At 42.3% G+C, this 72,089-nt stretch overlaps 1 protein-coding gene across 2 annotated transcripts; it reads right to left on the bottom strand.

The window, feature by feature from the left end:
- Positions 1 to 13,508: 13,508 nt before the first annotated feature.
- On the bottom strand, positions 13,509 to 68,372 carry LOC143356194 (uncharacterized). Of its 2 annotated transcripts, XM_076791683.1 has the most exons (9): positions 68,198 to 68,372; positions 62,582 to 62,701; positions 62,343 to 62,460; positions 58,393 to 58,639; positions 30,937 to 31,035; positions 30,700 to 30,790; positions 30,486 to 30,631; positions 14,500 to 14,632; positions 13,509 to 13,833 (listed from the first exon to the last, which is right to left on the bottom strand). In XM_076791683.1, the coding sequence occupies exons 1-9, from the start codon at positions 68,336 to 68,338 to the stop codon at positions 13,783 to 13,785; spliced, it is 1,146 nt and encodes a 381-aa protein (XP_076647798.1). In that variant the 5' UTR covers positions 68,339 to 68,372; the 3' UTR covers positions 13,509 to 13,782. The 2 variants fall into 2 exon arrangements, with proteins under 2 accessions (XP_076647798.1, XP_076647797.1); XM_076791682.1 differs by lacking the exon at positions 13,509 to 13,833 and having other exon boundaries at positions 14,187 to 14,632.
- Between the last annotated feature and the right edge of the window lie 3,717 nt (positions 68,373 to 72,089).

The following is a 72,089-nucleotide window of genomic DNA, read 5'->3' as shown; positions in this document are numbered from 1 at the left end:
TCAGATTTCTCGTGATCATTGAAAATTTTGGTGCCATTGACCTCTAGGACTGAGAAGGAGAAGTTGCGTTTTTTAGCTAGTGATTGGTACGTGGCCCAGAAGGTGGGGTCAGGTTTTATGAAGCACTGGAGCATTTTGGCCCAGACCTTTTGTCTGATATCTGATATGTGAATTTGAATCAGTCTGGTATATTATTTTGATTGTTGGTTGAAGTACGGATCATTAGAGATCTGGTATAGCTTACGCAACTTTCTCCTGACCTGTATGAGAGAGGTCAGATGATCGTCATTTGCCACTGCTTTTCTCCGGGTGGCACTCGGGGAATTGGTAGCGTCCCGAAGGTATGTGGTAGCGTCCCGAAGGGATCCAAGCAGGAATGAATTTAGGGTATCAATATATTGGTCGATGTCGGATGTAGAATTGAATTTGGAGACAGTGCTCCAAGCAAGGGTACTTTCCCTATACTTGTCCCAGTCGGTGGACATGTGAAATCATGACCCAGAGGAAGGATCAGTGGGGGCGATCTTTTTAAGAGAAACCGGCCGATGAGCTGTGCCAAAATGGTCCAATGCATCACACTTGAAGGAGTAGGGTGAATCTGTGATAAAAAAAATCGATTATAGACGGGACATATCGCGGTGTGATGTGAGTAGACGAGTCAGGAGCAATTATAGTAAAGTTAGACTCGATCATGCATTTATAGAGGTTTTTACCAGCCTGATCAGCACGAACGTTGTTCCAAAAACGATGTTTGGAGTTCCAGTCTCCGCCGATTATAACTGGGGAGCCGAAGTGGGTGATCAATCTCAAGTCTGTCTCAGTGGGAGGTTGATGAGGTCTGAAGTAAGCGACTCCAATCAGGATGGAAGGATGGTCTAATCGGATGGCCAGGAATTCCAAGTCGGTGAAAGCTCGTACAACTGTGAATTTAATTTTATTATTAATAATGATGGCGACGCCTCCCCACCCGTCGGCCCGGTCCTTTCGGATGACCGAATAGCCGGGGATGGAGAAGTTTAACTGGGGGTTTAGCCAGGTCTCGGTGACCAGGAGAATGTCACATTCTAGATGATCAAGGTTGGCTATGATTTCATTGCGCTTCGGTACGACAGATTGCGCATTCCATGTTATAATGTGCGGGAAAGAGGCCATTTTTATAATAAAAGTTGGAGAAAGTGATTTAATCCAAGGTCGATATGACCTGAAGGAAATTTTGAAATTTCTGGGAGTTGGATTTACATTGTAACGAGTCCGTTTCCCGGCGGATCTCGTACAACGGTTTCTCGCGGCCGGATTTGGCTCGCCGTACCAAGGTTCGCGGCGGAATAACGCGAGGGTAACGGCGGGATAGATTTGGCCCGAGCTCGGGGTCGGTATCGGATTTAAGAATATAAATCAAAATCTACATTTAAGTTTGTCCAGGTCCGATATTGGGACATGGGTTTAGTTAATCGGAGCTGAGAGAATATCAGGTTGTACTGACGTATGTGTGGGAAATGGATGGTATTGAGATATACGTTTACGGTGTCTGGATATTTAATTATTTAAATATATGAATGAAGTATGTACATATATGTATATAAATGTTATGTGTATATAATGGGAACATAAATATATGTATGACAGAGGCTGGTATTTCGAATTGTCTAGAATTTCGGTTGAGATGTTAAATCGTGACTTCATAGAAATGATGGTTGGTAAGAAAAAGCGATAAACAAGGGGGACTGGTTTTTGGGACACTGTCCTGCCCTTGGGGCGAGGTGACTCGCCTCGTGTTGCCTAAGCAATTCTCGAAATTTCGAACGTGGTTTAGCCGTTAGCGAACAACGTATATATGAACAAAAATAGAAAAAGATTATTTAATACGTATCGTTTGGACCGCGAGCTTGATATATCGAGAATTATGGGAGGAAATTAATATTCCAGGAGAGACAGTGCTAATAAATGAGGCGAAAGCAGAATATTACAAGTAATAATGGAAAATGGAAAATAAACGTAATAATGGAAAAGTAAGCGTACTTACAGGTGTCGATGATTGTGTGCAAATAGAAACATATAGGTATTAAGCAAAGCTCAAGCTCGTATAGAAGCAGACCAAAGCAGCAATGGAAGGCCCTCCGAGGACCAGGTCCCGGAGGGAAGACTTACTCACGTGGTATTTGCAGTTGAATTTATTCTGGATGCAAATGTTGTAACTGTGGAGTATGAATTAACACACGGAAATTACGAACAATCTCAAGCACAGGTTATGGGTGACTATAATAGACGGTATAGTCTGAATATGTAAAAGGAAATAAAAGAAAATAAAGAGAATAATTGTGAAATATTATAAAGAAAAAATAAAATGTAAAATTTTTTAAACAAACACTAATACTCTTATCAAGGTAAGAGAAATATTTAATTATTGTAAGAGAATGTAAGAGAACACTGGCCGATACGCGAGAGGCACGAACTAACAGGCTCGAGAGACGCGACTGTGTATACGTCCGCACTCGAGCGCGGCTCGCGACGGAATGAATCTATTTCTAGCAGCGAGAAACTTTTTTTTTTTGTTGTTGTTTTTCACTTATGTGTGGGGTTGTACAGTACCTGGGAAGAAGATTCCCTTTAATCTGTATTAGACGTGGAGGGGTGAGGTGTTATGGGCGGCGTGTTGGATGGGGAGGGGTCTGTATGACCTTCATGAGTGGATACTAGGATAAACTTTCAAAAACCTGTATACATGGTGGGGGGATGGAGGGGTTTGTTTGGGTTAGTGATTATTTGGGGGTTTTGGGAGAGTGTGCTGTATCATTCTGGGGGTGGTGCTGTATCTGCGTGTTTTGAGGTAGAGGCTGTGTGGGTTGTAGTTTCCTATGTTGACTATGAGTGGGTTTGGGTGGTCGGGAGTGAAAGCTGTATGTAGGGAAGCGGTGATGTATTGTGAGATGGGAGGGATTTGAAGTGTTTCGTGTAGGATGTGTGTCGGGGTTTCTTGGTCTGCGTTTAGTATTATTTTTAGGAATTTATTCTGTCTTGTTTGGATTTTTTGGAGGTGTGTTTTGGCTGCTGTGATCCAGATTTGGTGTCCGTATATGAGGGCTGACCTGGCACAGGTTTGGTATAGGAGTTTTTTGGTGTTTAAAGTGAGAGGGCTTTTATGTGAGATGAGTGGGTATAGGAGTCTGAGTAGCGGGTTTGTTTTGTGGATTCGGTCCTGTATGGTTTTGGCCCAGTTGAGCTTTTGGTCTAGTGTGAGTCCGAGGTAGATTACTTGTTTGACCCACGGGATTGGGATTTGGTTGAGTGTGATTGGGGCCGGGGTAGGTTTTTTGCGGGCGGGGTGGAAGATGATAGCTTGAGTTTTTGTTTCGTTTAGTTGGAGTTTCCAGTCCTGGAAGTATTGTGAGATGGTGTTTAGGTGATCCTGTAGGTTTTTTGCGGCTTGTGTAGGTTGCCAGGAGGAGGAGTATATGGCTGTGTCATCAGCGTAGATGGCTAGGTGGGTTTTGGGATGTTTGGGTATGTCGTTAATGAAGATGTTAAAGAGGGTGGGTCCTAGGATCGAGCCTTGGGGGACTCCGGCTGTAATCGTTTTGGGTTGGGATAGGGTGCCATTTATTGACACCTTTAGAGTTCTGTCTGTGAGATAGCTTTGGATGATTGCGATTAGGTTGGAGGGTAGGTTTATTAGGTGTAATTTGTGTATTATGCCTTGATGCCAGACGGAGTCGAAGGCTTTTTGGAGGTCGAGGAGAATCATACCTGTTGATCTGTTTTTATTGTATTCTAGGGTAATGTGTTCGGTGACTCTATGGATTTGTTGGATAGTGGAGTGTTTCTGTCTGAAGCCGAATTGTTCGTTTATTAGGATGTTGTTGGATTGTAGGTGGTTGGTTATTTGTTTGAGGATTATTTTTTCGAGGATTTTGCCTAGAATGCTTAGGAGGCTTAACGGTCTGTAGCTGGTTGGGTCTGATTTGTTTTTGTTTGGTTTTTTGATGGGGATAATTTTGGCTGTTTTCCAGGTAGTTGGGAAGTAGTTGATGGTAAGGGAGTGCTTGTAAATGTAATAGAGTTGGACTATTGTTTTTTTGGGGAGGTTCTTGAGTTTAATGGAGGTGATTTGGTCGATTCCGGGTGTTTTATTGGGTAATTTGCGGATGAGGTCTCTGATCATGATGGGGGAGAGAGGGTAGGATGGGGGGAAGGTGGGTGTTGGGGGGTAGGGGATTGTCTGGTATTGGGAGGTCAGGTTTTGTAGGTTTGTGTGGAGGGAGTTGGCGTTGTCGTGGATTAGTTTAAAGTAATTTGCTAGGAGTTCGGCTTTTTGAGAGTCGGAAGTATGTTCTTGTTTTTGTTGGTCTATTAGAGGTGGAATTCTGGGATTTTTTGGTTTAAGGGTTTTGTAGGTGTTCCAGAGAGAGTTGTCTTGTGTTTTTAATGTTTTTAGTTTTTTGGACCAGAGAGAGTTTTGAAGGTTGGTTATCTCTTCCTTGATTTTTCCAGTGATTAGATTTCTTTGGAGTTTGTAGAAGGGGTTTCCAGTTTTTTGATATTTTCTGCGGGCTTGGTTTCTTTTACGGATTTGTGAGGTGAGGGTAGTGGAGTGAATTTTGGAGTCTGGGTTTTCTGTTTCCCAGGTGGTGGCTTTTCGGTATGATTGGTTGATTGTTTTCGTGAGGAGATGTATCTGGGTGTTTATGTGTGTTGGAGAAGGGAGGGAGGTTTGGATTTGGAGGTTGTTACATAGGGTTCTGTATTTTTCCCAGTCTGTGGTTGGAGTTTTCTTAAGGTAGGTGGATGGTGATTTTAGGTTGAGTTCAAGCGTGACTGGGAGGTGGTTGGAGGGGAGATCGGGGGTGGTGTAGCATTTGGAGTGGAAAGGGAGGTTGGTGAGAAAGATGTCGATGGTTGATGGTTTGCATCGGGGTTGGAGATGGGTTGGGGTTTGAGGGTGGATTAAGTAGGTGCGAGAATTTTCTATGAAGTTTTTGAGGGTGAGGCCTTTTTGGTTTCGGTGTGAGTTGTTCCAGAGTTGGTGTTTGGCGTTGAGGTCTTCGCCTAGTAGGAAGTGGGAGTTTATAGGTAGGAGATCGGTGAGATCATGTGAGTGGAGTTTCTTGTTTGGGGGTGAGTATAGTGAGCCTATTATGAAGGGAGGATTTGATTTTATCTTGACCAGGACTGTTTCGATGTCTTGAGGAGTGGGTTGGGTGGTGTTTTCAAAGGAGGTGTTTTTATGGAGGAATATTGCTACTCCTCCTCCTTTGGAGTTTCTGTCGTTGCGGATAACGGTGTAGTCTGGGATGTGTGGGTGGTCTGTTTGTTGGAGCCAGGTTTCGGTGATTAGGGCAACGTCTATTTCGTGTGTATGTAGGTAGGTGTCTAGTTCGTGTATTTTGTTTTTGAGGCTGCATGCGTTCCAGAGGAGTATTTTAAGGGGGTTCATTTTTGATCTAAGGTTTGTACTATGTATATTATTGCCTTGACTTTATCTATAGTATTGGTGCAGGGGAGGTAGTGTTTTTGAATTAGGTCGAGGATGTTCATGATGGTGTTTAGTTCTCCCGAGGCGTTGAGGACATTGAGAGTGTCTGTTAAATGATTGTTGTTGGTGTGATTCGGGGAAGTTGATTTTTGGCTAGTTATCTGTGCGTAAGTGGGGGTGGGTGTGGAGGAGGGGGAGGGGGTTTGTTGAGTTTGGTAGATGGGAGGGGGGAGGGGAGTTGGTTGGTGGAGGAGGGGGGGAGGTGTGATGAGTTGTTTGTGTGGGGGATGGATGTTGTGTTGGTTTTTAGAATCTTTTTTGCGAATGAAGGCTAGGAGTGCAGGGCATTGGCTGTAGTTTGCTGGGTGATTTCCTTTGCAGTTTGCACAGGTTGCAGGAGTGTCCTTGGTTTTGGAGCAGGTGCGGGTGTCATGATCTTTACTACATTTAAGGCATCTGTACGGTCGGGAGCAGTTTGAGGAGGTGTGTCCGTGTGCTTGGCATCGGAAGCATTGTATGATGGGTTTTTTTGAGTCATACTTTTCCCAGTATGCTCTGACTGAGTTAATGTATCTTACGGATTTTACTTGTATGAGGGTAGTGCCAGGAGAGAATGTTAATTTGTATATCGGGTATTTGGAGGGGGTCGGGATTTCTTTGCATTGTGTTGGCGTAAGGCCTTGGTTTCTCAGAGATTGGGTTATGTCTTGGGGTGAGAATTTGGGGAGTCCTTTAAGGACAACTGTGAGTGTTTTTTCTGTGGGCAGAGAGTACGTGTGAATTTCTAAGTTATTGTTGAAGCAGTCTTGTTTTAGTTTTTGGAAGTCTTGTGTGTTGTCTAATTGAATTTTGAGTTTATCGTTGGTGAATTTGGTGAGGAAGTGGGTGCCGTAGGTTTGTGTGAGTTTTTGGATGAATAGCGGGTGGTTTATGTTTCTGTTGTGTAGGTAAATGGGGGGGGGGGTTTGGTTTGTTTGGAGGTGTTGGGTGGAGTGGTTGTTTTGGTGGGTTGTGGGGGGGGGGGGCGGAGGTTGTTGGTTGGGTGAAAGTATTGGCTGTGTCGTTTGTATCGTCAGTGTGTATGCAGTCTTGGAAGATTCCAAATCTGTTTTGAGTGGGTATTAGGAACTGGGATGCAGGGATTGGGGTGGGGTTTTTTACCTTTCCTTTCATGTCGTTGGTACAGATGAGAGTTGCTGGATTGGAGTTGGATAGTGAGAGCGAGCGTCCTGTGGTTTTAATGGGGTATGGTTTCCCGTCTTTCCTGGAGTGCCTTTTGGCCCATGGGCCCAGTTTCTTGGAGTCTTCCTCCCCAAGCTCCAGCTTGGGGAGCAGCTGATTATTGTGCTCTGAGGGAATTGCCGGAGAGAGGTCCGCGGTAGGTGATGGTCGTTGTTGTCCGGGGGTGAAATTGAGTTCACCGTTACGGTGCGCGTGTGATTTTTCGCGGTGCGCGCGCGAAGTGGTTTACGGCGAAAGCCTGCGGATTTTTGTTCGAGGTGTCAGGTATAGACCTGTGTGCTCACGACGTGGGGTAGCGCGAGACTGGGCGGGAAACAGCGAGAAAGTTCGGGCCTGAAGGGTATATCCGTAGGGATTGATTTTTAACGGCGAGAAAGCGACTGGGGTCCGTAGCCATCTGGTGGCGAGTGGCGGAACTAACAGTGCTGTAGAGCGGGGTAGACGGCACTATGGTCGGAGAAGTGTGGGTGGAGGGGGTTGACCGCGTTCCGCGTGAGGCAGGAGCGTTGAAAGTATGATTTCCAGGCGTTTCCTGCACGGGAACGTGACAACCCTATGTCTCGACCGGGAGGGTAGTTATGGGTGAAATGGTAAAGATTAGTTTTCGGCCTATTTTCCCCATTTAGTCATATGTGAAATTCTAAAAGAATTCAAACAGATTCAAATACCCAGATACATATACTGAAAATTAATCAGGATTTTTAAGTACAACATCCAGTTGTGAAAAATCAAAAATCTCAAAAAAGAAAAATCGGAAAATGCAGATTTTACATTGAAATTTAAGAGCAACATCATGAATATTTGTACGGTACCAGTGTATAGGTATGAGTATTTTTCATAATTTCTTCAGATTTTTTGGTTTTTTGATTGTTATGTAGTTTAAAGTTGAAAATTATCAATTTCTTTGACACTGCATTTTAATCTGTGACAATTAATTATTGTCAATCAGAAATTACCGGAAAACTGCTTAACATATTGCAATGTTTGTAACATGTTCGGTAACATGTATTATACAAATTAGTCACTCGAAATGTAACGAAAAGTATTAACGAAAAGACGTGCAAGGTGATCATAACATAGGTACGTCCTGCATTAATGTTAATGTGAATTATGAACGTCATGCGATGTAATTGCATAAATTGCAATACGATAACAAACTTATAAATATTCGCTACTTTGTCTTAAGAATTTTTCTTACAGCTAAATAATTTTTTACGAAAGTTGGATTCCTTATTATGGACCGAAAATTCTACTTATGATTCTGTAGAGAGTTATACGTAAAAAATTTTATTTTGCTAAAATTGCAAGTGTCCATAGGTAATAAGTAGACTGTGGAGTTTATGCGTTTATAACAAAATCGACTAGATAAATTGCAAAACTGTCAAGGTATTAGACGAATTTAAGGATATTATTTCATTGTATTTGAATTTATTAAAGGAAGAAATACATTTTCACTTATCTTGTGTTTATTACAGTTACTTTGGAACATTTTTATTTTGCATAAAAACCCGCAGTCTATTAATATATAAGTAACTGTATACAACAAGCAAGTTTTTTCTGCTCTTTATTAATACTACAAAATTACTTCTTTATTACTACTACAAAGTCAACAATTAGTTGAACGCCGCACATAGTCTCCTAATTCTTTGAATGTGTACCGCAAGAGTCTGCTATATAAATGTGTGAATATAAACAGGACTACGTTATGACTACGTACGGCGTAATATGTTGGTCAGGAACAAATATTCACTCCGGTATACTGTAAAAATGTTTAAACGTTCTTCAAACGTCCGTTCCATCGATAGATATGAGTCCACCATCAGCTACTACTTCTGTAAAAAGTTGTATCCGGAAACATCAATATAAACATTTACATATATTAAAAAGTTTATGCACCCTTCATTTGATCGCCGTTGATTGCAGACAATTGTTTCATAAAAAAAGCTCGTTTCAATTAACTCTAATAGCTCGAATTATTCCTCTAGATTTCAAATTGATTTAACAAAACTATAAGACATATAAGAAAATGAATGAAAACTATATTCTAGTAAGAATTTTTTCTTCCTTTATTTCTGATGTTATTGTTTACGTTGTATAATAACACTTTGTACAGTTCTACGACATTCTTAAAGCTACTGTAACCGTACTGTTCGCTCCTTTCTATCTATCCGATTACGTTTGCTGATTCTACCTCTACTTCGTTTCTCGAGATTACCTTTTACCGTCTCGCAGGGCCGGTTACTACCCTAATCTTCAAAAACCCGCGAGTTCGCGAGATAGAATGGATTCGTGCCTCCAGGCACTGGAAAGCGGCGAGGTTTGGACAAGTTAAATAAGATATTAGAGACCCAGATATGGTAACAAAGGATATATATTCTGGCAAGAACTGTACACATTCAGTTGTAAACAAGTTCCACCGCGGTGACGCGTGAAACAATATGTGTCGGGCTCCCGCGTCGAAAGTTCGCGACGCGTAAATATATCGTTTACAATGCGTGAAGACCGCTCGCAGTACGCTCGCTCGACTCTACGTCCGGTTTTCGGAATCAATTTAGAATAATGACCCAGCATGGATCGCGCCCCGCGATAAGCAGTTTGTGACCCGTCTGACCATCCCTACACTCGGCCGGATAATCGTACGAGTGATCCGGATGGAGACAAACACAAAATCGCCGTCACTCCACGCTTCCAATGAGTCTGCCCTTCAGCACGTAACGTGGCCTCTGAACAATCTCAGAGAAGGCGGCGGCAGAGTGTCCGTGATCGTGCAAAGTCCGATCGCTCTAATCTGACCCGAAATCCGCGATCGAACGACGTCGCACCCGTCAGACCATCCAGGCACCTGACCGATGTTCGTACAAGTGGCCGGGTGGAGACGCACACTAAACCTTGGTTACTCCACAGGACGCACGAGTCTCGGTCACGGCAGAGTGCCCACGATCGTGCAAGGCTCGATCGTCTCAATTCAGTAGAGACGCACACTAAACCTCGGTTATTCCACGGGACCTATAAGTTCACCCTTTGGCACGATACGTGGCCTCGGAGTGATCTCTGACAAAGGTCACGACGGAATACTCGGGATCGTGCGATGCTCTATCGTACCGATTCGGGGGAGACTCGCACTAAAACTCGGTCGCTCCACGAGACCCAGGAGTCTACCCTTCGGCACGATACGTGGCCTCGGAGTAATCTCTGATTAGGTCACGACAGAGTAGCCGCGATCGTACGAAGTACAATCGCCTCGAATCCGGACGAGACTCACAAAAAACCTCGGCCGTTCCTCGGTACCCAGGAGTCTACCCTTTGGCACGATTCGTGGCCTCTGTCGAGGTTACGAAAGAACAACCGCGATCGTGCGATGATCGACTGTCTCGCTTCGACCCGTCTGGTACGCACAGTATCTCTCAAACGATACTTTTACGTACCCAGAAATTATACTTTAAACTTGAATTCGAATCTGTATCGCGAGACGAATACGTTGTGTCGGTTCGACGCGACGATCGCACGCAACACTCTGAACACAGCTGTGAGACGCAGCTCTCTAAACTTTATGAAATCGTGTCGAATGGACACACGGCGTTTTCCGTTCGCCGTCGCTTCTCCCTACGCGACTTGCTCGCTGCAAGTTACATTCACTAGTAATCCGAACACTCTTCCTTTATAATTAATAATTTTGAACACTTCTCAAAGCAATATTTGAACGCGTGGGAATTCGATAATTCCTACTGACTACTACGTAGTCGCGACCGAGAGTCACGGAACTTTACAAAAATGTTACGACAGTGCCACGGCGTGGTTTGTGCTCGTGACTCCTCGGTTTGAGGCGCGTACACGTTGAGAGCAGGAAGGACGGTTTGTCTTGCTCTGCTAAGTCGGTTTGACTCCTCTAACGCGTACCGGTTTTCGTCGAACAGACACAATTTCTTACTGCGTGTTTCCCGGACCGCTTCCAGACGTAGAGTGCTGGATCTGAGGCTCGCATCGACCTCCTTCGATCGTTATCGAGTGGGGATCGATGCGTGCGCAACTCGAACGGTATCGCGATATCTCGCGGTCCTTCTCTACGTTCAGACTCGCGAGCAACGTAATAGAATATTGTGGTGGGGTCGATATCGCTGTTGGATACACACGATTTATCGATGTGTAACCGACACGATTACACTACGGATCAAAGAACTTTAATAATCAGTAGAAATACGTTCTTATAGCTGTGACAAGACGACAAAACTATAAGACATGTGACACTTTTTAGAAGGAATCGAATATTATTTTACTTTATATTAATAATGTAGCCACCTTTATTTTGTACAACCTCCAGCATTCATTTCGGGAATGATTCATATAAACTTTTTACTGTTTTTTGCTTTATAGATTTCCCTTTCCCCCTTAAATTATTTCCCTTTCGAATATACCCTTATAGGTAAGATTCCCCAATAATTCTCAACGATATTTAGGACCCAAGACCTTACAGACTACGGCAAAACATTCTTGAGATATGCAGGTTTTGAGGTATGTACATTAGAATTGTACTTTTGAAAGATGTACATATTTCTGTTTCGCTATACGACATGCATGTTTTATTAATTGTTCGTTTATGATGTTAACATACATTTTGCTATTCATTTTACATGAAATAAACCTAATATCAGTCTTCCCCTGATATCCTATTTCAGCCCAAATCATTGTGCTACTAATATCCATCTGTCGCTCCTGCAGAATCATTGCTTTCTTTCGCAACTATGGCAAACTATCACTGTTTTTCAAGTAACTGTAAAACGCGCGACGACTACTTTCTATCATCTTGTAACCGTATCGATTACATATCGAACAGGCGGGGCGCCGCATGATCAACGCGGTTCCCCACCACAACGCTCCTGGCGGATTTGCAATCCTTGTCATAATGAAGGACCGCAGGATCTCCCACTCATTACGATGCGCGCGCATCGATCCCCACTCGATAGGGGTCGAAGGAGGTCGATGCGCGAATAATACAGATTACTCTATGTCTGGGAGCGGTTAAAATATCACGCGGGTATCGAAGGTATCCGACCAAAACCAGTGCGTCGTCGGGAAGTCAAACCGACTTGGTAGCTGTTTAGTCAAACCGACTACGTTGCCCTTGCCTCGTACGCGCCTTAAATCGAGGAGTTACAAGTGCAAACCGCACTGTAGCACAGCCGAGAAATTCCTGGATTGCGAATATTCGGCCGCGACCACGTAGCAGTCGAAGGAAAGGAGCATACGAGAAGACGGCAACCAGTCGACGCCTAAGTCGACGCCTGTTCGAGTATTGCCGTGAAACCGGTTCGTCTTGGGCAACATTAGCTCGCTAGCTCGATCGAAGTGTTGCCTGACCCACGCATTCGTGTCCTCCCAACATCTCCTGATCAGGTCCTCGCGAGTTGATGCGTGGTGAATAACGACCGGGTTCAGCGCGGTCTAAGTTACTCCACCAACACCGAAACGGATCCGGATCCGCTGCATAAGCGACAACGAATAGACTCCGCAGGATTGGCTGTGTAACTAGGGCTTCGTACACGTCGCCACACGTGCGCGTCTGCCGAAAAATCGACCGAGTGCACGTGTGTTACGACGGTCCTTATACGTACGGAAAAATCGCTCGAGCACGTAGTTACGATCGCGATACGAGAAACACATCACACGCGTGACATTATTAGAATTCAGACGTGGAGTCCAGGGTAGCGTTAGAACGCGTACCAATGCGTTCACACGGCCGTCGGAGCCCGAGAAATTTGATTGTATTTACAAATATTGTGTGAACCGGTAGGCATTGTCACGACATCGTGAATCGCGAGTCTTTTAAGGCTGGTTCCGAAGAACCTGCCGATGCGAACATCTAATTGACGTCGCGGCCTCGGGATAAGACTCGTTCATTTCGAAGGTTCTGGGGTAAGTGCTGCTTTGTCCAACACAGCCCTCTCGCCTTCTCCACTCCGTGGCCAGATCCTCTTGGAACAAAGTCCCAATTCTTTAGGGCAATGCAACCTCGAGTTGCATGCCCCGGCAAGTATTCAGTCATCACACCCTCATAAACATAACCTTGCCGTGCGATGGTTGGATGGCCCAAAGTGGCCACACGCCATCGCCCGACGACAGTTCTATTTACACTCTGAACCATGAGAGAACAGTACCGCTAGAGAACCGATTTTCGTCCGTCGCTGCGCATCTTCGCCCTGATTGGTCCCTTCCCAATGCACAGCGCATGCGCCCAGTGACGCCACGCGCTGCAGAACGTCATATATAGCCATACCGGGTGTTTACACAGTATGGTCACGATTTCCTATACCCTATATTTCCATGCTAATCCGTTTAATTACGGTACGCCGCGTATATGAAGTGGACTGGGAGTTGAGAGGTTCGCAGCGCCTTCCGCGGCGAGTCAAGCTGCGCGAAACGGTACTGTTCTCTCGTGGTGCAGAGTGTAGCCTCATGCATCCCTATTCAAGACGTCAAGTAGGACAAGACGCTACCATAAGTCCATCCAATCTTAAGGGTCGCCTCGGAATCAGCTTTTGACTTGGCTTAAAACACATTGACGCTAACAAGTAAATGCATAGATTTGCAGTCATGCGAGGCAAAGCACGGTAAGGGCAATATGAAATAGTTGACAGTGGGGGAACCGGTACACTGATGGTGGAAGTCGTGAAGCGACAGCGGGGAAGAAGTTGCCCGGGCCTGCCCTATTTACATTTCATATTAAAATTCTTGGAACCGTAGCTTTATGTAAGACGAAGAACTGTATAAAGTGTTACTATACAATGTAAAAATAATACATTTTTCATGCATTTTTTGGTATGTGTTTTATGGTTCTGTCGCGGGGTGTGGCCGAAGAAGACATTTGAGAAAATTCCATTGAAAGAAGTACCTTGACTAGTTCGCACTCGATTCTGCCGAAATATGCGTGGCTTGAGTTGCTAATGGCTGAAATCGCGTTACGCTCCATAGAAAGTACTATTTGGAGCTAGTAGTTTATAATTTATGATACATATTGCTTCCGCAAGCTGAGCTGTGAATACTATCGCCGCATCATGTGGTTCCACTGCAATGTTCTACTGCACCGAACAAAGCAGAGTAAAATAGGAAAAAGATGAGCTTATCATCTGAAATGAGAGCTTGTTGAATCTGGGTGTTGAGTATTATTTTTAATAGAATGCACAAGGTATGCCAGTATTCGTAGTACAAACAGAAAATTTTGGCCTCTCTAAGGAATTTCGTAAGCGTTTCTATGAAAGTCATTTACACTGACTAATTCTACATCTTTGAAAGTAATGTACAGTGAATGGCAATAATTAATATCCGGACCCTTTAAAAGGACAACATTTTTTTAACATTGGACAATACGACTTGGATTTTGTTTAGGTGTGAGAATAATTAGTTTACTACATGACATGAAAAAATGTTGAATAACTTGCAATTGGTCAGAGTTACAGAGAAAATACTAAAAGTTGTTGTTCACAATTTATTTATGTGGCCCTATATTGAAAATTTTAAACGTACGTTTTGTGAATCCGTGTCAATTAGACATATTCTGAAAATTTCATCAAAATCGGTTAACGTTGCAATGAACTACAAACATACATGTATATGACATGTTTAGCTACAAACTAACGTGTGTGTCACGAGTCACAGTTTCTACTTGTTGCAGGCAGCAACGCACACGTTCAACGAATTTTAAAACTCGATATTCGTCCAAGTAAAATCATTTCTTTCGTGGTTGTACCATATACGTATACTGGGACACACTGCACACATATAAGATCAATTACCATCGTGAAGCCTTCATAGCATGGTACGAATAAACCGGCAAGGTTAAATTCTACTGCCGTCTGAGATTTCACCATTGTGAGTAACACCATCTTTTGCAGTTTTGGTGGTATACGATACCATAACGAATTGTATCTAATTCATTGAACATTGTCGGTTATTTCCTTATTACACATACATATGTAGACAGGGTGTAGCCGGACGGGTGGTACAACCGAGCAGGGGATGATTGTACATGCAAAAATAAGTCGATAAAAAGGAATAACGTTTTTTCTCGTTGGACACCTCGTTTTCGAGAAAATCGAGTTCAGAGATCCCCCGACTTCACGTACAGCACACGTACGGTTTCTTTCAATATAAGACGATGGCTCGGAATCGCTTTCGCCGTATTACGGATAAGGGTATGTATGCGGCCTGACTTTAATCTCGAGTGGGCCCAAAAGAAAACACGGAGAATGAGCGAGAGATAGCAGCAGACCATAAAGTGGTGTAGGTTTAAGAGTCCCGCGGATAAATGCGGAGCCAAGATGCAGCCTACTCTGCACAGAACCATTAGGAGACTTTCTAATAACTTGGAACACGTATATGAAACGTAACAACTTTATTCGACTCTGGTTCGAGAATGCCGGATTGAGACGTGTGTCTCGATCGATGGTCAGGCAGCGAGAGAGGGTGGATTGCGGTTCTCTCGCCTGCATTGCCCGAGGTTGGCACTGCCAACAGAAGAAGGAACGAATCGTCTGCGAGGCGCTCCTCGCCGGGAACGCGCGATTAACGCAGGCGCACTAGCGCATGCTATACATCCCCACGAGTGCGGGGATGGCTATCCCCACATGGTGTAGGGTTGATCGAGATATACACCCGCGGCGAATATCTGCAGCCTCGGGAGGGATGGTGTGACGACTTACATTATAGCGTTACCTTTATAATTAGCATATGATTAACCCTTTGTTCTCGGTACTGGTCCCTTCCTAGTATCGATAAGCTTAAGATAACGAATTTAGTATATAAGGACCACCCGAAGGCGAACTCCTTTAGTCTTGATTTGGAGGCGAGGACGCGCGTAACGATAAGTATTATTGTAGTGTGAATAAAAGTTAGTGTTGGGCTGCGGCTCAACATCTCCTTTTTTTTTTGTGAAGTTTCGCGATTAATTACGTGACAATAGCGAGGCACGTAGCCTACGCAACGTTACGATTAGGTTAGGGAACCACGTGGTTGGATAAGGAAAAGATGAACACTTAGTTTCGGTTCTACGAGAATCCGTTTATTTAACAGTCCGAGAAGGACTCGAGTTATAAAAGAGCACGACTGTAATTATTGAGCTAGCGCGTCCGATCACTTCGAGAGATAAGCGGGAAAAGAGAGCGAGTTTTGTCTCGCACGCGCGTTTTTCGCGTGTTCGACGCGAGAGAGGAAACTCGCATGATCGGAGCGGCCTAGGGGAAAAGGCGACGGTGGCGCCATACACCCTACAATGGTGTAGGGATATTGGCGCTGCCGCGCCATTCCCCTAGGCACGCGCCTAGAGAATATGCTCCGACAAGGTTGGTAGTGCCAACCTCGGGCAATGCAGGCGAGAGAACCGCCAATGTACTCTCTGGCTGCCTGACTCTCGATCGAGACAGACGTCTCGATCCTACGCCCTCGAACAAGAGTCGAATAAAGTTGTTTCGTTACATACACATGTTAGTGGTAGAAAGGTGGAAAGTCTCCTAGTGGTGTAACGTGAGCGTTTCTTACGCGAGCATTTAGTCGCGAAGGTGTGGGGCGGCGGCACGGTGGCGCGTAGGGCGCGTGTTGTGCGCCTGCGCCATGTCATGGAAAGGAACGAGTCGTATCCGTTGTCGACTCTTCTTCCTTCTTCTTCTCCGAGCCTTCGTGAAGAGAACCACGTGTGCGCAGAGCTTCTTGTTTCCGAAAGGTGTATTCGGCGGATTACTGCCGCTCGACCGTGCCGGTTTCCGGACATAATTGTCGCGACCGTTGTCGATTGTCGCGAGCTCTCCGTCCGGGTTTGTTCGAATAAACTCCGCTGTTGTTTGTTGCTACCCGACGTGTTCTTATTCGTGAGGAGTGGGCCTCACGTCCATAACCTCGTTCCTCCTTGCCGCGAACACGTGGCGTGTCCACGGTGAACACAGTCCGTCTGGACGCATATTTCGTGCGTTCTCATTTGAGAACGCGTGGACTCCGGCCACTGGTGACCCCAATCTCTCGTGTATTACGAGATTCATATTCCTAGTCCCCACGTGCGTGGAGGACCGTCGGAACTTGGCAGGGCGTACACTTGTACGCCTCCACCATTGCCAATAAAATCCCCACATTGGTGACCCCGACGTGATCGTCGGTAGGACGAGGGAATCAAGGAGGACGGTTTCGAGGAGCCTTGTGCACCTGCTGCTGTTGCAGCCATCCTTCACCGGCACGGAGCCCTGGTCGACGTTCGGACGGCGTCGAGGGAGCATCACGGCGTTTGGTGAGAGGTCTTGCGTGAAGCCACCGACACCGGCGCCTTTTCAACGTGACGCCCTAGCAGCTCGTCGTTCCGGAGTCGCCGTCGGCCGATTTTTTTCCTGCTGCCGTCGATTGGACGACGCGGGGACAGGCGAGGGGATTTCCGCCTCATCGGCAGTTTAGTGCAGTTTTGTGCGAGTGTAACGTGCCGGGTGTGAGCGTGTTTCGCGTGTAGCGATGAGTGTAGCGGCTACGCGAGGCCGCGTGTCTGCGTGTGTGAGCGTGTCTTGCTCCGGTTGCGTAGTGAGCTTGCGTTTTCTCGTGCGACGCGATCCTTTTCGCGTGTGAACTTTTGCGTTCGCGGTTGCTATTTTTGCGTTTCTCGCGCTTATTGCGTAGTTCGGCTTTCCTTGTCTGCGTGCGAGAACGCGTGTCGTGCCGACGTCGACCTTCTTCAGAGGTCTATGTGCCCTTCGCGTGCGTCGTGTTTTCCTTTCTTTTGCATGGCGACTGTTATGCGCGTTCCGCGTCGTCTCTCGCGCGAGCGTACTTGTTTGTGACCTCGCGTCTTCATGTCACGTCGTGTTGATGTTGACACGTTGCGACCTGTTCTAACGGGCTTATCGAATCTAGACTTTGCCTTGAAACGTTGTTGCCTTGTGCGTTCTGCCGGCATTTCTTTTTTTTCTTCCTTTTTTGTGAGCTCTCTGGCTTACTTGCGATGGCCAGCGACAATGCTGCGAGCGTACCGGCGGTCCCGCTTGGGGTCGTCGAAAATTACCGAATTCCGAAGATTCCCCCGTTTTATAAGGGCGATCCTGCTTTGTGGTTCGCCCAGGTGGAGGGGACGATGCGTTCGGCGCGGATTACTTCCGGGGCCACTATGGCCGACACGGTGCTCGCGGCAGTAGATTTCGAAGTCGTCTCGTGTCTGAAAGATTTGATCATGTTAGACCCCCGTCCTGCGGACATTTATGACTTGATCAAGCGACGGGTTATTGAGAACTTCGGAGTGTCTGTTGAGGCCAATCTGCGCAAATTACTTAAGGGGGAGGTGTTGTCCGACGGCAAGCCGTTCCTCATTTTAAACCGCTTGCGTAATCTGAATGATGGGTCCTGCGATGATGCCGTCATTCGTTCTATATTCTTAGACCAGCTTCTTCCGGGCCATCGGGCCATCCTTGCGGCGACGGGCTGTGTGGACTTGGATAAATTAGCGAGAATCGCGGACCAAATCGTTGAATCGTCGGGTCTTGCTGACCCGCGTGTTTCGTCCATTGCTACCTCGCCTTCCTCATCATTGATTGAGGAAGAACTCAAGCGCTTAGCCGCGGAGCTCGTCAAGCTCCGGGCTGATGTTCGCGGTCTTCGGACCGATGTTGCGAAAATTCAGCGGCAGCGCTCGCGCTCGACTACTCCGTCCCGTCAAGGGCGGATCGGTTCTCGGGGTTCGGTCCCCGATCCGAAGCTTTGTTACGCGCATAAGAGATATCCGCATAACCCGACGTCGTGCAAGGAGTGGTGTGCGAAGTATGCTACCTTCGCCCCTCAAAAAAACTTGTAGGATCTTCCGTTATTAAGATGGGTGCGGAAGTGTCGCGTGCGTCATCCCGTCTTCATGTTAAGGATCGCTTAACAGGCGTCTCATATCTTGTAGACACAGGCGCGGACTTGTCACTGGTTCCGGCCAACCCGAGTATCCGCGGTAGACCGACCGGCCTTAAACTCATTGCGGCGAACGAGTCGACCTTCGACACGTACGGCGAGTCGTTCCGGTCGTTGGACCTCGGGCTGCGGCGTCCGATTAAATGGAATTTTTGTATCGCCGCGGTGCCACACGCGATAATAGGTGCTGATTTACTGAAGCACTACGGTCTTCTGGTGGACCTTAGGTCTCGCCGACTTATTGATACCGGTACTAATGTCTACGCGGTTGCCACTCCGCGCGTTGTTCCCTGGAGCTCGGTAAATACCGTGAAGCCGTCTTCGCCGTTGGCATGTGTCCTCAGGGAATTTCCTGACGTTTCCGGGGCGTCTATGCTTCGGCCCTCGAGGGCGGCGGATGTATTTCATCACATATTGACTACCGGTCCTCCGGTTTCCGAGAGGCCTCGTCGCCTCAGTCCGGAGAAATTGCAGGCCGCGAAACGGGAATTCCAATCTCTAGTCGAGGCCGGCATTTGCCGTCCTTCTTCCAGCCCTTGGGCCAGCCCCATACATATGGTGCTGAAGAAGGATGGCACATGGCGCATTTGCGGGGATTATCGTGGTTTGAACCGGCAAACCATACCGGATAAGTATCCCACGCCCCATTTGCATGACTTCTCCTGCAATCTGCACGGGAAGAAGGTCTTTTCTTCATTAGACCTATATCGCGCCTACAATCAGATCCCCATGGCTCCCGAGGACGTTGAAAAGACTGCTGTTACTACGCCATTTGGTCTTTTTGAGTTTATGTTCATGACTTTCGGACTTAAGAATGCTAGTCAGTCGTTCCAACGTTTCCTCAACAGGATACTGGGTGATCTTGATTTTGTCTTTACTTACATTGACGATATTTTAATTGCGTCAAGCTCTCACGAAGAGCACGCTGACCACCTTCGTACGGTCTTTCAGCGTCTCCAGGAGCATCAACTGCGTGTTAACCCGAGTAAGTGCGTGTTCGGCGCGACTGAAATTGAATTCCTCGGGTACGCGATCAATTCTGAGGGCATTCGACCCTTATCCTCCAAGGTCGAAGCGATAGTTAAATTCCCTGAGCCTAAACGGGTCGTGGATCTTCGACGTTTCCTTGGAATGATAAACTTTTATCGTAGAAATATTCCTCGCGCAGCGCATTTACAAGCGCCGTTAAATGAGTTTCCTCGCGATTCGCGGAAGAACGATACGCGGGAAATTCCATGGACCGCGTGCGCGAGGGAGGCATTCGCGAGGACCAAGGAAGCCCTTGCCAAGGCGACCTTACTGGTTCATCCGCGGGTAGGTGCCGAGCTCCGGGTGACGACGGACGCGTCCGATTTCGCTATGGGCGCTGTCCTTGAGCAGCAGGGTCTCAATTCACACTGGGAGCCCTTGGCATTCTTTTCTCAAAAGTTCTCCCCGGCTCAGGCCAAATATAGCGCGTACGACAGGGAGCTCACTGCCATTTTCGAGGCCGTTCGGCATTTTCGCCACTTCGTAGAAGGTCGGGAGTTCTCGATTCTCACCGACCATAAGCCCCTAATATACGCGTTTATCCAACGTCCGGAGAAAGCTTCTCCCAGGCAAATTCGACAATTGTCCTATATTGCACAGTTTTCTACGACGATTCTTCATGTCCCTGGGTCGGACAACACGGTAGCGGACGCGTTATCCCGCGTCGATGCGCTCCGTCTTCCCATAGAAATCAGTCTCGATGACATCTCTAAGCAGCAAGCTGCAGATGAGCAATTGGAGCTCATTCGGAATTCTCCTGAGTTTCCTCTCAAGCTGAAGAAAATTCTGTGGGGCCCTGAGAATGTTGCAATTTTTTGCGAAATCTCGGGCGAGGCGATTCGTCCTTATATTCCCGTCTCTCTTCGGAGAACTGTATTTAATTTGATTCATAATCCCGCCCATCCTGGGGCGAAAGTTTCCGACCGTCTGATCCGGCAAAGGTATGTCTGGTCGGACATGACTAAAGACGTTGCTCAGTGGTGCAAAACATGCATTAAATGCCAGCAGTCCAAAGTAGCGCGTCATTCTAAGCACCTTCCAGAGCACTTCGTTGCTCCGGATGGGCGTTTCGATCATGTCCATCTGGACATTATCGGGCCTTTACCGCCCTCCGAAGGTTTCGTTTATTGCTTGACCCTTATTGATCGATTTTCCAGATGGGTCGAAGCGGTCCCTCTCAAGGACACCACCGCTATGTCGGTAGCGAGAGCGTTTTATGACACGTGGGTCTCGCGCTATGGTGCCCCTAAGGTGCTAACAACGGACCAAGGTGCCCAATTTGAATCGCGGTTATTTACTGCCCTTTTGTCGTTAATCGGATGCGACCGTATTCGGACGACCCCGTACCATCCCGCGTCGAATGGGATGATTGAGCGGTGGCACCGCGCGCTTAAAGCGGCAATTATGTGCCATACCAGCAGTGACTGGTCGCGCGTCCTGTCTACAGTACTATTAGGATTGCGTGTACATGTTCGTGCGGACGTCGATGCATCCCCCGCCGAGTTTATGTTCGGCACGACATTGCGTTTACCGGGAGAATTCTTCCTCCCGGAAGACTCCGCTCCGGAACCCAACGTGTTCCTGGAGGAATTTAAAAAGTATATGCGCAAAGTGCGTCCCATTCCGGTCGTTCACACGGTACAAGGAACTACAGTCCTGTACGCACGTATTCATGCGCCGGATGGCCAAAAAGGCTCTCGAGCAGCCGTATTCCGGGCCTCACAAAATTGTTAAACGCGTCTCGGAACACGTCTACCTGTTGAATGTAGACGGGACTGAGCGGGCGGTTTCAACCAGCCTGCTGAAACCGGCGTTTTTCGTCCCAGAGCGTCTGGAAGAACAAACGTCCGGCTTAGCTGGGCGCCCCGACCGGGTTGCCAAAGACCCTCCGGTCTTGCGAACGTATTCGCGGAAAAAAGTAACTTTCTCGCCGGATACGCGTGCTCGATAGCAACACGCGTCGCGTGTTGTGCACGTTTGCGATTTGCAACACATGTCATATATCTCGCGAGTAACGCGTACGAATATCTCGCTTTCTATTCATGTCAAGCGCACTGACCGAGTGCGTCTCGCGCTGCGGCAGCTCTGCGTCTTGCGACTTAACGTTTTTTTTCCACTGTATAAACGTTGCGATGTATGCACTCATTGTGCAAAGTTTTTTTTTGCGTTTCCCCGTTGGGAAGATTTTTTTTCTCTTTCTTCATTGTACATAGTTATCGTAAGCCGCACTTCCCTCTAACTCTTGTACATAGACATTTTTATTCTTGTTATACCGTGCGCCTACGAGTTACGCACTGAGGGGGGAGTGTGTGGGGCGGCGGCACGGTGGCGCGTAGGGCGCGTGTTGTGCGCCTGCGCCATGTCATGGAAAGGAACGAGTCGTATCCGTTGTCGACTCTTCTTCCTTCTTCTTCTCCGAGCCTTCGTGAAGAGAACCACGTGTGCGCAGAGCTTCTTGTTTCCGAAAGGTGTATTCGGCGGATTACTGCCGCTCGACCGTGCCGGTTTCCGGACATAATTGTCGCGACCGTTGTCGATTGTCGCGAGCTCTCCGTCCGGGTTTGTTCGAATAAACTCCGCTGTTGTTTGTTGCTACCCGACGTGTTCTTATTCGTGAGGAGTGGGCCTCACGTCCATAACCTCGTTCCTCCTTGCCGCGAACACGTGGCGTGTCCACGGTGAACACAGTCCGTCTGGACGCATATTTCGTGCGTTCTCATTTGAGAACGCGTGGACTCCGGCCACTGGTGACCCCAATCTCTCGTGTATTACGAGATTCATATTCCTAGTCCCCACGTGCGTGGAGGACCGTCGGAACTTGGCAGGGCGTACACTTGTACGCCTCCACCATTGCCAATAAAATCCCCACAAAGGAAGGTAAGTGCTGTCCTCTCCTGGATTTGCTCAGTCGCCAGGGTCGGCGGAGAGGACAGCGGGTGAAATAATCCGAGACGGTTTTACGAAGAGATATTAACTTTATTCCCGGCGGTGGTTTTCCCCGGAGCAAGACGGCGTGTCCCGGCTGGCGGGTTCCGGTGCCACGGCTGGCTGTAAGCAGCGCGGGGAGACGACACGTTATATTTACAATTTTTAACCTATTCTTACAATCTATCTTAACCCTAATTAACGCGGAGCGATAAAACGGCGGCACGCGAAGCGATCTGGACTCGCTTTATAAACGGAAACGCGGAGCGATAAAACGGCGGAACGCGAAGCGATCTGGACTCGCTTTAGAAACGGAAACGCGGAGCGAACAGGACTCGCTCTTATGGGACGAACGCGTAGCGAACAGAGTCGCTCCTATACGGCGGGAACGCACGACGAAATCCTTATGCCGATTCCTAGAGTCTGCGGGATTCCGGATCTGCGTTTGGATGGCAGGAACCACAGCGGCTCAGCGAGATCTCAGTGAATTGGTGTTCTACGCCTGGGCTGAGCTCACGGTGGTCGCGAATCGACTCCGAATCCGGACCGACGGGACGCCCCACCCATCGTCCCCAGTCAGACCGCAGTGGGGGTTACTCGCACCCAGACGAGCCCAGAGAACGAGCTTCCCGCCACCGGCGTCGTCACTCGTACAGGACGAACTCCGAACGCGGCTGCGTCTGGATGAGGACTGACACGGATGAGACGCGACGCCTGGTCGCGGATCGACGAGTGGATTTCGCAGGATGACGGAATCTGGAATCGGGTAGTGGAGAGAGGGCCGGAGCGCGCGGCGTGTATTGCCTCTGTTCCCGTGTGAGCCGCTCCTGAAGGCCTTGGCCTTCTTATCAGCTGACTGAATAGTTTTGGTGTTACCTATGGGTGTACCGCGCGGTACCTCGTGGCGAGAATATCTACGAAGCCATTTTCGTATACCTGCTGATTCGACCGCTTCGCGACCTTCGCGTAGTTGTGTTGATGCCGTGTCGATCCCCCCGTCGACTCGCGTGACCGCTACGACACCGGGTAGTTCGTGTTTACCGCGTCGCGCCGTGTCCTTGCGAAACTGCGTGCGTCTACGCAGAGCGCGCGTTACGAATAATTCGCGGCCGGTTCGAACACACGCGTGTTCGCGAAATCGCGCAAAATGACTACCCCTGCGCCGCTCACTCAGGATGAACTCCTCCATGCGTTGTTACAGGGTCGCGTCGATTCATACCGGCAACCAAAAGTGCCCGATTTCTTCAAAGAAGATCCGGCACTTTGGTTCGCACAAGTCGAGTCATCCTTGTCCGCAGCAAGGATTAACAACCAAAACACAATGGCTGATGTAGTGGTGGCCGCGTTGAAGTACGACGTTGTCACTACGATCAAGGACATACTATTCATGTCGCCTCCTCCAGAGGATATATACGATCGAATAAAAGCACGAATCATATCTAGCTACGCTGTTTCTGCCGAGAGCAAGCTCCGACAGCTCTTGAAGGGCGAAGTTCTGAGTGAGGGCAAATCGTCCCAGATATTGACGCGCCACCTCAACCTGAACGACGGGTCTTGCAGCGATGAAATAATTCTTGCCGTATTTCTCGAACAGCTGCCGTCGCATGTCCGTGCCGTCCTGGCCATGGCGAACGTTTCCGAGCCACAGAAGCTCGCCGAATCAGCCGACAAGGCCGTTGAGGCCTCCGGAACAGGCACATCCGCGATAGCTGCCGTCGTTGTGTCAAGCCGTGCTCTTGGGAGACGGAAAACTGAAAAGTACTAGCTGTTTGGAGGCGAGCCCGTCGAGTACCGAATCTCATCTTTCTCCACATACGAGACCGCGATTTCGGTCTCACGTTCTTAATCGAGACCAGAGCCGATCTCTCTTTGCGGCCTGTTGCCAAAGGCTCGCGTCGCCCAACGGGTTATAAACTCTACGCGGCAAATGAGACAATGATCGACACGTACGGCGAGAAGCGTTTGACTTTGAATCTCAACCGCCGCCGTTCATTCCCGTGGAATTTCTGCGTCGCATCGGTACCGTACCCGATAATCGGTGCCGATTTTCTAAAACATTACGGGCTGCTCGCTGACTTGCGCCTCCGTAAACTGATTGACCCCATGACGAAGATTGCCGCCATCGGCACTGTAAAACCTTCGTCCGTGCGCGATGTTAAATCGGTCGATCCAGCTTCCGCGTTCGCCGGAATTTTATCCGAGTTTCCGAACGTCGTCGGGCCGTCACAGAATAGTGACCGTACGCCACAAGACGTCCTTCATCATATCGTGACCGAAGGTCCGCCAATTGCGGAACGTGCGCGTAGGTTAGCGCAGGAAAAACTGCGCGCCGCGAAAGCAGAGTTCAAACAGCTCGTCAGCTCGGGAATTTGCAGGTCTTCTAGCAGTCCTTGAGCGAGTCCTATTCATCTCGTCCCGAAAAAGGACGGGGGCTGGCGCGTCTGCGACGATTACCGCCGTCTCAACGCGGTAACGATTCCTGATAAATATCCAGTCCCCCATCTTTACAATTACTCCGTGAACCTTCACGGAAAATCGGTTTTCACGAAGCTCGATCTTCACCGGGCGTATCAGCAAATTCCGATCGCCCCGTCTGACATTCCGAAAACGGCGGTCATTACCCCGTTTGGGCTTTTCGAATACACGGTAATGCCCTTTGGCCTTCGGAATGCCGGACAAACCTTCCAGCGTTACATCCACCGTGCCCTCGGGGATTTAGACTTCGTATTCGCGTATATTGATGATATTCTCATTGCTTCCTCGAATCGAAAGGAACATGAAGATCACCTACGCGTAGTCCTGCAACGCTTGCAGGAATATTGTCTTCGGCTAAACACCCAAGAGTGCGGGTTCGGGAAGTCATCTCTCGAGTTCCTCGGTCATGTCATTGACCAGCACGGGTCTAGCCCAATTCCCGAGAAAGTCAAGGCCATAACAGATTTTCCAAGGCCTCGGACCGTTGCCGATCTTCGTAGGTTCCTTGGCATGGCCAATTTCTACCGACGTAGCATTCGACACGCTGCGGACGTGCAGGCTCCCCTGCACGAGTACCTCGGCGAGTCGAAGAAAAATGACAAACGCGAGATTGTATGGACTCCTAAATCTGAGAAAGCGTTCGCTCGGGTCAAAAGTGAGCTCGCCAACGCAACCATGCTCTCTCATCCCGCGGCAAACGCAGTGACGCGTATCATCACTGACGCCTCCGATTTCGGCATGGGCGCGTCACTCGAGCAAAAGCTCGAAGACTCCTGGAAGCCCTTGGCTTTCTTCTCCAGGAAATTCAGCCCTGCCCAACGCAATTCTAGTGCGTACGATCGCGAGTTGACTGCCGCTTATGAGGCACTGAAATACTTCCGACACTTCTTAGAAGGTCGCGAATTTAGCACTGTGACAGATCACAAACCTCTCACATACGCGTTTTGTCAGAAAGCCAACAAGGCATCTCCTCGACAGCTCAGACAGTAGTCGTATATCTCACAATTCACCACTCGCATTGAGCATCTTCCTGGCTCGGAAAACGTCGTGGACGATTCATTATCACGAGTCGACTCGCTGCGCCTCGCCGCGAACATTTCTCTGGACGAACTGTCCAAAATGCAAGAATGCGACGACGAGCTTAAGGAACTACTGCGCTCTGCTGACCACTCGTTGTCCCTGCGACAGATAAGGTGGAGACCTTCCCACACTGCGATCGCGTGCGACCTCACGGGCGAAACCTTGCGTCCCTACATTCCACAGCCGGCTAGAAAAAAGATTTTTGACACTTTCCACAACCCTGCGCACCCCTGCGCTAAGATCACAGATCAGGTAATTCGGGAACGTTACGTCTGGCCGGACATGCATCGCGACATTAGTAAGTGGTCCAAAGACTGCTTGGACTGTCAACAGTTCAAAGTAACGCGGCATAACCACGTGGCTCCTGCGGAATTCGTAGCCCCCAACAGCCGCTTTAAACACGTCCATATGGACATCGTCGGTCCTTTACTGATTTCCGACGGCAATCGCTATTGCCTTACAATAATCGATCGTTTCCCGCGATGGCCCGAAGCCATTCCGCTGCCGGATATCGAAGCTACCACCGTGCGTAGAGCTTTTGTAGATCACTGGATCTCGCGATACGGCGCGCCAGAAGCGTTAACGACTGACCAAGGTAGTCAGTTCGAATCAAAGTTCACAGCGTTATTGCAACTATCCGGTTGTCACCGGATACGTACTACCGCGTTCCATCCCGCCTCTAACGCCATGTTCCTTCGCGCGGGCACTCTCAAGAAATCGCTCGAACGTCCATACACTGGACCGCATAAAGTCTTAAAACGCGACAACGACAGAGTTATCGAAACCGAGGTCAATTGTAAACCGCGCTCGGTATCTGTTGAAAATGTAAAACCCGCGTACGCAGTTCGCCAATCCAACTCGGAAGCTGCCGGCGACCCTGCAGTCGCTACGGGAAGTAGCACGATCCACAAGTATGCGAATAAAAAGCGCGTTACGTTCGCTGCCGAAGCGAGTAGTATTAAAAAAAAATTGTAAACGCGCGGAACCATGCATGAATAGTCAGTAAGTGCATGCAGTATGTGTAACACTTCTCCTTCTAAAAACAGCGGCTAATTTAAATGTCGTATACACTCGGGGGGGGGGGGGAGTGTGTAGGGATACTGACGCTGCCGCGCCATTCCCCTAGGCACGCGCCTAGAAAATATGCTCCGACGAGGTTGGCAGTGCCAACCGCTAGGCGACGTAGCGGGCGCCAATACGTAGGAGCACGACTCTAGGTGTCTAGGGATTTTCCCCGAGACACGCTCGGCGTCCTCCCTAGGCACCAGTCTCACTGAGTCTGCCGCCACGTGCAGATACCAATGTAGCGTGGCCAGTTGACCACGCGAACATAGCTAGATATATATATAGCATCGATTAATGGCGCGGAGAGGGAAATTTAAATATAAGATGTAATCGCGTATTTCATACATACGTATTTTATTTGGGCGCGATAGTTTAGAGTAGGTAAAGAAAGACCGGGAGAGTTCCATAGAGATCCTTGACGAAATTCGAGTCGGCGAGACTAATTGAGGAATTTAGAGAAAGTCACGCAGCCTCTTAGAGTAGCTTCTCCAATTCTACATAAATAAGGGATAGTCGAAGTCCGGAATCAGTTAAGGACAAGAGGTCATAAATTCCGAGTCAAGGACCTCTTGGAACTCCCTCGGACCTCTCGCTCGTTCGGTCCCACATGGCCCCACGTCCCTTGTTTTGGCGGGGCTTCACCCTCATGCGTACCCCACTCCCGTGCGTGCGCTATTAAGATCCATCCACTGCCAATCACCATCAAGCAGCAACCGGAAGACGAGTGATCCGACGAATCAACGCCTAGCCAGAAGATCCCAATTTTCCTATTGGCTAAGGAAGCGAGAAGGAAGAAGCTAAAAAAGGGATTCGAAGCTCCAGGACGACAGAATTCATTGTAGAACTGAGGGAGTCACATCCCAACGAACCACAAATAAAATCTACAACAGTTTTTCGCCTTTAACTCTGTGAAGAAAGTTTATTTCTTAATTTCCATGAGCAGAGCGCTTCAGCGCTCCACGGGCACTCGAACCCACTACCAAAATCCCTATTCCACCACACTGCGACGCAACACCAATAAAGTTCCTCTTGCCAACATACACGTGCCTAGTTCTTTACCTGGATAGTAGGCCCCATACCTACAATGGAATTCACTCGCGGTGAAAGTCTGAAGCCTCGGGTTTATGAAAGGAAGCCACGTGGTAGGAATGCCGAAGAAAACGAACAACTGCGTTGCGGTTCTGAAAGAACCCGAAGGCACGTTTATTTCGACGGTCCGGGCTGGACCTTAGTTTAACACTTGAAGAGAGCTAGAGATCTTCGCGGACGCGTCCGTACACTTCGCGATACAGCGGAAGAAGAGAGGGACGAGTTTCGACTCGCACGCAAGCTGTTCCCGCGTTCGACATGAGAAGGGAAACTCGTGTGTTCGGCGCGTCCTAGGGGAATGGCGACGGTGGCGCCATCCACCCTACAATGGTTGTGGGGCGGCGGCACGATGGCGCGTATGTTGCGCGTTTGTGCGCCTGCGCCAAGTTGCATATTCATGGGACGAGTCGCGTTCGTCGTCGACTCGCTCTCTCTACGGCTAACTGTTATAACGTGTAGACGTATTCGAGTCGTTTTCTCGTTGTTGCTCGCCGAACATTATTCTCTGACCGTGCCGGTCCGTCTGGTGCATTTCCGAGGCTCGTATTCGAGCCCGCGATTGTCCGCTCGTGGATTACGAATAAACGTTGTTGGTTCTACCGTTCACCATCGTGTGTTATTCGCGTGGTGTGGGCCGCGCGAGCTTAACCTCCTATATCCTTGCCGCGACCACGTGGCGTGTGCATCTCGGACTTCTATATCTCAAACGTTCTCGTTAGAGAACGTGTGGCTTCTGTCCACTGGTGACCCTGAGCATCTCGTTTGCTACGAGATTCATCTCTTCGGTCCCCACGTTCCGTGGAGGACCTTTGGTACGCCAATGTCGGGCTGGTGATTTCTCCACCACGTTTCGCGGGCTATATACGCATACACCTACAAAATCCCCACATGGTTGTGGGGCCGGCGACACAGCCGCGCATGTGCCGCGCAGTAAGCGCTACTGCGCCTGCGCGGCCGGGCGATAGCGGCAACGAGCGCGTTGCCGACGAGCCTTTCACTCTCTTCTTCTCCGAGTCGTCGTCGTGGGAAACACGCTGCGCACAGAGCGTCTCGTCTACGATAAGTGTATTCTGCGGCGTGGTGCCGCAGGACCGTGCGGGTTTTCCGTACACAATCGTCGCGACCCGTTATAGAGCGTCGCGAGCTCTTTTTCGAGCCTGTTAAAATAAACGTAGTTATTTGTGGTTACTACCCGACGTGTTCTTTACTCGTGAGGAGTGGGCCTCACGGGTATAACCTAAATCCTCCTTGCCGCGACCACGTGGCGCGTCCATCTTGAACGCAGTCCGTCTGGACATTTATTTCGTGCGTTCTCGCCAGAGAACGCGTGGCCTCCGGCCACTGGTGACCCCAATCTCTCGTGTGTTACGAGATCTATGTTCCTAGTCCCCACGACCGTGGAGGACCGGCGGTATCATCAGTGCGTACATCTGTACGCCTCACCAATAAAATCCCCACATTGGTGACCCCGACGTGATGTTGGGAGTCGTGGGAGACGTGGTGGACCAAAAATCCCCACATGGTCGGCCGAGTAGCGACATCTTTCGTTGGAAAAGGATAGAATATGATATACCCCCTCGTTTTGGCACTAAGCGATGTCGAGCGAATTTCAAATGAAAAAGAGAAGAGAGAAAAAACGTCTTCGTCTTATATCGAAAGAAAACTGTATACGCAGGAAGCAGAATTGATTGGTCATGATCAGACGCGTCAGACGATTCCTATCCAATACTATATGTGTTGGCTGCATTTGCAAACTCGATTTTCTCGGAAACGAGGCATCAAACGAAAAAATGTTATTTTTTTTCTACTTATTTTTATATGTAGACTCATCCCCTGTCCGGTTGTACCACTTGCAGTTGTCCGACCAGACCTTGTATATTTGAACAAATTAAGTGGATTGTTATTTTTACTGGATGATTGCAAAAGTTTGTGCCCGATTTTAAAATACTTTTTCACTAATTGGTAAAATGTTGGGACAATTGTAGAAAATGCTTGTGACTGTTTAATTTATTAGTAAAACTGTTACTTTAAAATGTAATCATTTGCGTATTATTTTCACACATCTTTCGCAGTCATCTAATAGAATTGGTTATCAGTTATTTACTATCTTCTACCAAACTCATAAATAACTTTTGAATTTCGATTTTATATCGATCGATCTGCTCGGTGGAAACTTCTTTTCTATAGAAAAAAGTGAACTTACGTTTCGTTGTGAAAGTTAATACTACTGTCCAACAATATTTGGCCGCTATAATTATTTCCGCATATAAAAGCCAGATATACTCCAACGAAGTACAAACTAATTAATACTTCGTCATATTGCTGCTTCAAAGTGATAGTCATGAAGAGCTGCGACATATGTAAAGCAATTTTGTTACGTTTCCTTGGATAGAAGGATATTTTGGTAGTATACTTACACGATATATGTTTAATCCGAACGCGACAACAACTAACATCACGGTCGCTATATACGTTATCATCAAGTCGTTCGTATATTTTTTAGAGTGCCTTCGATCGCAAATTTATAATATTCCAGCGTATTGTCGACCAAATGGTGCAAGACGAATAAACCAGGTAATAAAAATATAATAAAATATAGGTCAATATAGGTCAACATTTCTATATCTGAATATGATCTGAACCAAGGTACTAACTTAATAGCATCACAGTGAATTTCCACAACTGGCCGTATGTTTATTACATTTAATGCATCAGAATTTGCCACGTTGTTTACTGCGTTTCGAATTCGGTAACTGAAACAGGGAAAACAAATTGGCGCTGTTAAAATAATAGCACAGACGAGGTATAGGATAGACCTATCATCAGAGTTGTGCTAATTCAGTTGCGTTGTAATTCAATTGCACAATTGAATTACATTGTATTTCAATTATATAGTAATTCAACTACGTTGTAACTGAATTACATAATTCAAACCTTTCAATTAATTAAATTACTAATTATTTTAATCAGATGTGTAATTGAAATACAGCCAAAGTTGGACTAATTCAATTGTACAATTGAATTACATTGTATTTCAATTATATAGTAATTCAACTACGTCGTAACTGAATTACATAAGTCAAACCTTTCAATTAATTCAATTACTATTTATTTTAATCAGATGTGTAATATATAATTCAAATACAGCTCTCCAAATTATGTATAGCCCACAACTTCGAAGAACTTCCTCGTTCTTGTTCGTAATACCAGAGAGGAATGAGAGTGCTCACGCCCGGGGTTTCGGCGTTCCCACTTTCGTGACATCGCCGCTTTAGCATGGCACAGAACCGGTCAGTCTTTCCTGGAACAGAACCGGTCAGTCTTTTAGCATGGCACAGAACCGGTCAGTCTTTTAGCATAAAACTGAACGCACATTATTTTTTTAACCAGGATCAGAACGTACAGCTTAATTGTTTTATATGAAATATGTAACTAACATGTAAATCTTGTGTACAAAATCTCTAATATTAATTGTAATGATACGTATTTTATTTTTTTTCCAAGTTTGTAGTTGCAAACTTTAGTTGTAAAAAATGGAAAATCCGGAAAAATTCGAACAAATACAGATCTCATATCGAAGTTTAAAAGCGACCAAACTGAATATTAATTTAATAATGAGCTATTGTCATCAACACTATCTTAAATTTTTTCATATATATAGCTACTGTTATTATTAATTAAAAAAAAATTTCTTTCATGAATAAATATTTTTTCCACCTCAGCACCATAAGATTTTTACTAGATGACTTTAAAAACACATTAGAACTATTTTTAAATAATTTTACTCGAAAACATTCTAGTTTACTCTTTATTTCACCGTTCTACTAATTTTTTATGGGCTGCATTGCAGCTCTGTTTAACACCCCTTTACAACCCAATACCATGGTACCATCCATATTCAAGGAAGAACAATTTTTTGCGACGATCATTGAAAAAATAAAAGTGTTTCCTTCATTTCAGTCCTTTAGTGCGTTGGTGACGTAGCGCCCAGCACACCTACCTGTGTTCTGTGTCACATCTGGAGTTTTATGGTACGCTAACAATCCCTATTGAGTCGCAAGCCAGACCATACAAACGAATACATCCACAACTTCCAGAGACCTGCCTCCAAAACTAATTAAAGGAAGGCTAGACATGCAGTGTGTACTAAACTCCTCAAAAGAGGTGGATTCCAGTCGCTCGTGTCATAAACCGCATTCGATACTTCATCGACAGGGTGATCTTACATATTTCTGTAACAGTTCCTGAACACATTATCATTCATCTGAAACTGCTTTGTACGACATTACACACGCCACATAATTTTTATTTTCTAATTTTATCAAAGTAGTATATATAACAGAATCATACAAGTGTCTACAATTACTTGAAATCCAAAATACAGAGCGTTTCTTCCTCTGCGACTGTAAAAAAAGGACTTTAAAAGAATGTTTAGATAACAGGTGGGCTGTCCTTCCAAAAGGCACCTGTGACCAGAGTTGGGCATTATTTAGATAAAAAATTATTTAAATAACGATTCGAATAAAAGATACTTTATCTTTATTTGTTATTTGAAGGTTCGAATAAAAAAAGGCATCTTTATTGGACGAGTATCGGATAAATAATTTTATTCGTCGAGAATTTATCCGACGAATAAAGATAATTTTTTTTATTCGAAGCGGATTTATTCGAACTTCGAATAATTTTTTCATCTTTTATCTATATCTTTTATTCGAAGGCTTCCAATAAATCTTCGCATAACTTTTGCCGAGCGCCGAGCATCAAAGACTCAGCGAAGACAGACGACATACAATGTAAGCGGATGGAGAATCGCGCAGGAATGAAAGTTTAAACTTTTAGATTTTTCAACATATCCTCAAAAAATTGTGACGAGCGAATGGAGGGGATTTTCCTGATGAAAATGCGATCAAATTCGAGTGTAATCGAACAAGTTTCACTGATACGTAATGGTACGATAAAAATTACAATCTCATTAAAGACAGTCCAAATGATGTCGTGTTTGCACTCATTTTGATCGGAACAAGCTCTACAACTCATTCGTCTTAACAATATTGTTCTGATTAAAAACATAAAAGCATAAATTGCCAATAATGCTGGATTCTCCATCTGCTTACATTGTAGGTTGTTGGTCGGTCGTTGGTCTTTGAAGTTCCGAGCTCGTAGAGTCGCGAGATATCGGTGTGAAACAACTGCCAATCCAATTGCAAAACTTCTTTATTTCTCATTATTTTTTTATGGGACTTGCGCCAACTAATTCGTGGCATTCTTCTGATTAAAATGACACTAAACACGGTACAAATTGGACTGTATTTAGCATTTTTATCCGTAGATTTATTCGAAGGCTTCGAATAAATCTTCGGATAACTTTTGCCAGCTCGACGAATAAACGGCGACGACGGCCGACGAGGACCGACGAGCGCCGAACGTCGAAGACCCAGCGACGACAGACGACATACAATGTAAGCGGATGGAGAATCGCGCACGAATGAAAGTTTAAACTCTTAGATTTTTTAACATATCCTCATAAAATTGTGACGAGCGAATGGAGGGGATTTTCCTGATGAAAATGAGGTCAAATTCGAGTGTAATCGAACAAGTTTCACTGATATGTAATGTTACGATAAGAATTACAATCTCATTAAACACAGTCCAAATGATGTTGTGTTTGGACTCATTTCGATCGGAACAAGCTCTACAACTCGTTCGTCTTAACAATATTGTTCTGATTAAAAACATACAAGCATAAATTGCCAATAATGCACGATTCTCCATCCGCTTACATTGTGTGCCGTTTGGCAGTCGCTGGGTCTTAGACATTCGGCGCTCGTCGGTCCTCGTCGGCCGTCGTCGCCGTTTATTCGTCGAGCTGGCAAAAGTTATAGCAAAAATTATCGAAGCCTTCGAATAAATCTACGGATAAAAATGCTAAATACAGTCCAATTTGTACCGTGTTTAGTGTCATTTTAATCAGAAGAATGCCACGAATTAGTTGGCGCAAGTCCCATAAAAATATCATGAAAAACAATGAAGTTTTGCAATTGGATTGGTAGTTGTTTCACACCGATATCTCGCGACTCTGCGAGCTCGGAACTTCAAAGACCAGCGACCGACCAACAGCCTACAATGTAAGCAGATGGGGAATCGAGCATTACTGGCAATTTATGCTTGTATGTTTTTAATCAGAACAATATTGTTAAGACGAATGAGTTGTAGAGCTTGTTCCGATCGAAATGAGTCCAAACACGACATCATTTGGACTGTCTTTAATGAGATTGTATTTTTTATCGTAAAATTAGGTATCAGTGAAACTTGTTCGATTACACTCGAATTTGACCTCATTTTCATCAGGAAAATCCCCTCCATTCGCTCGTCACAATTTCATGAGGATATATTGAAAAATCTAAAAGTTTAAACTTTCATACGTGCGCGATTCTCCATTCGCTTACATTGTATGTCGTCCGTCGTTGCTGGGTCTTTGAAGCTCGGCGCTCGGCAAAAGTTATTCCAAGATTTATTCGAAGCCTTCGAATAAAAGATACAGATAAAAGATGAAAAAATTATTCGAAGTTCGAATAAATCCGCTTCGAATAGAAAAAATTATCTTTATTCGTCGGATAAATTCTCGACGAATAAAATTATTTATCCGATACTCGTCCAATAAAGATGCTTTTTTTTATTCGAACCTTCAAATAACAAATAAAGATAAAGTATCTTTTATTCAAATTTTCATTTAAATAATTTTTTATCCCAAATAATGCCCATCTCTGCGAGGGCCGTTAGCACCGTGAAAGATTTACTTAATATTTAATTGAATTTAATAATTACAAAGAGGGTATCATGAACAAAGTGCATGCACTTGGAATTGTTACAGAAATATGTAAGATCACCCTTTCGATGAAGTATCGAATGAGGTTTATAACACGAGCGACTGGAATCCGCCTCTTTTGAGGAGTATAGTACACACTGCACGTCTAGCCTTCCTTTAATTAGTTTTGGAGGCAGGTCTCTGGAAGTTGTGGATGCATTCGCTTGTACGGTCTGGCTTGCGAGTCAATAGCAATTGTTAGCGTACCATAAAACTCCAGATGTTACACAGAACACAGGTAGGTGTGCTGGGCGCTACGTCACCAACGCACTAAAGGACTGAAATGAAGGAAACACTTTTGTTTTTTCAATGGTCGTCGCAAAAAATTGTTCTTCCTTGAATATGGATGGTACCATGGTATTGAGTTGTAAAGGAGTGTTAAACAGAGCTGCAATGCAGCCCATAAAAAATTAGTAGAACGGTGAAATAAAGAGTAAACTAGAATGTTTTCGAGTAAAATTATTTAAAAATAGTTCTAATGTGTTTTTAAAGTCATCTAGTAAAAATCTTATGGTGCTGAGGTGGAAAAATATTTATTCGTGAAAGAAAAATTTTTTAAATTAATAATAACAGTAGCTAAATATATGAAAAAATTTAAGATAGTGTTGATGACAATAGCTCATTATTAAATTAATATTCAGGTTGGTCGCTTTTAAACTTCGATATGAGATCTTTATTTGTTCGAATTTTTCCGGATTTTCCATTTTTTACAACTAAAGTTTGCAACTACAAACTTGGAAAAAAAATAAAATACGTATCATTACAATTAATATTAGAGATTTTGTACACAAGATTTACATGTTAGTTACATATTTCATATAAAACAATTAAGCTGTACGTTCTGATCCTGGTTAAAAAAATAATGTGCGTTCAGTTTTATGCTAAAAGACTGACCGGTTCTGTGCCATGCTAAAAGACTGACCGGTTCTGTTCCAGGAAAGACTGACCGGTTCTGTGCCATGCTAAAGCGGCGATGTCACGAAAGTGGGAACGCCGAAACCCCGGGCGTGAGCACTCTCATTCCTCTCTGGTAATACGTCGAAGTGATCCTATTATTGGCTAGTAGTAAGCTAAAAACGTCCCTTTTTAAAGTTTTTTGTTATTAGATAATGTATTTCATTTTACTTACATATAATATTAATGTCTGTTTAATGAGTCTCATTAGATGATTGTCGTTATTTTTTCCTTTAATATATACCGTAACCTAGGTAAAGTAGAGACATGTTTCTTTTTTCTGCTTTTTAAATTTATGTTCGAAATTTATAAAATTTGTGACGCGGAAGTTATTTCTGTTCAGATATTATAAAATACATAACAAATTCCTTCTGTTTGAAACCTTCACATGGGTTTTTGATTTGTGTCACATTCTGTATTACCAACTGGAACTAAAATCTGCTGACAGCGTCGTGAGTGGTAGGAATTAAAATTAAAGATAGCTATTAGCACAGACGAGGTATAGGAGTAGACCAATCACCATATGGGGTTTCGTGTCTCACATGTAAACAACTGGTTTCCTTACGCCCTCTACGCTGACGAACGATAAATGTTGGAACTAGATCCACAAAAATGATGAAATCTGGTCAAATACAAATGATTGACGAGTTATGTCACCGACGAGATATATATAAAGACTGCCAGCCTTACGGGAGAATGTGTCGCTCGAAAAATGCGGTGCTTTCTACCGCCCTCTAGGATAGATTTTGTCTGGAGTAAGAAACAGAAGGCCAACGACGGTATCTCGTCGGTGCAGAAGACCACTAAGGAAATTCTCGTCGGTGAGAAGGGGAATCATCACGGAACCATATCGATTATCAAATGTTACATTCTCCGACGAACGTATTCTAATGAAACAGATATTTTTTTCTTTAGTGTTGCTTTTTAAGATTTAAAATATTAAAAGTAAAACTAATATCAAAGACGAAAAATTCGTAAAAATATTTTACGTAAGAAATTATTAAAGCATAATTTTAGGAAAATCAATTTCTACTTCAAATTTCATATGAGATACCTTAATTTGTAATTTAAAAATGTTTCATGAACAAGCATTATTTCCTTACACTTTTTTTATAGATAATTATTCCAAGGATCGATCTGTGGGAACAGAAATATGTTGAAAACCAGAGTAGCGTTTATTTAACGTACTATTCCGAATAGTATAGAGTTTGAGAGAGAATCACGTGGATGAATTAATATAATATAAAATAATATAATTGTAGGAGCAAAGATAGGCAAATTTTTATTGAAATAGACATTTCAAACAGCGAATAAAAGATAAAAAAATGATTTGTTACGCGTCAAATAAAAATAATTATGTTATCTCTATTCCACACGTAATGAATTTATTCGACGAGTAAAGATTTTTTTTTAAAGACCGACCAACAGCCTAGAATGTAAGCAGATGGTGAATCCAGCATTATTAGCAATTTATGCTTTTATGTTTTTAATCAGGACAATATTGTTAATACGAATGAGTTGTAGAGCTCATCCCGATCAAAATGAGTCGAAACACGACATCATTTGGACTGTCTTTAATGAGATTGTAATTTTTATCGCAACATTACGTATCAGTGAAACTTGTTCGATTACACTCGAATTTGACCTCATTTTCATCAGGAAAATCTCCTCCATTCGCTCGTCACAATTTTATGAGGATATATTGAATATATATCTATCCGCTTACATTGTATGTCGTCTGTCGTCGCTGGGTCTTTGAAGCTCGGCGCTCGGCAAAAGTTATTCGAACATTTATTCGAAGCCTTCGAATAAAAGATACAGATGAAAGATGAAAAAATTTCTCGAAGTTTGAATAAATCCGCTTCGAATAAAAAAAGTATATTTATACGTCGTATAAATTCTCGTCGAATAAAATTATTTATTCGATACTCGTCGAATAAAGATACCTTTTTTATTCGAACCTTCGAATAACGAATAAAGATGAAGTATCTTTTATTCGAATCGGTATTTAAATAATTTTTTATCTAAATAATGCCCAACTCTGGGCACACCAAAATGACTGGCATTCAAAGGGAGAGAATATCCGTCTCCGATATAATGTTGCACGGAGAAGCGGACAGCGAGTTTCGCGAGAACCGTCGGCGTCGCGCCGAGGAGTAGGCCACACCTTGCCGGCTATATCGGTGTGAGACCAGAAGACCACTACTAATCCAATCACAAAACTTCTTTATTTTTCGTTATTTTTTTTTAACTTTTACCAACATATTCGTGGCATTTTTCTGATTAAAATGAAACCAAATATGATACAATTCCGATGATAATTACTTGTGTAATGAACGATTGAAGTTTCGGACGCGAAGAAGGACAGCGTATGGGAAATAAAGAGCCGCGGAGAGTCGAAGCGTTCGGAAAAGATGAAAGACTGGCGTGAGCTCAGGCCTTTAAATAAAAAAATAAACTTTTTCATTATTAATTATTTTTCTATCGGACTTTCACCAACATACTCGTGGCATTTTTCTAAGAAAAACGGTACCAAATATGACAAAATTCCGATGATATTTACTTGTGTAATGAACAACGGAAGTTTCGGACGCAAAAAAGGACAGCATACGAAAAGAAAGAGACGCGGCGAGTCCTTCCCGTCTCGAGTTCGACAGATTGGTTTTCGCTGCTGACAAGTAGCCGAATTTCGGGCAAAAGTCTAGATGTGGTTACTAATGTATATGTATTGACAATTACTCACAGAAAATTAAATTTAACAATACCATTAATGATTATACATAAAGTTTATTGCTGATAAAATATAAAGAATATTAAATGTAAAGAAATAATTCTATAAGGTATAAAAAATAGCAAACAATAGAATTATAATTAAAACTTAAAATGACAGACACTTTTCAAAACTTTTATCTCTACCTCTATGTTAGTGATACACAAACTGAAAATTTCATCGAAATCGGTTGACGGAGAAAAAAACAACGTGCATTGCAAGATATAAGAATCTGTGTATCTGTGTGTTTGTACAAATAGCAATAATACTGCCACCAAATAGCTTTATATGGATAAGAGCCGTCGAAAGTTAGTTTCATTACATAACACTTTTATTTCGTTACTACCTTTACTTGAATAATTGCAGTCCAGCATTAGAAGTGGTATTATCGGTTAAATAAGTAAAAAAATTAATTTTCTGTTTTTTACTACGGATCACAATAAGAACGATTGAATTTTGTCATTACTTGAATATTGTATTTATTCTTTTTTTTTATTCTATAACTATTACAGAATATATTTTGTTGAATAATCATTATTTTATAAATATCGCAATAAGTTCCAAATTAATTACTTACACCTATAAACTATCGATTATAAAATAATGATTACAATGGTGAATAATATGGAAAATAAGAAGGCAATAACAGTGTAATGAAATTATACAATAAAAAATAATTATTTTCATTCTACGCATTATACGTTTATTTATTGCCTATGTCACTGACGTTTCTTCCGTAATTCACGAGCAAATGTTCTATTTAGGTAGCGAGCGCGGCATGTTTAGCGATGTTGGTATTTGAGATCCGTGATAGTTCCACGATCTTAGTTCCACAACCGACGAGAATATCTCGACATTGGGGCCGTTACCGACCGATCCCAGCACCCACCTGGCACTAGGCCTGCAGCCAAGCTCGCATATGCGAGCCGAGCTCGGGTCGAGTCGAGCCGGGACTCGCTTTTCGAGTCGAGTCGAGTACTCGCACGATGCGAGCTGCTCGCACCGATGCGAGCTACTCGCAACGACGCGAGCTACTCGCAACGACGCGAACGGCTCGAAATAAAATCAGGCGTAAAATGACATGATGCGAGTTACAGCGGGAAGATCAGCACATCAATATTATCAAGCATTTTAGTATATTGACAATGCTAAATGTTTGCGATGTTTTATTATATATTTTGATAGTGAAATGTTGATTCAGAATTTGTATAACCCTTATTGAAAATAATTATGCAATAACAACTATTTCCTAGATTTATGTAAATAACTAGATGTGAAGAACGGTATTTTATATATTCCTTTATATTATACTCCGGTTCAGTGTACAGTCGTAAAAATGTATTGTCGCAAAATTGTTTATAATGTTGAAAATTAACGTTAAACTTCGTTAAATAGTTTTTGAAAGGAATGGATATATAAATATTGTATAATATTGATATGTATTTGTACGCATTCGTGCCAATATGTGCCAGTCTACAACCTTTCACACAAGTTGGAAGTTCCAACAGCCTGTCATTCGGTACTGTGCACGTATAGGCGATAAGATTTAAAAGGGCATAGCCGATTAAGATGGTCAAAACAATTGGAACCGCAAAAAGATTCCATTTCAAACAGTATTGATTTCTTGATTTTCTGGAAATGACAGAAGTGGATTTCAAAATTCTTTTCACGGAATCTTACCAATTTTCACAAGCAATTTCATATCTGGCGGAAATCGTGGACGAACACAATAATATAAATATTCATTGCCTAATCAATGTTACTTCAATATTTTTAGAACATTAAAAAAATATTGTTAAAATCACATGAATAAATAATATAAGAAATTGAAAAAATAAAGATGATGTATGGGAAAAAACATTTACCACCGACGGGATAAGAACCCCAGCGTATCCGCTCCTTAGTTCGACGTCTGGCGATGTTACAAAACTTTACGAACATTCTGGTATATATCACACAAAATACAATTTATTCTTTCTCTTAAATCACATTTCTTAGGTCAAACAATTACTTGTTTCAATTTAATAATGCTAAAAATTACTTAATATATATCTGCGATAAAACCAACAAATGTAACTTTCCTCCTAATAGCAAAAACGTCGAAAAAATTCGGTTTTTATTGTTTTTTGACGATGATGTCTCACAACAAAAAATCTAAAAAAAATTGACAACACTGCCTGTTATAGTACTTTAACAAGGAACTAAACAGTAGAATAGCATGTTTTCACATTTTTGAGAAATCTGCATTTTTCCGATTTTTTGGAGGTTTTTCATTTTTTTACGACCACAGTTCGTAACAAAAAAATCTGAAAAAATTATCAAAAGTCAGCCTTAGAATCCAAAATATGTCACATTTTTTCAGAATTTTAGGAAGCACCAGAGTGCGAAAAATACGCGGAGAAGCGCGAAATCTAATTTACCCTGTAACCAACCTCATGGGCAAGATAGGGGGTTGAAATTTTACTCAGAGGGGTTTTTCTTAGCCAGCTTTCGAATTGTTCATTAATCATTGAAAAACCTCTAAGGGCAGTTTTGACCATAAATCGGCTAGGTCCTTTTAAAAGGATCTGATGTCTACGTTCAACACTCGTCATACTTTCTGTTTAGTTAATATTTTAATGTTTGTAAAAAGTTTACCGATTTTCATCTCGAAATCTTTTTTCAATTTGCAATTGTTGGCTCTTCTCCGTGGATAACAGTCGATCTTTTATACGATGGTCCAAAATCATGCTAACTACCAAATAATTCGTAGTGGCAGCAAAGTTAAATCTACTTCCTAGCTCGACAATTAACGCAATTATATAACGCAATTTTTCCTGAGTTTTCATTACATGTCATCTAGTAGCTGTCTAGAAGCTGAAGTCGTTTGGTCGATTTATAAAAAAAGTTATTCTGATTTAAAGTGTCTGCCATCAATTATGAGTCTGACTGCATAATGTATAACGAGAAGCGGCCGCACGTTTCTCGCTAAGCAACCTGCGCTATCTCCATGTTTATAATTGTGTAGTGTGAAAATGGTTTACTGCCTTTTTGGTTCGTTATCTCGACCATTTCTTCTAAAAAGTGTACTTCCGTACAATGGGACAGTAGGGCTCTCATCAGCGAGCTAAGGTTTATGACCGGATCGCCTGCACGCGCCCACTTAGGTCACCCGCTCTGAGTATTTGATCTACCTGCACGCGTATGCGTTTTGCTCTTCCCTCCCCATCGAGCCACTAGCTAGTTATTCATTATCGAAAAATATAAAAGTCTAAGACAATCTATTCTCAGGTTAGTTAGCTCAGATTCTGTCAAACAGTTTTTCTCAGCTTACCAGAATTCAGTCTTTTGACCTTTGGTGCGAGTACCAGTGTGGCGGCCTGTGCAAAGAGCACGCCGACGAACCGCCAGCATACATTGTAGACGCGGCGGCGACCTCGTATAAATACACATCAATATTATACAATATTTATATATCCATTCCTTCAAAAACTATTTAACGAAGTTTAACGTTAATTTTCAACATTATAACCAATTTTGCAACAACACATTTTTACGACTGTACACTGAACCCCGGAGTATAATATAAAGGAATATATAAAATACCGTTCTTCACATCTAGTTATTTACATAAATCTAGGAAATAGTTGTTATTCCATAATTATTTTCAATAAGGGTTATACAAATTCTGAATCAACATTTCACTATCAAAATATATAATAAAACATCGCAAACATTTAGCATTGTCAATATACTAAAATGCTTGATAATATCGATGTGCTGATCTTCCCGCTGTAACTCGCATCATGTCATTTTACGCCTGATTTTATTTCGAGCCGTTCGCTTCGTTGCGAGCAGCTCGCATCGGTGCGGATAGCTCGCATCGGTGCGAGTAGCTCGCATCGTGCGAGTACTCGACTCGACTCGCACAATCGAGCCGAGCTAAGCTCGGCTCGCATTTTCGGGTACTCGCACAGCCCTACCTGGCACCCACTTTGAGACTCGCAGTTTAACACGGGGGCTGGCAGTCTTTATATATATCTCGTCGGTGGTTATGTACATATCTGATGTTATGACTATAGGTTCAAATTATATTTTTTTATTTGATGTCATTATGTTATATATCTACAATTATCTTTATCAATACAATATTAATAAATATAGATACTACGTTTCCAAATTATAGAAATACAATTTTCATAGACCTTGAACGTAAATAACAATTCTCCATACGTATAATTATTATTCGCATTTCTACAATTTTTTAACACTATTAATACGCAACCATTTTGAATATATTTTGTAACTGAACTTGAGAAAGAAATTAAATTGAAATTTACTATATATTTTCATGTATATTTCATTTAAAAAACATAAACTTTAGCTTCAAAGAATCATCCAAAATATCAATTAATATTAGTTGTAAAATTCGAAAGAGTTAAGAATTAATTAATCAATAAGTATGTAGTTGATCTTTTTTGCAAGATGTCAATCTATTTCATTATTGACTGAGAACCTAGTTGCATTATTTTCTTTCACGTTTGTAGTGAGAAAATAAACGACGAAGGCAACAGTACGTCTCCTTACGTTGCTTCTACTACGCACGCGCTACACACAAGCGTACCTCTATTCTGTCCGTGTGAGCTGCCAGCTCGGCTGTTCGACGCGTTCCGCCGAATTCACGTTACCGAAGTTTCGAGCGCCTGAGCCGCAATTGATTCCCGGTTCGGCGAGGCGCACATTTTGCTACAGTTTTAAACTAAAAAAGATATCAATGCGAAATTTGGACTAGAAATCTTTTTTAAAGATCGGGTTTGATGGCGTATACTAAAATATGTTCTATTGTATATTTTTTATATAATTTTTTTTGTTGATTTTTAAGACAAAGCCGGATAAGATGGTCAAAAGCAGAGTTGGGCATTATTTAGATAACGATTCGAATAAAAGATACTTTATCTTTATTCGTTATTCAAAGGTTCGAATAAAAAAAGTATCTTTATTCGACGAGTATCGGATAAATAATTTTATTCGACGAGAATTTATCCGACGAATAAAGATAATTTTTTTTATTCGAAGCGGATTTATTCGAACTTCGAATAATTTTTTCATCTTTTATCTGTATCTTTTATTCGAAGGCTTCGAATAAATGTTCGAATAACTTTTGCCGAGCGCCGAGCTTCAAAGACCCAGCGATGACAGACGACATACAATGTAAGCGGATGGAGAATCGCGCATTATTGGCAATTTATGGTTTTATGTTTTTATCAGAACAATATTGTTAATACAAATGAGTTGTAGAGCTTATCCCGATCAAAATGAGTCCAAACACGACATCATTTGGACTGTCTTTAATGAGATTGTAATTTTTATCGTAACGTTACGTATCAGTGAAACTTGTTCGACTACATTCGAATTTGAACTCATTTTCATCAGGAAAATCCCCACCATTCGCTCGTCACAATTTTATGAGGATATATTGAAAAATCTGTGGATAGGGTCTATTTATGATCAACTACACTTTGCTGGCGAACTTACTTTAATCTCTATATGTACATGTAGTGTTCGCGACTGTACAATTTACGCGAGGTGTCTTCGGACAACGCTCGACGACTGTCTACAAAATACGACGTGTGTCTCGCGACGACTTCCGACTGACCCCCTTTTTTCTTTTTTTTTAAGGGTATTTGTCTCTATTTAATTTCTGGTAAGTACAAAAATGTCTAAATTCTTAGTGCTATTATTCGTTGCTATGTTCCTCTCTATAAGTATTTGTTTCTTACTCTATTTGTTTGTGGAAAAATATTCTAACTACTTCGCTCGCAGTATCGTTTGTAAATTTCTAGGATGCGGTACAATGGTTTTTTCTACTCGCAATTATTTTATCTGCTAAGCTAAGCTCACCTATTCCTTTGAAACTGGTAAGTATAGATGGTTTTTCTTTTTCAAGTCTGCTATAATAACTCTTAAAGCCTAAATTTATCTTCTAATTCGCTCGCTGACAAAGCAAAAATTAATTTATATGGTTTGGAATATAAATTTAATTTCGCTTTACATTACGTATCTTCGTATCCGATTCGCACGCTGTAGTATATGCTAACCTAAGAATTTTTAAATTTCTAAAATCTAACTTATTTACACATTTTTTTGGGTTAACAATTTTTAGAATTACGTGTTTGTCCTTCTAAGTCCTGTCCTAGATCCTATTTATCCTACTTGTCCCTAATTTTGCCCGAGGACAAAAAAAGTCCCGAGGGACATTTTGTCCCTTTTTTGTCCCTTAACCAAGTTTTTCCGGTTTCGGACAAGAGTAAAGTGGGGGTTTTTGGGTAGTATACCCCCACTTTTTTCGGTCTTACTGAATAGCCCGAGGTCTCACTATCACTCGGCCTGATCTGTGAATTGTCCCAAAATCGACTATTTCTCCCTGTAAAAGCCGGAATTCCGTTAAAAAGGGGGGGGGGGGGGGGTGGAGGGGTGTCGGTCGCAAGACGGGGTTTCCTTAAACCCAACCCCCCACCTATTTCTTAAAATATCCCCTATAACGGCCCCACGCCCTCAGTTTTTTATTTTTTATAAAATTAATTTTCGGTCACCCGGTATAACTTTACTTAAAATTGCTCCAATTGGGGCGTACAGCGGCTCGTTGGATAGCCCTTGGCCCCACGTACCGGATTCTCTACTCAGATTTTCTCTACCCGTAAAAAATACCCCTCCTGTCGCCTATATCTCCGAAGGGGGGGGGGGTATATTCGAAAATGAAAAACAGGGGGAGAATACTTCTCCTTTTTGGCCTACAATTGATCCTCGCCCTCGATAATACCACCCTGTAAAATTTGGTGGCAATCGGATAAAATTCACAATTTTTTAACCCTTTCCTCTTCCACCTACGCAATGTCTCTTTTCACCGGGTGTCCTAGCGCAAAGCCTATCACTTATTTTGTATCGCTAGTATTTTACCACCCGTTATTCGTTGTAGTTTTCCTATTTATCTTCTTTATAACAGGGTTCTCACTTATCTACTTTACTTCACTTATCTTCGATCAACTTCTATTCTCTGCTTATTCTTTCCGTGTCTAAATATTTATATCTAATCCCTTAACTATCTATCTGTCTTATCTACTACTTACACACTAATATATTTCTAAATTTACTTCTATTTATTTATAACTATTAATAACTATACCTATCTATTATTTATCTAACCTTTTACCTATAATTATTCTTACTCTATTGCGCTATTAGCCTATCTACTAAGTATACTCTCGTACTTGTATACCCGTACTTCAGCCTTAGCTCAGGGCTTTTTCCCCGTTTTTAGACTAAGTTCAAATGTTTAAACAATTTTCTAATTTGTTTCAACATTTGAACTTAGTTTTTCGTCTCTACTTTTCCTCTCTTAGCCTCTATATCTTTCCTTCTTTGTACTATAATTATTCTATCCTGGGTAGATTTATTAAACTAATTCATTCATTAATTAATTTAATTTTCTGCTTTTATTTCTGTCTAAAACCAATCTAATTTGCTATCTCTCGGCCGGTACCGATTATCTAGGCTACTTTTGTATAAATCTTCTAATCTTTTTATTTAATTCCTACCTTGGGTGCCCCGAAAATCTGACCGACCCCTCGCGGTGTGGCCTCGTTTCCTGGTACGGCACTCTCGGTTTCTTGATTAAATGTTCCAATATTCGATTTTGTTTGTCCTTCTCTTGGACAAAGGCGCGCGCCACAGTTTCGGCCTCGATATTTGTTAAAGTAAAACGTTAGGCCTTTTACCGTACCCTGTGGAAAACCCCACATCCTATGGTTATTGGGAAATACCTGATTCCCCGTTATTTTATTGAAGGTCGTCCTCACTTCAGGTATGAAGGTACGCATCGCCGCCCTCGCGTTTGGGCATTAGTTCTAACTGTGCGCTCGTCTTGTAGACACCTCCGACAACGGCTTCTTCCGTTTAAATATATTTCTTCCACCGTCTTCCCGTATAATTATTTCCACATAACCCCTCGACAATATTCTCGAGTGGGAAGGCTTCTGGCCAACGCGTAAACCTATCGACGCAGATAAGGCAGTATTTATTGCCCCTGGACACAGGTAGTGGGCCTACCAGGTCGAGGTGCACGTGCTCGAACCTGCTCGACGGCGGCGCGAAGGTGCCTACCTCGCTCGAGACGTGTCGACCGACTTTTGCTCGTTGACAAGCGAGACAATTCCGACACCAATCTCGACAATCCTTCTCCATTGACGGCCAAACAAAACGCTGTTTTACCAGACGGACTGTCGCCTTCGCTTCCGGGTGCGACAATCCGTGTACGGCGTCAAAAACTTGGCGTCGGAAGGAGGGTGTTACGTACGGACGCAGGTTCCCGGTGGACACGCCGCAATAAACGGGTGCATCGTTGTTGATCATGCGTACAAGTTTTAAGTCTAACGAGGTATCAGATGCATTCAAGAAACCTTGTAATTGTACGTCTCGCTTTTGCGAGTCCGCTAATTCTGCGTAATTCAGCGGCGCGGTTACAGTTTCAATTCGCGAAAGTGCATCTGCGTCCTCGTTATCCTTCCCGCTGACGTGCCGTATGTCCGTCGTAAACTGTCCTATCAGATCGAGATATCGGAACTGTCTCGGTGTACTTTTATCCGGTTTCTGCTTAAACGCGAACACTATTGGCTTGTGATCCGTGTATATCTGCCCTTCTAGGGCAGACTGCGCTTCGCTCGTCCACTGGACGGGAGCATTGCTCTTCAGCTTGCTTCCCCGCAACAGCTGGTTAAGCGGAGCCTGCAATGAAGCTGCGCCGGGTATGAATCTACGGTAAAAATTTACCATACCCAAGAACCCCCGCAGTTGCTTAACCGTTGTGGGTTTTGGGTATTCCTGAATAGCTTTGACCTTCTCGGCCAGTGGTCTGGTACCCTCGGCGCCGACCTCATAACCTAGAAACTTTACCCGCGATTCCGCGAACACGCACTTGTTCGGATTGATTACCACGCCATACTCTTGAAGACGTGAGAAAAGCGCGTGCAGGTGATTTCTGTGCTCCGCCTCACAACTCGACGCCACTAAAATGTCGTCGAGATATGCGTAACAGAAATCAAGTCCCCTTATCACGGTATCTATAAACCGCTGGAACGTCTGCGCAGCGTTTCTCAAACCGAAGGGCATGACTAGGTATTCGAACAATCCGAACGGCGTCGTTATCGCGGTTTTCGGGATGTCATCCGGATGGACTGGAATTTGGTGGTAAGCTCTTACCAAATCTATGGTCGAAAAAATTTTTCTTCCGGATAACATCCTCGAAAAATCCTCAATATGAGGAATCGGGTAACGGTCGGGGACTGTGCGAGCATTGAGCAATCTGTAATCTCCGCAAGGTCTCCATCCGTTGCCCTTCTTCGCCACCATGTGAAGGGCTGAAGCCCACTGGCTCTTAGAAGGACGGATGTAGCCGAGATTTAACAGATCCTCAAATTCTGCCTTGGCGCTTTTAAACAGTTCCAGTGATAACCGGCGCGGTTTGCTAAAAATCGGGGGACCGGGTGTCGTAATTATGTGGTGTACCACGTCATGCGTTACTTGCCGTTCGCTGCGTATGTTCGGGCGCCAAAGGGTTGAGAATTCCGCCAGGAGGTCTTGATACCGCGAGTCTCCAACGATCGCCTTGACCGACGGCATCTCCACCGCGGCGATCCTCCCCGTTGTCGCCAAGGTTGTCGTCTCGTCCAGGAGTCGTCTGCCTTTGAGGTCCACCAGTAGTCCGTAGTGGGAAAGAATTCGTCGTCTGCGATGAGGAATCTCCAGGTGAAGGTTCGTCGAAACCCAGATCGAGGTTCGCCGGCTTCAATCCGTACGTGTTTATCACGGACCCGTTGGCAGCAGACAGCTCGTATTTCTCCTTGGACAGCTGACCCCTTATGTAAGCTCGAGGGTACACGCAGAGGTCCGATCCGGTGTCAATGAGATAGTCCTCATTGCGTGTCCGCTCTAGCACGAAAAGGCGGCAGGTACGTGGGCCATCGCTGACTGCCGCGTTCAGTGGAGGGCACTCGCGTTTCCCGAATGGAAGGAGCACGGTGGGCGATACTTCGTCGACCGCGTACCGAACACCTGGTGGTACCAGCAGTGTTCTTTGTTCCCGGGCGATGTGCTTCGCCGTCGCCTTCCGGACTTCGAGCGACCACGGTACTTGGATCCGCCTTGCCTCCGGGGAGAACGCGACCGGCTGAGTTCGGCTACTCTCAGCTCTAATCTTTCCAGCCTGTCTATCATAATCTCCGTGGGGTCCTTCTTCGTTGTCGCAATGCTGGCCACCTGACTCTGCGCGGCCCCCTCCTGTATGTGGTCCGCGATCTCGGCAAGCTTTGCGAGCGGTAGGTCCGTTTGGGCGTTGACAACGGCCCTGGTCATCGCTGGCAACCTGCTGGCCCAAAGCGTCCTCAGGAAGTCGTCGGACACTGTCTTCCCGGCGAGGTTCTGCATATGGCGCAGGAACTGCGATGGAGAACGGTCGCCGATCTCCTCCTTCTCTAGGAGCTGCAAAATCCTCTTGCTTTGCGAGGAGGATAGGCGCTGGATGAGCTCCCGCTTCAGCGTCTCGTATTTGTCCGCTGCTGGAGGTGTCGCAAAAATGTCCTGCACCTCCAACGCGTATTTAGGTTCTAACTGCGACATCACGTAATAGAACTTAGTCGCGTCTACCGTAACGCCATTCAGCGCGAACTGAGCCTCTATCTGGTGGAACCAGACGGCTGGCTGTTCCGGCCAAAACGGCGGCACACGAATACCGACGCGGCATACTTCCGGCATCGCACTGTTGTTATTCGCGTTGTCAGGATTCATATCGAATGTCTATCGGCACGTTGTGTCCAAAGAAAATAAAAACTATATTACACTACTAACTAAAAATTGTCCACGAACACTATGTCTAATTCGCACAGCACAAGGATCACGTCCGATGGTCACCAATGTGGATAGGGTCTATTTATGATCAACTACACTTTGCTGGCGAACTTACTTTAATCTCTATATGTACATGTAGTGTTCGCGACTGTACAATTTACGCGAGGTGTCTTCGGACAACGCTCGACGACTGTCTACAAAATACGACGTGTGTCTCGCGACGACTTCCGACTGACCCCCTGAAAGTCCTGTACCACTTAATTCTAACGCCTTCGTTTGCCCTGGTAAAAATCCTAAACAACCCTGATTGGCTAACCCACGCTTTGGGTCCTTCCAATCAGAGCTGTTCTTTTTCTTCGTCTCACCCCCGTTCCTTCCGCCCTTGGCGTGTTTGTTTTCGGAACGGCGAGGTGATCGGAGAAGATGATGGGACTTTCTTCCGGGCCACCCATGCTTGACCCAAGTGTCGATAGACCGTTGGGTCCGCTTCAAGTTCCCTTCAGTTCGTCTCTTAATTTACGACGGTCTCAGTTTGCTATTGAGGACTTTGGGACAAAACTCTAATAAACATGCTTCGACTAGGTCTGGAAAATGTCCACTCAAAAATAGCTTCGTCGAACGAGAGTCGTAAATTGCGTTGGCCGTTTGCACGAAAGAAAGACTCTTTTGTGTGCGTGCGACCGGACGCTACAAATCTAAAAGTTTAAACTTTCATTCGTGCGCGATTCTCCATCCGCTTACAGTGTATGTCGTCCATCGTCGCTGGGTCTTTGAAGCTCAGCGCTCGGCAAAAGTTATTCGAAGATTTATTCGAAGCCTTCGAATAAAAGATACAGATAAAAGATGAAAAAATTATTCAAAGTTCGAATAAAAAAAATTATCTTTATTTGTCGGATAAATTCTCGTCGAATAAAATTATTTATTCGATACTCGTCGAATAAAGATACTTTTTTTATTCGAACCTTCGAATAACGAATAAAGATAATCTATCTTTTATTCGAATTGTTATTTAAATAATTTTTTATCTACATAATGCCCAACTCTGGCCTCAGGCACTCGAAACTTTGGTAACGTGAATTCGGTGGAACGCGTCGAACAGTCGAGCAGGCAGCTTACACGGACAGAATAGAGGTACGCTTGTGTGTAGCGCGTGCGTAGTAGAAGCACCGTGAAGGCTCCTACCGACCTGAACATTTCGACGAACATTGCGCCGAACAGCGAACGAAACGCAAAATCGACATTCATTTCGGCGATCCGAACGGCGCGACTTTGCGTTTCGTTCGCTGTTCGGCGCAATGTTCGTCGAAATGTTCAGGTCTGTACGAGGCCTAAGGAGACGACGGTACGTGAGAATGAACGAGTCTGATCCAGCTCGATGAATGCGGTAGTGTTCGTACGTGTCGTACTGTTGCGTTCGTCGTTTATTTTCTCACTACAAACGTGAAAGAAAATAATACAACTACGTTCTGAGTCAGTAGTGAAAAGATTGACATCTTGCAAAAAACGATCAACTACATAATTATTGGTTAATTAATTCTTAACTCTTTCGAATTTCACAATTAATATTAATTGATATTTTGCAAGATTCTTTAAAGCTAAAGTTTATGTTGTTTAAATGAAATATACATGAAAATATATAGTAAATTTTAATTGAATTTCTTTTTCAAGTTCAGTTACAAAATATATTCATAATGGTTGCGTATTAAAAAAGGGTAGAAATGTGAATAATAATTATATTTATGGAAAAATGTTATTTACGTTCAAGATTTATGAAAATTGTATTTCTATAATTTGGAAACGTGGTGTTTATATTTATTAATATTGTATAGATAAAGATAATTGTAGAAATATAGCATAATGACATCAAATAAATATAATTTGAACATATAGTCATAACATCAGATATGTACATAACTCGTCAATCATTTGTATTTGACGCGATTTGATCATAAATGTGGATCTAGTTCCAACATTTATCGTTCGTCAGCGCAGAGGGCGTAAGAAAACCAGTTGTTTACACGTGAGACACGAAACCCCATATGGTGATTGGTCTACTCCTATACCTCGTCTGTGCTATTAGCAGAGAGGAATGAGAGTGCTCACGCCCGGGGTTTCGGCGTTCCCACTTTCGTGACATCGCCGTTTTAGCATGGCACAGAACCGATCAGTCTTTCCTGGAACAGAACCGGTCAGTCTTTTAGCATGGCACAGAACCGGTCACTCTTTTAGCATAAAACTGAACGCACATTATTTTTTTAACCAGGATTAGAACGTACAGCTTAATTGTTTTATATGAAATATGTAACTAACATGTAAATCTTGTGTACAAAATCTCTAATATTAATTGTAATGATACGTATTTTATTTTTTTTCCAAGTTTGTAGTTGCAAACTTTAGTTGTAAAAAATGGAAAATCCGGAAAAATTCGAACAAATAAAGATCTCATATCGAAGTTTAAAAGCGACCAACCTGAATATTAATTTAATAATGAGCTATTGTCATCAACACTATCTTAAATTTTTTCATATATTTAGCTACTGTTATTATTAATTTAAAAAATTTTTCTTTCATGAATAAATATTTTTCCACCTCAGTACCATAAGATTTTTACTAGATGACTTTAAAAACACATTAGAACTATTTTTAAATAATTTTACTCGAAAACATTCTAGTTTACTCTTTATTTCACCGTTCTACTAATTTTTTATGGGCTGCATTGCAGCTCTGTTTAACACCCCTTTACAACTCAATACCATGGTACCATCCATATTCAAGGAAGAACAATTTTTTGCGACGACCATTGAAAAAACAAAAGTGTTTCCTTCATTTCAGTCCTTTAGTGCGTTGGTGACGTAGCGCCCAGCACACCTACCTGTGTTCTGTGTAACATCTGGAGTTTTATGGTACGCTAACAATTGCTATTGACTCGCAAGCCAGACCGTACAAGCGAATGCATCCACAACTTCCAGAGACCTGCCTCCAAAACTAATTAAAGGAAGGCTAGACATGCAGTGTGTACTATACTCCTCAAAAGAGGCGGATTCCAGTCGCTCGTGTTATAAACCTCATTCGATACTTCATCGAAAGGGTGATCTTACATATTTCTGTAACAGTTCCAAGTGCATGCACATTGTTCATGATACCCTCTTTGTAATTATTAAATTCAATTAAATATTAAGTAAATCTTTCACGGTGCTAACGGCCCTCGCAGAGATGGGCATTATTTGGGATAAAAAATTATTTAAATGAAAATTTGAATAAAAGATACTTTATCTTTATTTGTTATTTGAAGGTTCGAATAAAAAAAAGCATCTTTATTGGACGAGTATCGGATAAATAATTTTATTCGTCGAGAATTTATCCGACGAATAAAGATAATTTTTTCTATTCGAAGCGGATTTATTCGAACTTCGAATAATTTTTTCATCTTTTATCTGTATCTTTTATTCGAAGGCTTCGAATAAATCTTGGAATAACTTTTGCCGAGCGTCGAGCTTCAAAGACCCAGCAACGACGGACGACATACAATGTAAGCGAATGGAGAATCGCGCACGTATGAAAGTTTAAACTTTTAGATTTTTCAATATATCCTCATGAAATTGTGACGAGCGAATGGAGGTGATTTTCCTGATGAAAATGGGGTCAAATTCGAGTGTAATCGAACAAGTTTCACTGATATGTAATGTTACGATAAGAATTACAATCTCATTAAAGACAGTCCAAATGATGTCGCGTTTGGACTCATTTTGATCGGAACAAGCTCTACAACTCGTTCGTCTTAACAATATTGTTCTGATTAAAAACATACAAGCATAAATTGCCAATAATGCACGATTCTCCGTCTGCTTACATTGTAGGCTGTTGGTCGGTCGCTGGTCTTTGAAGTTCCGAGGTTGCAGAGTCCCGAGATATCGGTGTGAAACAACTACCAATCCAATTGCAAAACTTCATTGTTTTTCATGATATTTTTATGGGAATTGCGCCAACTAATTCGTGGCATTCTTCTGATTAAAATGACACTAAACACGGTACAAATTGGACTGTATTTAGCATTTTTATCCGTAGATTTATTCGAAGGCTTCGATAATTTTTGCTATAACTTTTGCCAGCTCGACGAATAAACGGCGACGACGGCCGACGAGGACCGACGAGCGCCGAATGTCGAAGACCCAGCAACTGCCAAACGGCACACAATGTAAGCGGATGGAGAATCGTGCATTATTGGCAATTTATGCTTGTATGTTTTTAATCAGAACAATATTGTTAAGACGAACGAGTTGTAGAGCTTGTTCCGATCAAAATGAGTCCAAACGCGACATCATTTGGACTGTCTTTAATGAGATTGTAATTTTTATCGTAACATTACGTATCAGTGAAACTTGTTCGATTACACTCGAATTTGACCTCATTTTCATCAGGAAAATCCCCTCCATTCGCTCGTCACAATTTTATGAGGATATGTTGAAAAATCTAAAAGCTTAAACTTTCATTCGTGCGCGATTCTCCATCCGCTTACATTGTATGTCTTCTGTCGTCGCCGAGTCTTTGATGCTCGGCGCTCGGCAAAAGTTATTCGAAGATTTATTCAAAGCCTTCGAATAAAAGATACAGATAAAAGAGGAAAAAATTATTCGAAGTTCGAATAAATCCGCTTCGAATAAAAAAAATTATCTTTATTCGTCGGATAAATTCTCGTCGAAGAAAATTATTTATCTGATACTCGTCAAATAAAGATACTTTTTTTATTCGAACCTTGGAATAACGAATAGAGATAAAGTATCTTTTATTCGAATCGTTATTTAAATAATTTTCTATCTAAATAATGCCCAACTCTGGCCACAGGTGCCTTTTGGAAGGACAGCCCACCTGTTATCTAAACATTCTTTTAAAGTCCTTTTTTTACAGTCGCAGAGGAAGAAACGCTCTGTATTTTGGATTTCAAGTAATTGTAGAAACTTGTATGATTCTGTTATATATACTACTTTGACAAAATTAGAAAATAAAAATTATGTGTCGTGTGTAATGTCGTACAAAGCAGTTTCAGATGAATGATAATGTGTTCAGGAACTGTTACAGAAATATGTAAGATCACCCTGTCGATGAAGTATCGAATGCGGTTTATGACACGAGCGACTGGAATCCACCTCTTTTGAGGAGTTTAGTACACACTGCATGTCTAGCCTTCCTTTAATTAGTTTTGGAGGCAGGTCTCTGGATGTTGTGGATGCATTCGTTTGTATGGTCTGGCTTGCGACTCAAGCGTACCATAAAACTCCAGATGTGACACAGAACACAGGTAGGTGTGCTGGGCGCTACGTCACCAACGCACTAAAGGACTGAAATGAAGGAAACACTTTTATTTTTTCAATGATCGTCGCAAAAAATTGTTCTTCCTTGAATATGGATGGTACCATGGTATTGGGTTGTAAAGGGGTGTTAAACAGAGCTGCAATGCAGCCCATAAAAAATTAGTAGAACGGTGAAATAAAGAGTAAACTAGAATGTTTTCGAGTAAAATTACACTGTCCAACACCAGAAAAATTTTGCGATACCTGTTGGGTGATTCTTATACACTTTGTCATCCTAAAACCGAATCTGAAAGTAGAATTGCTCCATCACGCAACGTTTTCGAAAAATTTTGGTTTTTGTAAAAATGCCCGATTTTGATACGAAACGACGTGTTACGCAAAAACTAAACACGCGAGAAAGTTCAAATTTGAGTCAAGAGATAGAAGGGACTCTCCTCTACATATTCATATAGTCAATTATATTTTTATGGACTTCCTAATAGTTGTAAATGGTTGTTAAAGTTTGAAAATGTGCCGACGCGGGTACTTTGTACGCTCTATTTTTGTATTTATGTGAAAAATCCTTTATCTAGCAGGAATTTACTATACAGGAATGCATTCTACAGACATTTCTGGTAAAGAAACCATTCACGAAAAGTATTTGGTTCCCTTAATGTACGAGAAGGATCAGAAAATGTTAATTGACAGCGTGTGCGCGACGCGTTCGCGCCAGACGGCCATTGCAGCCTTTTCGCGACTCGCCAGGGCTGTCGCTATGCGTAGTCGACGCTGGTACCACTCAAGTATGTCTTTGCTTACTATGCTTAATTAAATACATTTTTTTTTGTCTTTTTGGGTGCCAATCATTACAAAAGATTATAAAAATACGAGTTATATTCACATTTCATTGTGGAAATGCTTAATAAAGAAAATTGAATACAAAAACTTACCTATTTCTGATGTAAACAAATTTAAAATGTTTCCACCTTGCTTGACGTTTGTTCCTGGTATCCCGATTTTCAATAATAAGTGTCCAGCAGTAATCAGCAAGCATCCGCACATAAGTCTTTTCCTTTGTAACGTTTTTCCATTGTTGAAATATCTTGATGAAAGATTAATGCTGGAATTGTATTCCTTGTTTTGATTTTAAAATAATTTCGTCATGAATAGAACAAAAACAGTCCGGCTGATTTATACACTTCCGCGAGATTTTATCGATTTAATATAGAGCGATCTATGTCTTAATTATGTACTTCGATCAATAAAATCGATAAAAATAGTCCCATTTACATAGTGTTTGGACTTATTTTAATCGGAAGAATCTTGAATGTCCATTGGTATTACAATTATAAAGATAAGACAACAATTACTGAAAATAAAATTTTCCAGTCACCGCATTGCTGCGGTCAATTTTCTTTATTAAGCATTTCCACAATGAAATGTGAATATAACTCGTATTTTTATAATCTTTTGTAATGATTGGCACCCAAAAAGACAAAAAAAAATGTATTTAATTAAGCATAGTAAGCAAAGACATACTTGAGTGGTACCAGCGTCGACTACGCATAGCGACAGCCCTGGCGAGTCGCGAAAAGGCTGCAATGGCCGTCTGGCGCGAACGCGTCGCGCACACGCTGTCAATTAACATTTTCTGATCCTTCTCGTACATTAAGGGAACCAAATACTTTTCGTGAATGGTTTCTTTACCAGAAATGTCTGTAGAATGCATTCCTGTATAGTAAATTCCTGCTAGATAAAGGATTTTTCACATAAATACAAAAATAGAGCGTACAAAGTACCCGCGTCGGCACATTTTCAAACTTTAACAACCATTTACAACTATTAGGAAGTCCATAAAAATATAATTGACTACATGAATATGTAGAGGAGAGTCCCCTCTATCTCTTGACTCAAATTTGAACTTCCTCGCGTATTTAGTTTTTGCGTAACACGTCGTTTCGTATCAAAATCGGGCATTTGTACAAAAACCAAAATTTTTCGAAAACGTTGCGTGATGGAGCAATTCTACTTTCAGATTCGGTTTTAGGATGACAAAGTGTATAAGAATCACCCAACAGGTATTGCAAAATTCGAAAAAAGTTTAATTTTGTTGGACAGTGTTATTTAAAAATAGTTCTAATGTGTTTTTAAAGTCATCTAGTAAAAATCTTATGGTGCTGAGGTGGAAAAAATATTTATTCATGAAAGAAAATTTTTTTTAATTAATAATAACAGTAGCTAAATATATGAAAAAATTTAAGATAGTGTTGATGACAATAGCTCATTATTAGATTAATATTCAGGTTGGTCGCTTTTAAACTTCGATATGAGATCTGTATTTGTTCGAATTTTTCCGTATTTTCCATTTTTTACAACTAAAGTTTGCAACTACAAACTTGGAAAAAAAATAAAATACGTATCATTACAATTAATATTATTCTTAATTTATATTAATTAGAGATTTTGTATATAAGATTTATATGTTAGTTACATGTTTCATATAAAACAATTAAGCTGTACCTTCTAATCTTGGTTAAAAAAATAATGTGCGTTCGGTTTTATGCTAAAAGCTGCTTGGTTCTGTTCCGTGCTATAAACTGCTCGGTTCTGTTCCCTGCTAGAAGCTACCCGGTTCTGTTCCATGCTAAAAGCTGCTCGGTTCTGTGCCATGCTAAAAACAGCGATATCACGAAAGTGGGAACGCTGAGAAATTCTGGGCGTGAGCACTCTCCTATTCTCTCTGATAGTATGGACTGCGTATGGATTTCGATTCACAAATTATATAAAATTATAATCCAGTGGACTATGAGGATATACAGTGGATTCAAAAAATATTAGAACACTAAATTTTCAATTCTCGAGAAATTAACAATATTTTAACTATAATAATTTCGTAAAAAAATCATTCATTTTATTTTATTCTAGAATATTTGTGCATGATATAGCAGATAACAAAAGTGAGGACACGTTTTTTATCGAAAATGCTACAAATTGATCGTTTGTAAAATTTTTTGTTTGTAAAACTTTACAACAACTGCTTAAAACTTAATCTAGAATCATTTTATGGCTGTTTTATAGAACGATTTAAAGTTTGGTCCTTCAAACTTAACGATGGATCGCAAAAGTAGAGGGGTCAAGCTTGAAACGAGCCCAATTATATTGTTGTACTATTTTTTTCAACGAAATGATCACAGTTTAAATATTCTCAATTTCGTGAGATAGGCACTAACAACAATTAAATATAGAGTATTCGATTGTAATCTATAAAGGTACTTGTCTTCTAAACCGTTCGTTTTTCGAATGTGTGTACAGGACTGAGTGTGTTGCTGCAATAAATTCGAAAATCAAAACGTACCTGGCGATTTCCAGTAACCCACTTAGATAGGTGGCAAAAACACAAATCGATCCTTCCGTACATGCTACCGTTGATAAACCAAACATTACTGACATCAGTAGATACCAACAAGTAAAATTACTTCGCAGGCTTCTCTCGTTGTAATAGAATCCTAAGTGATGTAGGAAGCGAAGTTGAATATCTGATTGCAGTAATGTAGACATTCCTAATGTTAAAAATAGACACATTGTTCCTCCACATGTTAGAGCTAAAATCCAGAATGATGTTATGTTAGTAACGATTTCTTCTGGAAATGCCATTATATGATTTTTTTGGTGAGATTTCAGGTTTTCACGACCGGGTATTAGATAGTTTTTACTGTTTTTTTTTTTTGGTATTGTTTTTCCAAAAGTCAGTAGAAGCTCGTGTATGTCTTGTATTACAATTCTATAAACACATCGTGAAACCATACATATCCATATTATAAGAAAGTATTTCTTCTTCTTGTGTACTATAATATGGCTAACTTGAGGAAATGTTCTTCAATCACCGCGGTATAATTAATATTTTTAAGAACTACAAAGACAATTAAAAATAGCTTATAACTAGATTGCGGATTGGATGAATTTATTATACGAATGTGTAGATGCAATTTAAAACAAAAAAAGTATTAAAAAAAGTTAAGAATGCCTATGTTTTGTTTCCATCTCGCTGAAATTGTTAAAGGAAGAATGACAATTATTTGGCTTGTATTTTTTACAATTAGTATAGATAATTTTTATTTCGCATAAAAATCCGCAGTCTACTAATAACGATTCCTATTTTAACCACGATAAAAATACAAGATAATTTTGTTTAGATAGAAGAACTGAACAGTACGGAAAAATAGTTTTTATTAAACGTGGCGAAACATTGGAAAAACAATTCCAAAGGGACATGACAAGACTGCGAGTTTTACAAAATACAATGTTGCTAAATTAAATTGAAGTGGTGTTTATTTTTTAATTAAATATAACCTTTTCTTGTCATTTTTATCGCAATTTATTATCGCATAATTACTGACCAACTTTTGTGTGAAAATGCATGAAATACGACACGCGGTAACCGTTGCGTACGCCTCGAGACTGAACGCGTTACGTTCTGGCTATTTTTTCCGATCCGGGCAAATTTTGGCAAATAAGATCATTACTTTACGTTTGATGTGCACGTTAGAAGTCGTATGCAAACAAATCAGGGAGGTACTTTGCGGTACTTTTTTAAAAACTGGAGTCAGAATTGATAAACACTTAACATGAAAAATTGGGACAATTTGTTCATATTTCAAAAAAATTTTATGAGTTTCGAAAGCCCTTATAAGACTAAATATAACTTGTAAAAATCAAATTAATCGGGTGCTATTCAGCAAATAGCACATGTTTCAGGAAACGTATCGAATTTTATATTCGATTTTACGTTTTAGTTATAACAATAGTCATGTATTTAGTAAAAATTGTGGATAGTATTACAAACTACATAATATAACTAATAAGGTGCGAGAAACATTTCTTAGATTTCATACTTCGTAAATTGGAATTTTTATTAATAATAATTGGATGTAAAAAATAATTATAATTTGGAAATAATTGGAATTTTTTAAAGAATTTATTTTTTATTCTTATTTTTTAGTATTGTCTCGTGCTCTGTGCAAGGCCGCGAGCAGTACGTTAGGCCGGTGGAGCGGTTATTACCCTTGGAATATGATATGAATTTGTTAGTTTGGTGCGCGGACGAACCTGATGCGAAATCAGGGAGCTGTAGGATGGTATAGTTTTCGTGGACGAATCCAATGCGAAATTAGGGAGCCACTAGATTGGAGAAATCTCTATTTAAATTACGGTATGTCGCGAACGAACCTGATGCGGAATCAGTCGCTGAGATTGTTAGTAGGCCTCGTAACTCTAATAATATAATTTACTTGATACAATCTGAGCGGTAAGACTGAATCGTGTAGGAACATTCAATTACTATATTAGGATATTGAACGATAATTGAGGGTTTTAGAGATTGCACAAATTACCAAATAGCATTTTCACTAATTGTGCGTTACAAGAGTTTTGGTGTCGTGATTGATTTTAATGGAAGTGTAAAATAAACTAATTATTACCTAGGATGCTCGGTATTGACGCACTGGCACCATGGGGTCTAAGAGTAATTTATGAATGCCAAGTAGAACATTACCGGACTAGCGGAATCTAATAAGATTAACTTGATTCGAAAGGGAACTTTAACCCGATCTCACAGGAAAATGACTCTTATGAACGTGGTACAACGTGGCTTTACGCGTGATTATACGATTCTGAACCAACGAGAGAAAAATTAAAGGGTTTATATTGTAACAGACCTGACCGAGCCAGGCCTGTTCCTAACTGTACGCGCCCCGAACTCGAACCGCCCCGAACACGACCGGCGGATACCGAGATCCGCCGGTACCCGCGAGCGCCCCCGCGATCCCCGCACCGCCGAACCGATCTTGGCGGGAACCGGAACCCGCCATGATGCGATACCGTCGTACCGGATGCGTGACGACACCGGAAAAGCCGGCCGCGAACCGTACCGCGCCGCACCCCCTCGCCTAGCACACGAGAGCGACGGCCTCTTTGGCTTTCCGCCACGTTCGCGTACAGACGTGCTTTTCCGATAAGATCGCCAGCCGCCGATACCGACCGCCCGAGCACGACCGGAACCGTTCTCCGCGACGCCGAGAAGCCGAACATTAACCCGAGCCGCTAGCGCATATTCTGTCCGCGGAATTATAACCGCGAGTGGTGCCGAAGTATCCGCGCGACCCGCAAACCCCGAACACGCCGCTGCGTGCTGGAATACCTGGAGCGCCGACCCGAACGCCGAGCGATCGAGACCGGAACCAGGGTAAGTAACCTTCTTTCCCGTTAAACCCGACATCTCCGCCTCCGCCCTACACCCTCGGAGAGCGAACCACCCGCGACCGGCGAAACGCCGGCCGTCCTGGGGCACGGGCTCTCCGTCCGCCGAGGTTGCCCTGGTCCGGATACGCCGCTGCGTACGGCCATGACCCCGCCGTGATCCGACACGCGCGCGAGACCCGAATTGCGACCGCCGACCCCCGAAACGCGAAGCCGGGACAGTGACGAACATTTAGAAGACTCGTGTCGTTAATCACCCGTGCTCGACCGTCCGCGTCCCGCCGTAACCCTCGCGTTATCCCGCCGCGAACCCTGGCACGGCGAGCCAAATCCGGCCGCGAGGAACCAGTGTACGAGCTCCGCCGGGAAACGGACTCGTTACAATATATTCTCAAAAATGGTTGGGAATGCCCATATGGAGTACTTGAGTGATGCAGAATTACATTCCTATTTTTTTTCCTTTCCAATGAATCCAGACTGTAGCTCGATTTTTATATGAAGGGATATGCGGAGGTTATCTAGGGCGTTTCCTTCCTGCGATGAACTCGTAATATTCCTGAGAGAAAGTCGAACGGAGAAATATTCTCCATACCTAACAATAGCAAAAGTGGATGACTGAAAAACAATACTGTAAAGACATTAGAAGAATTTAAGAGTATTGCCACATTATTTTTGACTTATTAAACTTATTGACAGAAGAAGTATATTTTAGTCTAATTTCTATTTCTTATAAGTAGACTGCGGATCTTTATGCAAAATAAAACCCGTCTGCATCGATTGTAAGACACGGAACCCAAATAAAAATGTCTTTCTTCGTCCAATTATCTTATTAAGCTGAAACTAATACGTTGATGTTCTTAATTCATTTTTGTCATAAATGCATAAAATTCGCAGGCCACTTATAAGCGATTTAGAACATTTGTATTCTAAATAAAAATCCGCAGTCTAGGCATGACCTACCTCCTCGGAATTATTCAATTGACAATGTAGATTTAAAACAAAGTTTGAATTTGTTGACTAATAAATAAGCTGTCTGTTGAATGTTTATACCGAAGTATGACTGCATAATGCGCTTCGCTATTATCGAATGTTTCAATAACAGCTCGACTTCGACGGAATCCTTCACCTTAGTATAATCCTTCTGCATATTCTCAAATACATATTTTATCTTAAACAACGTGCAAAGAAAATAATAACTTTATAGATATTATGCTTAATGGATATAATTAATTATTAGTTCCTTTGTTCGATATACGGTTGAAACAAGAACGGCGTATTTTTGAACTCACCGATGATAATGTTAAAAGAGAAGTAAAGTATCGTGTAGCTTCTATTAATAACGAAAAACAGAACGAAATCTGCACAATTATGTCGTTTAGCGTCATTTCCGAGTTTCTCATGGTGGATAGCTGAAAAATATTTCATCTATTTTTAAAAACAGTAAATCTTTGTGGGCAGAATATCATTTGTCACGAAGCAATATCGACGATCTGATTCCTCGGACAAAAATAAATTAAACATGTAAATCAATGTGTTTCGCAATAAAGTATTTTTTGGAGAATTGATTCCCAAAATGATTATTTTGGCGGTACGTGGTCAATATTATTTTCATATAATTATCATTATACACATCGATAGTTGCACACTTTGCATCGATATTCGAGGATATAACAGCACACACGAGAAGCAGTTTGTTACACTGTAACCATTCTTTGTAATAACATAGAGGTATGTAGTTTGGAAATCCTACTATAATAACAGGGTTGAGCATATTTCATTTGAAATAAGATAACAAATAATCATTTAATTAAATAATGAATTATTTTAACTTCCAAAGAAGAAGAGGGGATAGAGATTGTCTTGTTGTGAAGAAAAAATCGTCGTCTTATATCGAAAAAAACTGCATCACTGTCGATACTCAGGTTTTGTGCTGTATCATTCTGTGAAATTTTGACTTATATAATTCATTCTGATACCGGTTCGTGATTTTAGATCACATTGAGATCGTTTCTACCACTTATGTATATGCATTGTGACGTGGCAGAATTGCCTACGTCCCTCCGAGCAGATAACGAGAGTCCGGGCCGCCCTTTGGCAGTGCCGATGGGATAACGGCAGTCGCGAGCGCTCTCCCTGGGAAAGTCGAAAATCCTAAGGGAAGAGTAGTAACGCGTTTTGAACGCCGCGCCACTTGGAGCGACGCGAATTTGCAGGACCGTAGCCGGGTCCTAGGGGAACCCGGGCCCCTTTTCCTGCCGTGCGAGACTACACGATAGGTCCGAGCGTCGCGCTGGGGTAGGAAAATTTAGGAAAGTGGGGGACGCCTCGCTTCCGCGCTGCCGAGCCACAGCGAAGTAGGTCACTGTGTCGTTGACCGAAGTTGAGAATAGTCGCTTAACACTAGTTTTACGGGACCCGTCAAAATGGCGGATTCTAATATTTTTAAATTGCGAATATTGAGATTGTAAAAATGCATCCATGAGCAATTATTTAACAAATTGTTTTCTTTGGGTATATATTATTTGAAAAATGGCTACTCCTGAATCTCATTTATTTTATAACATATTTTCGGAAATGAATTTTCAGTTAACTCAAATTGCATATTACCAATCAGTCGCGTACGTATAAGCATATCTACAGGCAGCATATCAATGCCTACGTATGCATGTTTGCAATGTGAAAATTTATAATAATTGATGCGAATGCATGTCGATGTGAGGTAATGCAACCCAAAAGGACACCCAATCTTCAACAACTTTTGGATGTTCTGTATACGATAAAGCCAACATCCACACAAAATGAAAGAAGTTTTTCTACGGCTACAGATTTTGTTACAAAAAAAAAGGAGTAGATTGTCTGATTCTACATTAGACGCATTATGCTTCTTAAGAAGTCATTACAAAACAAAAGCTTAATGTTTCACTTTCTAAAAGTTTGGTTTTAAATAAATAAATTTATGGGTTATATTTAGCGTCTATTTTTTCCTTGTTTTTAAAGTTATGTACATATTGAACAGGAATAAACACTAAGTTAAAGTTTTTTGCCCTTTCGATAAATATTATTAACGATATTCTAAATATTATAAGTTTCCCAATATTTTTTTATTTCATTAAAAATTCTCGAGAATTCTCGAGAAAGATAGTCTTGTTTCTCATTTCTCGAGAAATGAAAATGTTGAGAAATCAGGAACACTAGTTAAAATTCGCGTCGCGATAGGCGGAACTTGTTAGGGCCTAGAATCACGCGAGAAGTAGAGTCGCAAAGGGCACGAGACCGTCGGTCGGCGTGCGGGCGAGTTGATTGAATGCGAATCCGGCCGGACAGCGGGGTGCTGCACAGCGGTGCCAAATGGCCAAAAAGCGGCAAAAACGAAACTATCCAACGAATTTGTTTGAAAATTTGTAGAGACATTGCCACAGGTACAATGCTTATTTGGCAAAAATATTTTTTTAAAAGTTGTTAAACATTAAGTAAGTAATATGGGCTAATCGGAAATCTCTGTTTTCTGCCCATTTATGGAAGCATACAACAAATCCTTTAATAGATTTTGGTCTGGCACTGATCGTTTTGGCAAGGTATAATATTGAACTATCTTTGTGTAAAAAATCTTGAGACCCTTCCTGACCCTTTCGCCGCAATTTAAGTTTAAATATCAACATTCAGAATTTCCAAGAATGAATTTTAGGTGAATTTTTTAGGAACCTCCCACTTGGCACTTGCGAGTGCCTGGCTCCCGTTCATATTTCCGAACCGAGAAAAAGCATTCGCGAAAATCGGATCAGCGAGCTTCCGTTTGTCCCGGGTGGACCGCGTATCGCGCGGCCGAACGTGACCCGGCCTCCGGGCCTGTAAATACCCGGTGTCGCCCAGGTTTTCTCCCGTCGGACGGGAATGAAAATTCGGGTGACGTGACAGCATACATATGCAGTAGCGGACAAAAGTTCAAGACGACTAATTATGTTTTCAATATTTCGCATGTTATAGAAGTACTGCTTTTCCATTCAATCTATTGTATAGTAATAACTAGACTCTGGATTTTTATACAAAATAAAAAGTTTGTGCATCAATTGCAAGACACAGGAGGTAAATATAAATTTCTATTTCCCACTCATAATTTTAACGTAGTGAAAATATTATATTAATACTCTCAAAGTCTTTTAATATTTTCACTGTTTTAAATTGCACCTAGAGTCTAGTGATAACTAGACAGCGGATTTTATGCATTCATGACAAAAATGAGTGGGTGTAATTTAAAACAGTAAAAACCTTAGAAGAATATTAAAATAAACTGTGATGTTGCAATTTCGGCGACGTCACTTTTCCGCCCGTAACGGCGAAATAGACCGGATTGTCCACTATCAGGGTAAGTTGATAATGATTTGTTGATAAGTGTCCACAAGTAATAGATTCGATACCGAAAAGATATACTGAGACGATAAAACATAAAAGGACACTGGATAAAATGATTAAACGGAAATTACAATTTTATATCTTATTGTTAATAATTCGTTTTTTATGTATAGTTTTAAGCTTTCTTATATTTAATACGTTCAGAAATAAACCTTAATCTTTAATACAGGTAACCCTCCAATAACACGGTAGATAGGTTCCTAGAAAATGCCGTGTTGTATGAGACCCAGAGCCAGTACAAAAAGGCGGGTTACGTACAGGTAGCGAAACCGTGTTATAAGATGCCGTGTTGTAGGAGGGTTACCTGTACGTAAAAGAATGATTAATCTGCTACTACAAAAGTATAAATACTCCATTTATGTTTTCCATATAAAATAAACAATTACTTTCGCTTTTACTTTTCGTCTTACAATTAAACTATTGTCCGCAACTGTGCTGTTCGTCCGTCAGATGATGGCTGGACAAAGAATACGGTCTCAATCTATCCTGGTTCTCCTACCACCGCATGCCTTGTCGCTATTGGTCGAAGACGATGAGGAAGAACGACAACAAGTTAGACCGAAACCGAGTGGAATATAGTAGTTTGTATCTTTGTAACTGTGGTATTGTCAGGTCTGCCGAGCGACAGTTCTAGTAGAGGTGGTTGTAGTAGATTCTTTGTAGTGTGCCGAACGTAGAGAAGGATAGCGATTGAAAAAGAAAGAGGACTGACGTTCGACGTTTCGACTCTATGCTTCTCTTTCTATTAAGTTCACCGTCCTCTTTCACGCCCGAAATATTAATCAATAATTACACAAGTAATTATGATGATACCTATACAGTGAATCCGCGTTATATGTATATCAGCAGCCCGGGTCTTGTCGTCGTCGGAACACTATTCTTTGATTCAGTGCCGAACGTAAAGAAGGACAGCGATAGTCACCGCCATTTACAGTTCGCCGTGATCTGTAAACACGTCGTAATTCGTGTGTCCTATGAGATATCTGTCAAAGTCACAGCGGGGAAATGCTACTGACGAGACCCTACTATTCTTTAATGGAGTGCCGAATTTAGAAAAGGACAGCGATAGTCACCGTCATTTACAGTTTGCCGCGGTCTGTAAACACATCGTAATTCGTGCGTCCTTTGAGTTAGCTGTCAAAGTCACAGCGGAGAAATACTGCTGACGATACCCAAGTATTCTTTAATGCAGTGCCAAACGTAGAAAAGGACAGCGAAGCTCGAGAACTTTTTATTTTTCATTATTTTTTTATGGGACTTTCACCAACATATTCGTAGCATTTTTCTGATTAAAATGAAACCAAATATGATATGATTCCGATGATATTTACTTGTGTAATGAACGATTCAAGTTTCGGACCCAAAGAAGGACAGTGTATGGGAAAGAAAGAGACGCGGAGAGTCAAAGCGTTCGGGAAAGATGAAAGACTCGCGTGAGCTCAGGCTTTTAAATCAAAACTTGAACTTTTTTACTACGATTTCTTTTTTACGACACTTTCCCCAATATATTAGTTGAATTTTTCTGATTAAAATAATACCAAACACGATACAATTCGGATCATATTTACATTCATTTTCCGTTAATATAATTGTAATGGGAAGTAACTTTCATCGTTCATGACGAATTATATCATATTATATTATATCATATTTAAGTTTTCATATTGGATTAGTAGTGGTCCCCTGGTCTCACTCACTGTTATGTTCACACTCCTCGGCGGCGGTGGCTCTCGAGCTTCTTGGCTCCTCACAGGATATACCTCGCGGTAGTGAGGATAATTCCGCGACGGCTAACTCAGAAGTCTCGGCGACGTATATTCCGGATTCACTGTACCGTGTTTGATGTCATTTTAATTAGAAAAACGAAACGAATGCGATGGTAAAAGTTTCGTAAAAAACAATACAAAATTAGGAAAGTTGCAATCTTTTGCTTCGCTTGCATTAGGGTGAGTCTCACCGATACTCGACCCGTCGCTAGCTCGGTCGTCGAGTGTGTTTACCGATTGACTGATTCCATGGGAGATCCCTCCGGTGATGGGGTAAAATGTTGGCAGTTACGATAGAGACCTTTGTGACTGTAGCATGATTTCATAGCATCAGCGTAGTCTCTTAATCCAGTGTAGTCATCGTTGCATTTCACTCGGTCTTGTTGTCGGTCTTCGATCAATAGCAACGATGTGTGCGATGGTAGAGGTAGAGTCAGGATAGAATGAGAACATAAAGATTTTACCTAGCCATTATCTGGCGGACGGACAGTACATGACATGTATTGTTTTCTAACCGTTATATATTCAAGTGTAGCTTTTCTATAAAAACAGATTTAAAAAATTAATAACAATTGTCTAGGCAGATCAAAAGTACATTTATACTTGAATAATCATGTTATGCGTTTACTCGGTCGTACAGTGCTAAATATTTCTCACTTTTCGACGCGATTAGACAAATGACACATTAGACAAATGGAAACGTTTCACTGCGAATTGAATCTTTATCACCTGTATCACCATAGCGCCGCATATCAGCGTAAGAACAGCGGATCTATAAATCTTTGTTGGAATAGAATTGTTGTAGGGCCAGAGTCCCATGAAGCACATCAACGAATAATATATTTTATAGTTTCCTTGGAATACTTCCATCTCGCCTGACACCGAAGAACGTCTGTAGAAAGAATAAGAAATATCGTCCAACCAGACCGCGTCACCATATTTTATTCATACTATCCTACTCTCATTCCAAATTGCTGTCGGCTCGCCTGTCCTTAGAAATTGATTGTAATTCGTTTGGATTATAGAGTTCCATCACGAATCGATCGATTTGATTAGCGGGGTTAAGAAAATAACAGCACCATGTGAAAGACTAAATTATGGAATCAGCAAAATTGTTACAATTCTCTGAAATTTCCGTTTTTGACACCGTTTTTGGAACCAAACGACACGCGAAGTGTACTTTCTTTCTCAGTGTACTTATAGTCACGTTACGTAAGTTTGTAGTATTCACGTAAGAATGGACGACACTTCTTGTACAACCTAGCTTATTGAATAACTTTAATCTGATGGAAGATGGTAACGCTCTCGTTTCACATGCATTGGAATTCTGTAAGTTTTGGATAGCTTACTATCTGCCATATCTGTTTATATGATTATATAATAATAAGGAAATCGCTTAGTTATCATACACTATGGTAGATTAATGATCTTTTACAAATAACTAATTTATTTCAGTTGTCTCATAGTAAAACATTTTGAAGTTTGAGAACTGTAATTTGTAATTTGCAAAAGTAACAGTAACAATTTTAACGTCAACTGGGACATAAATTATTGATAACTGATTGTTAGTACAGTATTGAATGCATGTATTATTAATGTAGCATAGTAAGACGCACGATGCTATCCATGCTGTGCAGTTCCAGTATTCCCATAGTTTTATATATTCAGTGAGAAGTGTTGCACCGCCAGCTCCAATTTGATCCTGGGTTTATGCGAGTCAATTTAGGTTGATATTATTTTTGAAAAAGTCTCGTATATAGTACCTATCGAATTTATTCAATTTTGTCTGTTGAGGCTTTCGGGTGTAAGCCGTGTCCTAAAGGAAGAAATTTCCCAACGTTTCGCAAGCATTGAAGTAGTTTCATCAGGGGGTCAGAAGACACACTGATACTAATGTGTGTCGGATTTGTGCTCCACTTATATAGTGGGGTTTGCTCATTGTTCCGGTCCGGTAAGCGCCAATCAGAGTAGACTTTTCTAATTGGGCGGCCGAACAATTAAAAAAACTGGGAAGAACGTGTGCCATATTGGACTAAGGTTGTAACCTGTATCTCTGTTGATGTTATTGGGGTGTTTCTTAATTTCCAATGTTGCCCGGTGTTTTCTGGGAAAATATCCTTTTGTTCTGCCTAGAACTGTGGTTTCATTGAAAAGGATGGTATGTCCTGTGGTTGACTGCTGTTCGGTTACGACTGATTGAATGTAGCCCAGCCTGGCGCACCGCTCGTGTTCCTTGACTCGAGTGCTCACACTCCTCCCAGTTTCGCCAATGTAAACTTTGCCGCATGAGCAAGGTATTTTGTATACCCCTGGCGTGGATAACCGTGGCTGCGGATCCTTGGGGGAGGTGAGTATCTGTCCTATTTTTGTATGTGTGGTGAAGATAGTCTTGATGTTGTGTTTTTTGAGGATTCTGCTGATTCGGTCGGTTGTGCCCTGTATGTACGGTAGGAAGGTGGTTTTGTAATTTTCATGGTTGTTGCGTGTGGTCTGGTTATCCTTTGATTTCATTAGTCGGTCTATGGTGCGGTTGATTTTGTGTTTGGAGAAACCATTTTGGCCTAGATCCCAAGTCCTGAGATGCTCGAGTTGCCAATAAGTCTTCTGGTTGTGTTTGGATAGTCTGAATTTTGCGTATGAAATAGGAGGGATTTTGGATGTAGCTGGGGTGTTGCCTGTAAGGGGTTTGAAAATGGTTGTGAGGTATTTTGCCAAGTTGTACACTCAGTAAAATAAGTCTCCGTACACCTAACTCATACTATTTAAATGGTTAATAATTTTATTTTACGTGGTAGTAAATGAGTAATTCTTCTGCAATTATTTTTTTAATTGTCTTTTTTATTCATGTGGCAAATGCTATTGTCATACGATTATTATTTAACAAGAAAATTAAACATATATGCAAACATAACCAATTCAGAACAAAAAAAGTCTCCGTACAGGAACATAAAAAGACAGAAATATAGAATAATAGAATTTTTTCTTTTTTTTTTCGCAACATTAATAAGTAGTTGGACCGCCTTTAGCTTTATGTATGGCAAACATTCGTTTTTGCATACTATTAATTAATTTTTCTGTCACATCACTCGTAATACTATTCCATTCTAGTAATATCGCATTTTTCAGTTCTGTTTTGTTTTTAATATTATGTTTTTGTAAACGCCTTTTTATTTCGTCCCATAGGTGTTCTATTGGATTAATATCCGGCGATTGAGGTGGTGTGTGCAACTGTTTTGGCGTATTATACAGAAGCCATTCCTTAACTCGTCGTGCGGTATGCTTTGGATCATTATCCTGCTGAAAGATAAATCTCCGATCCAGTCCCAATTTTCTTGCACTATAGTCCAAATTATCCTTTAAAATATTCAAATACACATCTTGGTCCATAATACCGTCGATGAATACCAAGTTTCCTGTACCTGCAGCATTCATACAACCCCATACCATTATGCTCCCTCCGCCGTGTTTTACGGTTGCACGCAGATTTTTGCATTCCATTTCTGTATTTTTCATCCTCCAAATTTTTACACGTCCATCAGACCCAAACAGGTTAAATTTGCATTCGTCACTAAATATTACTGAATTCCAAAACTCCCTTGGCCTATACATGTGGGCTTTAGCAAAATCCATACGCTTCTGCTTATTTATTTTGCTGATAAAGGGCTTTCTTCTTGCTGTACGACCATTATACCCCGACTTTTTTAACACATTGCGTATAGTTTGAGGAACAACCTTAACACCATAATCATTGTGAATCATATTCGCAAGTTTGCGAGCACTTGTTTTCGGTTCACTGCGTATAACTTTCAAAATTGCACGCTCATGATGGTGTTCTAATTTTGTTGGACGACCGGTACGTTTGCGATTTTCAAGAGAATTTGTTTGCTGATATTTATTAATAATGTATTGCACCGTAGAACGAGATTTATTCACTATTCCTGCAATTACTCTTAAGGATTTTCCATCTTTTCGTAGTTTTATAATTAGTTCGCGAATTGGAACCGGTATCTCCATTTTTGTACGTTATTATGAATTTGATCCGTACTTTCTGCTTGATCATAGGAAACTGAAGGAAGGTATGACCTCCACGAATCATATGACTCGAGTTTCTCAATATGTTTATTGACAACACGAACTTTTATGATAGTGTACGGAAACTTATTTGACGCTATATCCGTTCACTTTGTATTCAACATTTGAGTATAGCAAAACTAATTATAGGATTTACATAAGTGCATGTATATGAGTTAATGGAAGAACGCACTTTTAAATAATACATTAAAAATTTTGATATCAAGTATACTTTTTTAGTTATACATAGTTGAAGTTCAAATATGGTACTGTACGGAGACTTTTTTGACTGAGTGTAGGTAGACTATGGGCCTGAGTGGAATATCGGGTTTGTGTTTTTTTGGGAGACCGTAGAGTCTATGTGCCTTGGATTCTTTGGGAATGATCGTTTTATGAATATGGTCGGGAAGTTTGGCCTGTTTGATTATGGTTGTGGTTGCTCTTTCTAATGCCTTTGTTAGGTCTTTACGTATTATCCTGTACGTCGTGTCGTCAAGTAAGTCACGTGCTTTACTAATGTATTCGTCCTTGTTGATGACTACTGTCGAGT

This window comes from Halictus rubicundus, chromosome 8, assembly GCF_050948215.1.
Source record: "Halictus rubicundus isolate RS-2024b chromosome 8, iyHalRubi1_principal, whole genome shotgun sequence".
Classification (NCBI taxonomy): domain Eukaryota; kingdom Metazoa; phylum Arthropoda; class Insecta; order Hymenoptera; family Halictidae; genus Halictus; species Halictus rubicundus.
This window is presented reverse-complemented; position numbering and strand designations above follow the sequence as displayed.

Bases quoted from the DNA above. Each gene is read 5' to 3' on its own strand.
- LOC143356194 (XM_076791682.1), bottom strand. From the start codon at position 68,338: ATGGAAGTATTCCAAGGAAACTATAAAATATATTATTCGTTGATGTGC. The intron at 62,461-62,581 runs GTGAGTTCAAAA...ACGTTGTTTAAG, and splicing joins CTCTTTTAACATTATCATCG to ATAAAATATGTATTTGAGAA. The intron at 58,640-62,342 runs GTATAAACATTC...TCTGGATTTTAG, and splicing joins CATTATGCAGTCATACTTCG to CTCTAACATGTGGAGGAACA.